General features: G+C 37.2%; 5 protein-coding genes across 5 annotated transcripts; 1 reads left to right on the forward strand and 4 right to left on the reverse strand.

Moving 5' to 3' along the window:
* The first annotated feature begins 5,133 nt into the window (after positions 1-5,133).
* LOC311081911 (scavenger receptor cysteine-rich domain-containing group B protein-like) lies at positions 5,134-56,491 on the forward strand. Its single transcript, XM_084112601.1, has 9 exons — positions 5,134-5,548; positions 52,826-52,928; positions 53,291-53,329; positions 53,583-53,852; positions 53,998-54,306; positions 54,660-54,959; positions 55,414-55,508; positions 55,584-55,677; positions 55,764-56,491. The coding sequence occupies exons 3-9, from the start codon at positions 53,296-53,298 to the stop codon at positions 55,772-55,774; spliced, it is 1,113 nt and encodes a 370-aa protein (XP_083968727.1). The 5' UTR covers positions 5,134-5,548; positions 52,826-52,928; positions 53,291-53,295; the 3' UTR covers positions 55,775-56,491.
* Positions 6,882-8,548, reverse strand: LOC311081928 (hemagglutinin/amebocyte aggregation factor-like). The gene is made up of 5 exons (XM_084112619.1): positions 8,390-8,548; positions 8,224-8,302; positions 7,632-7,820; positions 7,399-7,551; positions 6,882-6,994 (listed from the first exon to the last, which is right to left on the reverse strand). Exons 1-5 carry the CDS (start codon positions 8,442-8,444, stop codon positions 6,949-6,951), a joined length of 522 nt encoding a protein of 173 aa, XP_083968745.1. The 5' UTR covers positions 8,445-8,548; the 3' UTR covers positions 6,882-6,948.
* On the reverse strand, positions 8,766-15,403 carry mapk12b (mitogen-activated protein kinase 12b). Its single transcript, XM_084112602.1, has 12 exons — positions 15,044-15,403; positions 13,914-14,043; positions 13,736-13,794; positions 13,231-13,342; positions 13,099-13,128; positions 12,806-12,853; positions 12,549-12,663; positions 12,249-12,320; positions 11,904-11,983; positions 11,730-11,808; positions 11,169-11,342; positions 8,766-10,585 (listed from the first exon to the last, which is right to left on the reverse strand). Exons 1-12 carry the CDS (start codon positions 15,160-15,162, stop codon positions 10,509-10,511), a joined length of 1,095 nt encoding a protein of 364 aa, XP_083968728.1. The 5' UTR covers positions 15,163-15,403; the 3' UTR covers positions 8,766-10,508.
* On the reverse strand, positions 16,337-23,250 carry mapk11 (mitogen-activated protein kinase 11). Its single transcript, XM_084112604.1, has 12 exons — positions 23,004-23,250; positions 19,731-19,860; positions 19,544-19,602; positions 19,253-19,364; positions 19,074-19,103; positions 18,825-18,872; positions 18,585-18,699; positions 18,339-18,410; positions 17,945-18,024; positions 17,768-17,846; positions 17,313-17,486; positions 16,337-17,099 (listed from the first exon to the last, which is right to left on the reverse strand). The coding sequence occupies exons 1-12, from the start codon at positions 23,114-23,116 to the stop codon at positions 17,026-17,028; spliced, it is 1,086 nt and encodes a 361-aa protein (XP_083968730.1). The 5' UTR covers positions 23,117-23,250; the 3' UTR covers positions 16,337-17,025.
* Positions 23,567-59,501, reverse strand: LOC311082271 (scavenger receptor cysteine-rich domain-containing protein DMBT1; the record flags this gene model as incomplete). The annotated part of the gene is made up of 27 exons (XM_084113000.1): positions 23,567-24,256; positions 24,449-24,804; positions 25,849-25,956; positions 26,405-26,713; positions 26,935-27,648; positions 28,574-28,879; positions 29,102-29,410; positions 29,629-29,970; positions 33,421-33,566; positions 34,092-34,324; positions 34,400-34,606; positions 34,813-34,911; positions 35,005-35,186; positions 35,305-35,421; positions 38,171-38,426; positions 38,931-39,014; positions 39,168-39,190; positions 39,923-39,979; positions 41,725-41,781; positions 43,206-43,511; positions 43,731-44,039; positions 44,256-44,588; positions 45,760-45,813; positions 46,751-46,867; positions 57,526-57,705; positions 57,966-58,271; positions 59,174-59,501. 27 exons carry the CDS (start codon positions 59,499-59,501, stop codon positions 24,251-24,253), a joined length of 5,844 nt encoding a protein of 1,947 aa, XP_083969126.1. The 3' UTR covers positions 23,567-24,250.
* Between the last annotated feature and the right edge of the window lie 7,336 nt (positions 59,502-66,837).

The following is a 66,837-nucleotide window of genomic DNA, read 5'->3' on the forward strand; positions in this document are numbered from 1 at the left end:
AGCATATTTGAATGATTTATGAAGGATCATGCGACACTGAAGACTGGAGTAATGAGAAAATCACAGGAATAAATTACATTTTAAAATATAACCAAATTAAATTGTAATAATATTTCACAATATTAGTGTATAACTGCAATGACTCTGATTCAGTCATTCAATGTCTAAAGAAGCCATTAAGCCTTTTTTAAGAGTGAAAATATCATCGTTGTTGAGAAGATTCATGCACCATGTCAGATTGTCAATTACAATCTCTTCTCATAGATACTCCTCATCTTTTGAGACAATGTGTCAAATCAAATGCCCAACTGTTGTAAGAGCCTATCAATGTCAGAATCACCAGTTCCCAGACAGCCAGCTGGCATCACCGTCTGCCAGGATGATGTTAGGCTCCTCTTAGTAAACCTTGAAATTATGACCCAGTCTAAAAAAGGTTTTTGCTTCAGTCAGCATGTGCTTTCAGATTTCAGAAGTTTAAGCTGCTGCTACATTGGCTTTTGTTTAGTCATTTAGCAGATGCTATTACAAACAAGGAATGCTTTAGCACTAATGAGTGTTACTGAACTTTCTCAGCTGTCTTTTATTGCTCTGAAATCATGTCTTTGCAGTGTTTCACATCTCTGTGTAATAGAACATAAGGTGGCAGGAGACCAATGCATTTGCTGATCTGATCACAGAATGTTCCAGTGCATCTGACCAGTATCCAGATGACTTTACCACACTGTTTCTGTTCTAGCTATCACAACCAAGCTGGCTTATTGTCCGGTACACATTGCACGGTTTTTGGGTTGTCCCAGACGAAAGATGACCAATCGTGTTTCGATTTCTGTGGTTGTGGCTCCTAAACGGCGGTCCTGTGTCGTAAAGTGAGAGAGATTCAAAGACGGCTGTTATAACGGTGTTGCGACCAAAGATAGCCTGCGATAATTTTATATCATAACAATACACATCACTCACCGTGACCCTCATGTCATTCCAAACCCATAATACTGCGGTTTATCGTCAAAACACAAATGAAATATAATAAATAAAAATAAATAAAAAATTAACTCGAATATATAGGCTTCCGGTGTTACTTTAGCCGTACAAAAACAGCCTGTTATGGTGGTTGATATTACAAACTGGTATTTTATATATTATTTTAATTTATTATCCATAAACACACTGGTTTGTAGGGAAATAGTTTTAACGTTTACTGCACTTTGTTATTCTTATAGTTATTTAGGCCTACCCTATTGTGGATAATGAATCAGAAGTCACAAAATGAGATGGATAAAGCAATTGTATCTCCTAACAAGTCTTATTTTAAACCGCTCAATTCCAATGGATTAATTTTACAATGCCTTCATAACTTTTTTGGATCTTCTAATACCCGGAGGGACAGAAACCTCTCAGGTTTCATTTACAATGTTTTAACTTGTTTTTCGAAATATTAACCAATGTCTTATAGGTTTGGAATGACATGAGGGTGAGAAAATGATGACAGAATTTTCTTTTTTTGGGGGGGGCGAACTATCCCTTTAATTCAAATTGGTGGTCATTCTGTGGTAAAATATTTTTGTATAATGATCGCTAATGATTATTTTTCTTACGTTACACTTTGTAGCTTGCTTCTTTATACCAGTAGTTGCATTTCAGTGATGCAAATCTAACCGTTTTAAAGCTGCAACCAATAAGAGCTAGCCATTCATCAACAAAGCAAACCAGTGACCAATCACCATAATCCAGTAATGAAAAGAGCAAAGCAGCAACCAATCAGAATTAGGCATTAATCAAATAAGCAACTCAGCACAGCTAGAGATAGGCTGATGTCATACAAGACACTGCTCTACATGTATGTGTGTAATAGATGTCTATTCTCAGCTGTTGTGTATATATACTGTACTATGAGAAGCAGCACACACTCACACACACACACACACACACACACACACACGCATACATGTTGGTTGCAAAGTTTGTGTGGTGCCTCCCAGACAATCAGGTTATTTAAACAGCTTGACCTACAAATAGAAGGGCGCTTTCTCTCTCTCTCTCTCACACACACACACACACACACACACTCGTGTGACGGAGGGGTGAAGGGAGGTACTGGGATCAGAAAGGCTCTGCAGCTGTGGGTCTACGTGAGTCCTGGCAGGGACACACTCTCCCTCTCTCTATCGCTCTCTCCCTCCACCCTCCCTCCCTGGCATCTATTCCTTTATTCTCCTCTTTATTTTTCTGTTTCTCCGTCTCTGTCTAACACCTCCCCCTATCCCCCATGAGACCTTGACAATGAGAGATGTTTCACTTTTTGCTCGATATCTGAGACGTGTGAAAGACAAGCAGAGGCATGGGAACCGAATACACACACCAAACAGAAAGAGCAGAATTTCATTTTGCACAAAATGCACAGGAAATTGAAAGCACAATATTGCCAGAATGATCTCTTTTGAAAGACGTTTGTGATATAGGACAATACAAGAGAATAATCTAATAATGCATGAGAGTGTCTGTCTCTGCGGATGTTCCTTTTTATAATGTATCCGGTCACACTGACAAACGTTTAGTGTGTGTGTGTGTGTGTGTGGATATCAGCTCTGTTTTAGCCAGATACACAGTGGCCATGAACCAGCCCCGTCTATCCCACGTTCCACCTGCTAGACATACATCACCAAGACCATCTGTGGCAGTCTGCAACCTGCTTCCTCAACTCCACACAATAACACAGTGGGTTTGTTAGTTTGTTTCCTCGGCTCATGTGACTTTTACAAGCTAAATATTAAGTTCCAGCCAAGGTCAGATGAAAAGACTCAAAGGAGAGGGAGGAAAAACAGAGAGAGAATGAGAAAGGAAGAGGGCAAGGAGGGCATGCAGATTGCAACAATGCATATGATAAAATGATTTCAGTAGAGAGGAGTGTTTTAGCAGTAAGTTCACCAGTATATGATGTGACTCTCTTTGTTTAAATACAAACTTGGTCTGTACTGCCACTTTGTGGTCGTAGGTAGTATAATATCTGATCATTTCTCTGTTTGGAAATTAGTTTTGACTTCACTTTGAAATATTATTTTTAACCCTCACTGTGTGTATATATATATATATATATATATATATATAGGCCTACACCTTTTGTATTTCTGGTCAGTTTTGAGCTTATAAATCTGATCAGTAACGTCTCATTTATCAGTGATTGTTCCAAAAAAATTTTAATGTTACAGTGTTTAAATGTTGTTACTACATTCACCCCCTTTTTTATTAATTAATAAATTGAGAAATTCTTTGAAATTTCAAAAATATACCCAAATGTACATTTCATGAAAGGAAAGGTAGCTTAACGTCTGATTTAGGCAAATGCTCAAAGGGCATGTTTATTACAGTATACTGTCACTTTTGGTAAAATCAGAGAACAGGTAGATGGGTGTGAACCTCATTTGCATGTTAATGGAATATTGGTGACAGTTTATTTTATAGTCTTAAACTCTATAATTTAACATTCAAATTTAAAACGTTTATGATTTTACATTTTGTCCGTTTTTTTTTTATTGAAAGTATTAGCTACTTGTGTAACTTTATAAAACATGTGCATGAGCATATGTATGTAATGTCGCTGATGTTTTTTTAATGTATATGCAGTTATGAAGTTATAGCCTGCTAATTAGTACAAGATTTGTGAAAAACATTACATTTTTGCTATTTTGTTTAAGTTCTTTTGTTAATTAAATATTTACTTTTGTTAATTAAAATCTCTAAAGACTGTATATTTCTCTCTCTAACAACAATTGATTATTAATATTATTACTATAGGCTACCCGTTATTACACTGGGTTTGCCTTAAAAGTACAAATTACTGTACATGCTGCAAATTAAACATCCAGTACATCACGTGATGCGTCTACCTGCTTCGTCTCCCAGCAGATAGGCTAAACATCACGTGATGTGGTGGATGCGTTTATTATCGTGACGTCACTCGCGCTCACCTGCACACCTTTGACTGCCGTTACTAGCTTTAGAGGATTCACTAAATAAGTGTAACGGGTTCAAAGCTGGGTAAGAGTTTAGACAACATTTGTTTTAAAGCGATTTCAACACTTTATTTGAACTGAATAGATTAAACTAGGTCATAGGGATGGAGAAATGAAGCCTCTTGAATCTTTGAATCTCAGGGCACTGACTGAAACGTTCGCTCCCTAAAACTAAATAGTCCCACAATGCACCGTGAAAATGAAAACCAGGGAGCATCGATGCGTTCTCTTAACGGAAGTTCTGAAGCGAGAAAAATAAATAACGTGAGCAACAGCACTAGCTCTGTATATTTATATGGTCGATACATTTCTATGCTGTCGAATATTAATCGACCATTTCAACGGCTACTTGTAGATGTAAGGAAGTGACGTCTTTGGTGAAGTGGATTTGCTTATTGAAGAGTTAAAGAAAGTTATCATGAGCACTGTAATGTTTGAAGCGGGTGTCATAACAATTGTCATTAGACCGGGAAGGTTTTAAAACGAGCGGTTCATTCATAAATCCGTAAAATCTTACCCTCATGATGTTGGAAAAACAAACCGGACGATCTAACGCAGCACCGAAAAGGGGCGGGGCTACATAAGGTCTTTATATATATATATATATATATATATATATATATATATATATATATATATAATACAAACCATTATTTAATTATATTTCAGCATAAACATACATATACATAATATAATTTATTTATTAGGGCTGAAATGTTGCTCGTATATGTAACCAGCAAATTATCATAATGTAGGCTACTTTAAATAACATTACAAATATTATATATTATATAATATTATATATAATTAATAATATATAATTAGAGATATCAGTTCTGCTGTTGTTCATAAATACCAGAAGTGATGTTGTAAAATGAGAATGTCATGTCGCCGCAAATCATCAGTCATCAGTGTCCAAATGTGTATTGATCCAGGGTCCTTACTGTCCTTAACAGTGTCCGAATTCATGTACACCGATTAAAACGCACTCTATGTAAACACTTGTACTGCACTCCAATGAAAATGTATCTTTTTTGAGGGACCATAATGGCAGTTCTGACTCACTTTCCCTATGCAAGATAAAATATGAAAAAAGAAGAAAAAATACTTTTGTATACTCCCCAGATGTGTCAGGTGTATGTTTTTTTTTTTTTTTTTTTTGGTGTTCCATTTGCCATATTTAAATTGCTGTAAAGTCATGACTGCATTTCAGATTCTATGTACCACTACACACTTATTGAAAAATGCAGACTGTTGATATGGTTCTTTCGTGACTTGTTATTTAGCTATGTTTAGCATTGAAAAAACATGCTCACACTAACTTGTTTTTTGTTTCGTTTTTTGTGAAAAGACCAACTTAAAACACTTGACAACTATTTTTTCTTTTTGTGTTAATTTCTTATTGACACTTTTCTTCAGATCAAAAAGCAATTAATGTTCCTCACAGTGTCTCCTAATGTTTCTCATAGTCTCCCGTCAGTGCTGAATTCTCTGGATCCAGGGGCAAAACTGTTTCATCAGGATTGAGCATCACTCATCAGGTAAATTTTTGATTATTTACTGTGAACTCGGTTCAGACTCTGTGCCCTATGCAAGAAAAAGAGGGTTTTTTCCTTTGTTTGTATGTTAAGAACATTATACTTCCCTAGATGTGTCTGGTGGTGGTATTGATTTCTTTTAGAATGCAACTTTTGATATGTAAATACAGTCATAACGACAGCACTTGTCATGTTTTGTACCGCCACATACTAATCTCAAAGAAAAGTCCACAATCCTTGTACTGTTTCTGTGGTTTCAGAGATCAGCCGCAGTTTTTGTTTTCATCTTGCATTTATTTCAGCGGTCAGTTTGACTTAGAGAGAATATTGAGTCTTGGTATCAACAAGGAGGGAAAGTGAAATGCAACAACACAGATGATAAAATGATTGCAGAATGATGTTTAGTTGTTTAGTCACTGTTTTGTAAAGCACCATCTCAAATCTCCTCTCTTTTATTAGGGGTTCAAGCGAGTAGTGCTGAAACCCTATTGTAATTGTAAAAAAAATGTAATTAGGCTCAAGTGTCTTATATTGTTGGAATCCTTGGCTCAAAACAGACAAAAATGCATGTCCTCGGTTTTGATCGTCGCTCAGGCGAGTATTTTGGATTTTTTGAAAAAAATACTTTTGTGATTGTCAGTAATTATTAAAAAAAAGTCAAAATCTCGATTCATGGTCTCAAAACGTTTGAAGTGGGCGGAGCCACTTTTACTAAAATGGCTATAACTCGTGAACGAAATGAGATATTTTCACCAAACTCGAAACACCTGTGTACAGGCAAAAAAAATTGTCGATTAGATTCTTTATGGCGCTATAACATTAAAACATGAAAATAGCTATAACCACCGATTACCGGCTACATGCGAGAAGTAGCGGTACGCAAGAAAAAGTGCAGGTACGCTTAAGAGTAAAATGTAGAAGTGCCGGTACTGCGTATCAGTGAGTACCGCCCCACTTCGAGCACTGTTTGTGGCACTATAACATGAAAAACATGAAAATGGCTATAACCACCATGAAAATTGGCATGCAGTGTCTTTGTCTAAGGTGCCATGATTGTATTTGAGGACATTGGTGCATCTAAAAACATGGCCGCCATTGGCCAGTGAAGTTTGAGCACCTATTAGACCAGATTAACGGAGGCCGATTGGAACGAAACTCGGAGGGCATGTTTAACTCATACTTCTATTCACATTTTCACTTTCAATATTATTTTGATGATATCATTTATATTAAAAAAAAAAAAGTTTATATATATATATATACATATATATATATGCTTGCATATTTGCAGTCTTAGAATCATTTTTATTCTTAAATTTGTTGGTCAATAGTGACATTATCTTTCCATCTTGTGTTTATTTCAGATTTAAGTGTATTTGCATTTGTAGGGATTTGTGAGAGTCTCAGCATTGCACTTTGGCACAATACTTGTACATCCAGCGCCGGTCTCTGGAAAAACATTCAGAAAAAAATTCCTTTAAGAATCAGAATATGCAGTTTCACACATCATATTTCCATCACCCTTTACACCGTCTACTTAAAACCTTTATCAATATTCAAATTAACCGAATATTTCAGAGAGGAAAAAAAGAGAAGGTTTTATTCTCTCTGAAAATATTATAAATCTGCTTCTTGAATTTTGAAACTATTCATCTTTATTTTGCAGCTGTCTAAAATCCTTAATTCTGATTGGTCAATCATGGCATTCTGCACTATATAATGACCACGGTCATTAGTGTAAAATAAACTTTTTCAGGTGCTTCCTGTTGAGGTTTATTTATTGATAATCACTATTGCTGCTTACTTAACATTAACAATATTCATGTTGTATTATTGTGAGGAGCTGTACTTACTCGTGTTTATTTTCGTGGTAGCTTTGAGCACCCACCAGGTAGTTTTGGTTTGGCACGGTCCAGTGAAAGGCCTCATCAAACCAGTTCACATAAGTAGTCCACTCGCAGTGAGCAGTACAGTGGCCGTTACTTCTACAGCAGTGAAACTGCCACCTGTGTGGAAAAAATGGTAATGACGTCAGCTCAGGAGAACTCGTGCAAAAAGTCAAAACCAGTCCAAAATCAGAGCTCACCGTCTGTCCTCGTGCTTGTTGTTGTGGTAGCTGCTCATTCCTGCAATGATGTGGTGTTTTGGACACTCAAAGTTTAGCACTTGGTCAAAATCATTGGCGTAAGGTGACAAGAAACAGTCTGAAGCAGAGTTAAAGGTGTCTTTACAGCCAAACTCCCACAACCTGTCCTCGTGGTGATTATGATGTTCGCTTCGATTTCATTAGGCACGGAAACAGTGAGGGACAAATTAATTATAACTTGATTGTTCTGATTATAAATAAGTACTGAAGTATTGCATTTCATTATGACAATGTTACTATTAAAATGAAATATTGACTCTTATTCCTTTCCAAACCAAATATGATACTTATACTAAATATGCCCACTTTTTCTGGGGTTACAAGCTAAATAAATAATACATAAATATATATATTTATGGCCAATAATATCCATGAAATAACATCCACGTGTAAACTGCATATGGGCACAACTATATTCATTAATCTATATTTGTGTGGACCACAGTGGCTCATGATATTTTGACTTTTAAATTTAGTAATATTTTGACACAGATCTATACCTATTCCGAAGTACAGGCTGCTTTCTACTCACCTCTTGATGTAGGATATTGACTGTCCTGGAGGGCACTGAAAATTTAGAGGTTGATCATAGCTGTTTTCCCAGAGTAACTCTGTAGAGTTTGATTCAGACCAAACACTTAACAACAAGCTAATCTATTGATTTATAAAAACAAACTTTCTTTCTTAAAGTTTCTCACCTTGTCCATTGGCCAAGAGACCCGTCAGCAGTAGAAATAAAGCCGATCTCCTCATGGTGTTGTCAAATTACAAGACAACTTAAGACAAACCTACAGCTTTTATAAAGACCCCAGGACTTTTGGTCACATACATAATGCAAGGTCAGTTTGTTACTTCACAAGTGGGATCCAGTCATGTTTGAACAGGTGGGACTGATTTGACCTTGTTAGGGTGATTTCTCAGGAACAGACCTGCTGTCCTTAAAAAAATAATCTTTACCTTACTTTACCTTGTTTTTATTTGCCAGCACTTATCATCCTTGAGAGTAAAGTAAGTAAGTCTTTAAAAAAAGGATCACCATTTAATTTTGAGTTTTACATATATAAAACACAAACCTCAAGTTCAAGTTTATTTTGGGAATACATGGCCACTTGGCCCATTGTTCCACAGAATCACAATAGCATGGCAGATGCTCTTTTCTTCATTCCATGGTAAATATACAGTGCCAATCTCCATGCATACTCCGAATCACAAACATGTGACACATCAATACAGACATTACTAACAAGAGCGAGGTCACCCAAATATTTCTTACACAGATCCACATACAAGGAACAATCATACAACAAATGCTTCTCGTCTTCTATCACAAGAAAGATTTCTTCAGAGTTAACTTATAGTTAAAGATTCTCGATCTGCCACTGGAGTATTACTCCATCTGCCTGTTTCTATAGCTAAATGATGACCTGAGCATCTGAACAGGAACAGTGATCGTACCAGCTGTATGTTATACAGATGCAATGTAGCTCTCCTCTACCATCAAGGACTTGCATTGTGAATATTTATTCAACATTTTTTTTTCTAGAACTGATGTGTACCATGCATTATGTGCTTTATCTCTCAATCGCTGATTCAGAATAGATGTGAATGTTCTTAAAATAGTTTGATCTTCCCAGACACTTGAAAAACCATAAAAATGCAACAGAACTCTAATGCAGGAAACCCATGTTTTATACCTACTTTATCTAATTGAAAAGCATGTTATAACATTTTCTTGGATATAAGATCTACCTAGAATAGAAATCTACTTAGATCACCCAAAAGAGCTACATTGCTCACACTTGTACTGATGCACAGTAGTTTTTTTACAAAAAGATAACTGAACATTTTCAGTACACTCCACTGGCCCAAAGCCCCATATCTCAGATCCATAATACAATATGGGTGCAACCATGTGGTCGAACAAATACAAAGCTTGGTTACAGCTAAAGCACAAACCTCCCTGCCATTTCTGCTCCAAAATATCTTACAATTTATGCCAGATCAAATTAAACTTATGTTATTGAAACTGGAGCATCCTTTACATAGTTCAGCCAAAGTGACTTGCATTACTGTGTTGATTTGTTCATTTTGATCAGCCAGTATAAGGACATTTTATCATCTGTGGAAAAACTGTACATTATCCGCCTTTAGCAGTAAACATAGATAAGCAGAGCTATGTTAAATATTACTATGTTATATAAGCAGAAGAGCAAATATTACTATTTTAGTTTTCTGTTGGGTGCTTGATTTGAAAAGCTAAACTTATGTATGTTTCCTCAGGAAAGGCTAAGGGTTGTTGCACTGAGAGAAGATAAATATATTACCTCACATAATTTATTGAAAAATAATCAAATAACCAGTTTTGTTAATAACAAATAATGAGACATTCATTAAGATGGATTTATTCATTAATAAAAAAAGAAGTGTGGTGTTAAATGTGCTAATCATGGCATATTCGGTGTGAACTATGCATTAATAAGTTAAATAAGTGATCGGTAAAGTAAATATATTGTCTACTGGTACACTGAAATCATTAAGACTAGCACTCAAATACAGTGTTTTTGGGGTGCTTTTGGTTGCAGGTAAAATGGATTTTGCATATTCAAAGTGTTTAAGAAAGATAATTCACACAACCTTATGAGCTGAGCAACAATGTGACAAACTCACTAACATTTACTTACAAAGTCATACAGTTTACATTCTCTCTCTCTCTCTCTCTCTCTCTCTCTCTCTCTCTCTCTCTCTCTCTCTGTTTGTCACACATTTATGCATATCAATGACATGAGATATGTGTAGTATGTGTATTTGCGATATCTCTCAGAGGGATGTTTCTTTAGGGTCTCTGATCTCTGTGACGGGTGGCTGGAATGATAGGATCTCTGTAAAAGTGTGACCTGCAAAGTGAGAGACAGAAACGACAATGAATCAGAACGAAGAATCGAGTTCTGGTTCTGCTGCCTCCGGCATTATTGAGCTTATTATCTCACACCTCTCCCAGCTAACAACCATATGTTCTAAATATGTTTTGGTAATGTTCCTGTTCAGTTATGAAAATGTTATTTCTAAACGTTCAAAACTGTGTAAAACAAACACTGTAAAACAAAAAATAAAATGTTTTTTCTTGATTATGCGAACGTTAAAGGAAAATACCAATTTATCATTTTGCATTCTAAACATTCTGAAACAAGTAGTTACACTTAAAAAGTGTAAGAAAATTATCAACTAAAATGCTTCAGATAAAAAAAAAAAACATTCCATGAACAATGAATAAATGACATTTTTGTGCTAACATTTTGAGAACATTATTAATGATCAGGTAACTTAAAAAAAAAAACATTCTATTAACGTTACTGGAAGAACGTTTGTTCATAACTTTGAGAGATGACTTAGCTGGGATTATTCTTCCTTAACCTCAACGCAAAGAAATGAAACCTAGCAATTCTCTTATTTTAGTTATTAACTGTCAAGATCTCATACGTTTCCATTGCTCCAGAGGCAGTTCTGTGTTGTCCATGGAGTGGTCATACGGCAGGGCCTCCGTCTCTTCCTCGGGTTCTCTGAACTCAGTAAACAGGGGGAGCTCAAGCGCCTCTGCAGCGCTCACACGTTTCTCTGGATCCAGAACAAGCATCTGCTCCAGAGCACTCACCGCTGAAAAACACACACATTAAACAAATAACTCTTAGATAAACCTTACAATTCATCCATAAGACTAGCTATGTTTCCATAGAATGGTCAAACCAACATTTGAGATGCTGTGCCTTGAAATTGGTCCACTGGTTAATCACAACCATAGCTGAGGCAAAGTCAAGTACGTTTTTTGTGTGTGTGTTTTGAGGGATTTATTCGGTAAATGTATTTCCATTGTAGTTAATGCACGTCTTCTTATCAGATACAACAACTGTCTGCCTCAACTGATTGCATATTCTTAAAAATGTGCAAAAAAACAACAACAATGTAGTTTTTTTTAATGCGATGTCCCAAAATGTGCACAAAAAAGGGTAGATGGAAATATAGCAAAGGAATTAAATAGCTTACCCTCTGTGCTGGCTTTGAAGAAAAAAGTGTTTAAGTCTTTCTTTGGTACTTTAGGTAGACCTCTGATGTAGTTTTTGGCCTGTATGGATGGATTAAAAAAACAAGCATCGATTGTGCATTTCCATGTGTAAATGTATGTAAAGTAGTGTTTCTTTTGATCTGTAATACACTCACATCTTGGCTTTGTAGCTTCATTATGAAATCTGGTGCTGGGGTTCCTGTGATTTTCATGATCTCTCTTAGCTGGTCCAAGTCTACAAGTCTATGTCAAGGATTCAGCGAAAGAATAGAGACAGTACAAGCCCTTTTCTGCTGTTAAACCTGTGTAATCTCTATTGTGGATAGAAGTAAAGCATTTTGGGTAAAAGCTATGTCAATTCAGTTGTTTGTAAATGGAAAAATGTGCCATGAAAAAACAACATAATTTTTCCATTAAGTTAAAGCATTCGGCTAATCATCAAAACACAAGCACGTGTGAAAGCAGAAATTGTTTCAGTTACATAATGAGGAAAAAGATACGGTCATTTCCTTTAAAAAGTGGCCTTCCAAGCAACATCTCCGCCATGATGCAGCCCACTGACCAGATATCAACTAAAACAGAAAAAAAATGTTTGATCACATCAGTCAATAAAAGTATGTACATCTCTTATCAATAATGAACAGGTGTTGCGTCCAAAATCTGACATTTATTTTGTCACACACTGTTTTTCGCCTACTATATAGTAGGGAAGTATGCGATTTTGGATGCAGCCCAGGACTCTAGTGTGCCATTGTGATGACCTACAGTGCCATCTAGTGGTTAGGATGTAATAACTACACCTGTTTGTGAGTAGTGCATCCAGTTGAGGATAACCTCAGGTGCTCTGTACCAACGAGTCACCACATAACCCGTCATTTCTGAATCTGCCTGACGTGCGAGTCCAAAGTCCAGGATCTGAACACATTTTTTTTACACATTTTAAGATTTTTGAGGGGACCAATATTTGTAATCTTACATTAAAAACTCCAGCTTTTGAGGAAAGTTGATGTAGACATTCTTCATTTATATTGCACCATAGACCGAGTTGGTTTAATACCTTCAGCTCACAGTCCTGGTTCACTGCCAGATTGCCTGGTTTGAGATCCTGAGGAACGACAACCAAAGTACACATTTACAAAAAACACAAGTAAAGACTAATAATACATCTAATAAGAAAATAAATAGCTCCTATTTAGTACATATAAAGAAACATCAATACACGCCTCCATACATTTTCTCAGAGAGGAGAAAAGAGAAGGGATGGACAGAGGATGAAAGAATGTCAGGGTTGAATGAAGTGGTCACCCAACCCCCTCTGTGCATCTTATTAAACTCTCAGAGGTCACATACCCTGTGAATGATCCCAGCTGAATGAATATACTGTGGGAAAAGACCAAGACAGAGAGATTTATAGTTACCTCAAAACTATAAAGAAGCACAGAGTGTTTCACAAATGTGATTGTGTGTATGTCTGTGTCTAACCTTGAGACCCCTCAGTATCTGATAGACCAGAAACTGCACCCTGTCCTCGGATAGTCTCTCCATTTTCATCAGCTTTCCCAGATCAGTTCCCATAAACGGCATCACCAGGTAACTGAGAGAAAATAGGCATTACCTGCTGTTCCACTGTTGGTCTGTAATGACTGAACTGTACTTTAATAAACGTTTAATAAAGTACTTTAGTACTTTAATAAACGTTTGCTAATGATCTATATTATGTTAGTTATTATTGTTAATGGTGCATTTTCATAAAAAAGGTACAAAAGCTGTCACTGGGATGGTACCCTTTAAAAAGGTTCTAATATGTACCATTTAGGTACTAATATGTACTTTTGGTACCAATACCTCTTTAGGCACAAAGGTGTACCTTTTTAAAGCGTACCGCCCCAGAGACAACTTTTGTACCTTTTTTTTTTTTTTTCTGAGTGTAGTGTAAAAATCTAGTACATTTATAATGTCTACTTAAGAGCTTAAAGAATCAACTCACAAATCCTGAAATCTGTCCAACAAGATTTCCGAGGTAAAGACGTCCAGAAGCCCAATAACCTGTACAGTTGGTTAGAATTAGATATTAGGGAGCATGAACAACGTTAGCAAAGTGAATATAAAAATCTGACTTCTCACAGAGATAGAGGCAAAAACAGTAAGGAAAATAGTTAACCTACATTCTCATGTTTCATGTGCTTGAGGAGTCGTAGCTCTCTGTAAGCGCGTTTGGCGAACAGTCTGGACTGGAACGGCCGGTGGAGTTTCTTGATAGCCACACGCACTCCTGTCTTACGGTCAATGGCGGAACTTTGGATAGATTGAAAGGAGTAAGATCAGGCCTTGACACATGTTCTTATAACACTTTACATAAGATTACTGTAAAGTGCAGTGAAGTAGACTCCATCCATGGACATTATATGTAGTCATTTTGCTATGTCTACGTCTGGACCCTAAAATGTGGTCAGCAAAGAGGTTGTGGATCGAGTGTAGTGCGCAACAGGTTCATTACTCAATCTGAAACTTGAGCAACTTGGACAAGTGAAGAATCTATTAAAGTGGAGAGCCTTCTGAAGACCAACACAATGTCTTTAATTCTGCAACTTCTGCTTGTTAAACGCAGACAATGGCATCAGCAGGGAGGCTTTGTTACGCGACCTCTTGTCTTGCAAAGAGAGAAAAGTTTATAGAGGTTTCACAGTTTCGCCCAGATAAGCCATGAGGCCAGGAAAATTAAGAAAACGGTTGGAATTGTATGACATAATTAAAAAAACAAGGCCAATCTATCTGCTTTCGTTCATTGCACAGCTTCCTTTAGACATATCCTCTTTTCTAATTAAGTTACAGAGTTAGTACTGCATTCGTTCAGCATGTAAAGTCATTTTAACAGCCTATAATTAAACAAAAACGCTCGATTTATGGGGAGTTAAGGGGCTCCAAATAAAAGTTTTGGGGGTGTTAAATCTATGCATTTTCATAAAACTTTCTGCAGCAACAAAAGTTAACTTTATAAGTTAGTCGGAGCGCAACAGAAGTTGCGTTCGCCTGAAGTAACCATAGCAACAATACGCCGCTCGAACGCATTCCTTTTAGAATATGGATATTATTTATGGATTTGTAAAATATTTGTAGAATATAGGCTAGGTTACCACAATCTTTAAGAAAGCTTTGTAGCGCAAGACGAATCTTTGCACTAAATTCCGAAAACTACGAAACAGAAATTCTTTTTAAAGTCGACCCCCTGACGTGAATTGAATAATTCTGACACTTTAAAGAATTATGAACTTTTAAATACTAACAATATACTTACCAGACCGTTCCGTATGCTCCGGTTCCTATCTGATTAAGATCTCTGTATCTCTCCGGCACGTCCCAAACGGTTCTGTTAATGTCCTGGCGATAAAATCCTGCCCTGGTTCGCAGTGACATTCTCAGAGGTTGTTGAAAGTATATCTTTCTGCCCTTTTTACGTTCTCATTTTTAACCGAGAATTTTCATTTAAAAAGCTCTCACAGAAGAGCGCAAACGGAACGCAACTTGGTAGAGCAGTGGCAGATGTGGGGGCGGTTCAAAGTTTCCACAATTACGCACTGGAGACACGCTGAATCCACACTAGAACATTGTAAAGTTGCTTTTTCGGCATGCTATCATATTTGTAAATGAGGTTTAACGGACTCCCTTTAGTTTTAAAATAAAGTGATGGGTTTCGGGGAAAATAATTAGTTTTTATTAAGAGCGTTGGGTGAGGGGCTGGACATGCTGGTGGCTCACAATGGGAGAAAGACGCATCCAGTCCCACTGAAACCGTTGAAGGCAGTAACTTTGTTTAAAAGGCATACATGAGACCAGGAGGTAGGGATATTAAGGGTAAAGTGCTAATAGGATCAGAACATCTGAACAACATTACAAAAGTGACACTCGGTTTGTACCAAGTAGTTACTTTAGCTGTATTTTAAACTAATACACTGTTCTGTGCTGAAGGCAGGGTAGTTGTATAGGCTAATGGTCATTTGCACAAAATGTAAATGCGAGAATCCACACCCATTTTACCTATTTAACACCCTTAGATGGTAACTAGTTTCATGACATCAATTTTGTTGTCATTCAGGATCTTCCGAAACATGCTGAGAACACATATTGAGAAATAAGTGTGACGCCAACTTGTTTGACCACTTCCTGAAATACAGTTTCCTATTTTCAAAAAAACAAGACACATTCATTCTGAGTAAACATCTGCTAAGTTTACCCAAATGCTTTTCAAATATTGTGTAATTAATTTTAGCAGCCAGAAAAAAAGAAAGAAAAAAACGTCCAGAAGACTGACTTTGAGACTCTGACCTGAAATTGTTTTCAAAAAAAAAAAAACTTATATTAGGCTATATTATAGCGGATCTCAACAACATCTCAAAAAATCTTTTTCATTTTGGGATGAAATATGACCCCTTGACAGTTCTTGGCGTGTTTTGTGAGATTGACCCAAACATACAGTAGGCCTATATGAATACAGTATTGACAACTGACTTGTGGAAGCCTATTATATATTACCAGAAATGGCATGAAATTGCCTACTGGCCCTTTAAAAAACTTGAGAATAGACAAACAGTTTGAAACGTTGTTTGTACAGCATATATTAATTTTTTTAAACAAAACAACTCATTCATATTTTTACCTAACATGTAAATCAGTGCGAAAACACATGATGCGTTTGAGGTATGTTATATTCAAATAGCCTTGCAAATGCAAAATGAGTTAAAACAGATTGTGTAACTGATTTGATTTTATGCAGAGACTTTTGTACACTGATGCATATATAAACTTTTTAAGACACACATCCCACTCTGTCCAATGCTGTAAACATATTTTTCTCCAGTGTGGCCTTCTCCTCCTTCTGCTTAATTTATTTTGGTCTTGTACAAAAGACACCATACCCTGCTTTCACCTAGACGCCTGTCTCACATCAAATATAAAAAACACTCAAAACACACAACTCTGCACACACACACACACACACACACACACACACACACACACACACACACACACACACACACAACATGCACCTTGTAATATTAATACTTTTTTTTTATGTTCAATACCAGTCATGTTTTGCTCTTAATTAAATGGGTGTATGAACACACACCCACATACAAGAAGGGCGTCATGCCTTGGAAATACATTGTCATTGTCTCTGGTTGGACTGCAGTCTGTTCATATGTCCATCTATAATTGGTATGTTTGAAGGACGGACAGTGGTGAGGTTGGCATCTTCCTGGATTGTAGTTCCACTCAGTTTTATTGTTCAACCTGAAGACTTTCAGTTTTTTTGGGAGGATCTTTGAAATTGTTTACTTCTTCAAACACCAGCTCTGTGGAGGGAGAAAAAGACACTGAATTCCATTGTCACTGTACAGCTCTAAAATGTAGGTTAAAACGTGACAATTTAAAAAAAATTGTGTTGATTGTAGATTACAATGTGTCAATTTCAGCAGATCATGTTTACATTGATTTTCTGAATGAACAAATCGCTTCAGCGTGGTGGTGTTTAGTGTAACAACATGTAATGTAAGACTCCCTCTCACCTTTCCACTCCTCCAGTGTGCGATCCTTGCTCTCAGGGGTCTGATCGTACGGAGGTGCCTCCGGTTCATCTTCAGGATCGTGGTATTGGGAAAAGTATGGATGGCACAGTGCTTCACTGGCTGAGATCCTCCCGTCACAGTCTAATACCAGCATTTTTTTCAGCAGATCAACCGCTAAAGGGGTAAAACAATTAGAACTTACTAATTCACATCTTTGGTAACATTTTATTTTAAGGTGACGTAATTACACGTTACTAAATGTACTTACTATAGTAATAACAGTAACTAACCCTAAACCAAACCCTAACCATAACCGCAACTCTATAGTAAGTACATGCACTTAATTAATATTACTCTGTACTTATTTGAGTAAGTACAATGTTACTACGTCACCTTAAAATAAAGTGTAACCACTTTATTACAGACTCGATCGTAAAATAACGTGTTAGTCTCACCCAGTGGATTTGCCCCCCTAAATATCTTCCCCAGGTCCTGCTGGGGCATGTGCGGAAGAGACTGGATGTACTTCTGAGCCTGGATGCATAATACAAAAAAATCATCCATCAAGAACATGAATGCATTTTTAGTATTTATAAATGAAACCAATAACCGAACGATTGGTCTCTTCTCACATGTTCGGAGGAAATCTTCTTCAAAACGTCAGCTGTGGGAGTGCCTACCATCTCCATGATTCTCTTTAACTGATCAATATCTGAAGAAATTATGTTAAAGATTATACAGATCAGCATCATATCCTGATTTAGATCCACCTAGATGTATTTGTATGAATGCATAGGATGTTAACAGTGAAACCAGGCCTAAAAAACTCTTCATCCCAAGTTGCAACTGAAAGTGAAGTCTGGAATAGAAACCGGATTTCTAGTTCCTTACTGTCAGCTTATAATGTAATTTGAACCACTTAGGCTGCGCTTTCCTCACCTGCCTTACAGGAAGCAAGACTCACTCAAAAACCACACACATACACACTAAGAGACGGTTTAAGTGGCTCTCATGAACGAAGGATACAATCGTTGCCAGGAAACAAAACCTTCCCCTTCAGAAGTTCACCCATGATGCATCCAACAGACCAGATATCCACTGTAAAACAGATATGACCGTACTTAATCAACCAGTTGCACAGAACATAAAGACAGATCTATCTATCTATCTATCTATCTATCTATCTATCTATCTATCTATCTATCTATCTATCTATCTATCTATCTATCTAGCACTTGAGATTGAAGGGTTTTTAGGTTAAGCCCGTTTTACCTGTCTGGTTATAATGCATCCAGTTGAGCATGATCTCGGGTGCTCTATACCAGCGAGTCGCCACGTAACCCGTCATTTCGTCATCTGTCTGCCTGGCTAATCCAAAATCCAGGATCTGACAGTTTTGATTCAAATAAATTAGAACCAGGGAAATGCACTGTGGTAATGCTCCTGCATTGTATGCATGCATAGCATGGTGCTTGTAGACTGAAAAGGCATCAAAAGAGGAGTTTTTCTCACCCTGAGTTCACAATCTTCATTCACCGCTACATTGCTGGGCTTTAAGTCCTGCAGACATGCATACAAATTACAACTGTGACATTGCATATTGTTAAAATATGAATTATGCCATTGCACGTTGTTAAAACTACTAAAACCAAATATTTTCTATTATACAATTACTATGGCATCATTTTTTGTAAAGACTCCAGCGGCCTGTAAAGTGGACGCTAAACAAAAACTGTGGAGGAGTAAAGGAAAAGTACTCACTCTGTGGATCAGGCCAGCTGAATGGATGTACTGTTTGTGAGGAGGGAAAAAAGTCAAGCCATGAGAAGATAGGAGAGATAAAGAGAGAGTTTACACTGCAATTCATAACTGATCATAACATCTTCTTGCTTCAGTTTATATGTGTGTTTGTGAAAAAAAAGAACGCAAAATGTACTTGCCTTAAGGCCCCGGAGAAGCTGGTAGATGAGGAACTGTACGTGTTCATCTGACAGTCTTTGAAATTTGACAATGTTGTTGAGATCCGCTCCCATCAGGTTGGTCACAAAATAGCTAGAGAGACAGAGTCTTTTTAAATCACTTGCAAATGCAAAAGGATATTGTTTGATAACTGGTCAGCTGCAAGTGCAGATGGTTAATCTAATCAAATAGGCCTTTTTAGCTCCACTGACATCTGATCGCTATTTTATGTGCTCTCAAATGCAGATAATTGTCACTGGGCAGACACTCACACCTCATTGAATTCTTCAAGAGAAGCTGCTGGGGTGAAAACATCCAGCAGTCCAATAACCTGGATGACAAGAGCATTTCACATGAGTGACACACGTGGCTCTAGACTTAAAGATGAATCTCAGAATCAGGAATGGACATTTGGGATTTGTTTGCTCCCTTCTGCCCATGTGTTTTCGGAGGACTTACATTCTCATGCTTCATTTGTTTGAGCAGTCTCAGTTCTCTGTACGTTCTTCTGCTGTGGATGAGAGACTGGAAGGGTCTGGAGAGCTTCTTAACAGCCACTTTCTGACGACGACGCACATCATATGCTGAGCTAGAGATTGAAAAAGAGTTATACAATTATTTGATCAAATTTAGAACTAATGTTTTTGCTGAGACAATTGCCATGATAACAGGATTTTTGGTATGACAACATAACTTGTAATTTGACCTTTCATTCAAAATATTACTTCCTCATAGCAGAGGCCCTTATTAGGCTGGCTCTTTATGAAAGCACTGGTATGTTCTTTATTGAACCACATGCTCTAGAGAAACATGTCGAACATGAGTGCAAGACTCAGAAGTAATTAATAAGTACATAGTAAAATGGACATTTGTCTCACCTTTCAGAGGCTCTAGAGTCATATCAGTTGAGACTGATTAGACATGCTAATTATTTTAATGTTTCAGAAGGGCAGCTGAGACATTAGGTGAAAGGGAAGCAAAAGTAATTGCGTCAGTGAATAAAGTAAAAAATTCCTGCTGTAACTCAGTATTTTTGAATGTACTTTAGTATATTAAATTAAATAAATCAAAACATCTGGCAGGTCTGTAGAACTTGATGGAATTCTTCAATATTCATTAATCAAGATGCGAGATGCAGTGTCTGAGTTTTATATATACAGTACAAATGAATCATGCAATATGCGCATTTTTATTTAATTTAATTAATTTTATTTATCTAATTTATTTTATTGTTTTAGTGCCACACTAAAGTCTCTTTTAAAAACCGAATCATGCATCTACAAATAAGTCATACAATGTATATTTTATTTTAATTTGTTTTATTTTAATTTATTTTATTATTTTAGTGCCACACTAAAGTCTATTTTAAAAACAGAATCATGCATCTACAAATGAATCGTGCAATATAGGCTATGTATTTTTATTTCATTTCATTATTTTATTTGATGGCCACACTAAACTCTGTTAAAGACAAAAGCACCCAACCCCCATTTGGGACGCTCCCATCCTTTGATTCAACCCTTCCACACACCAGGTCTGCCCTGCCCCCTTCCTTTAAAATAAATCAGCTCTGCTGTGAAGAAGTCAAATAATCACACAATAGATAGAGGCTTAACGTGAACAATGCAAATTCACAGCTCATTTGAGTAAGAAAGCGTTAGTGTGTGTGACAGAGTTTCTTGGGGTATAAAAAGACAGACATTTAAATAAGGATTTGTGCAGACAGGTCTGAATATTGCACTGTTGGTTTTGCATGCTTTATTAAAGCACAATGGGACAAGGCTTATTATTAATAAAATACATAACAATAGCTTAATCAAGCCTCTCATGTCAGATGATACACTGAAATGTCTCTATAATCATATCCCCAGGCTGTTAGAAATAACTGAACCCCAAGTCGACATGGGATCCAATCAGCAACAATTAAATCCTCTGTGTAAATCCATTGTTAGTGTTGTGCATCTTTTAATACGATAATGAAATAATTAGGTCTCAGGTGGTCTCAGGATGTTGTGGGGCATCTGCATCACTGACAATGAAATGAGCTGCATCCCATCATTTTTCAGAGCTGGCAAATCTCCCAAACAAACGGGAAGAAAAACTGGTAATAGCTTCTGAAACAGGATGCCATGTGATGCCCTCAAGCAGTGTTCTCCTCTGCTATTTTTTTCTTCCAGATGCCTTTAGGTTTGGTATATTTGTTAGTTAGCTTGCATTTATCATTGTCAACCACAATGTCTTTCAGTACACTAATTTCAGCATCTGCCTGAAGCAAACAGGACCTGAAAGCCAGCAGCTTAAAAAAACCCAAAACAGATGAAGCAACTATTTATGTGATATCATTGCAAGTTTAGTAGAGAAATTTTGCTGTATAGATAGTATTCATATGTAAAATATTTGTGATATTGTGCCTCTTTAAGCCATTGTGGATTTTCTCTCTGTGATAACTATTGAAGAATACCATAATGAGTCGGACTGTTTTGACTAACTGAGCTCTTGTCGCAACAGTAGCCTGCAGATGTAATGCTGAGCGGAAACGACAATGCCTGATTACACAACAATTGTGAAACTTGGTTTGACTAAAAAAAAAAAAGTTGGGAAGAGGAAGAGAAACATGTTCACTTGCAAACTTAATTTAGCATATTATACGGATGAGTATGCAACTATTGTTGGAACTTCAAAAATGACATGGCTGACTTGAGTATAAACTGACTGACATGTTCACAATATTTGCAATTAGTATGGTGAAAATGGGAAGATACTGAAGCCAGAAGCTGCGTCACCATGGCAACCGTTTCAGTCAGTCACAGCACGAGGGAGGCTGGAGGGCTCTAATGTTGTAGTTGAGATGATACAGAGTGCAATGTTGATCTCTCGGAGTGCATTATGGCAGGATGAAATATCTGGATGTTTTCCCATGCAGATGGACATCAGATGCAGATGGGGGTGTGGCACTGCCAAAACTCGATGGTCTCACTTTACCGGAACTGAATAGGCCTAGCATGTTGTCTGACTAGAGCAATATCGTCATATCAGATGGGCATGTTGGAAGGTTGTTTATACAACCTAACTAAACAGAATCTGAAGCCTTAGTATGTGCTCAGTTTGTATATAAATACAACTGATGTGACTACCTGTGAACACCTGTTTTCGTTCAGATCTGCCTTTTTGTTCTTGATGGATTGCCAGATACATAATTCAGGTGTCGGTTCAGTATCACTCAGATGATTCTTTTTTTACTTATCTACAGACACGCCACATCAAGTCAGACAGACATTACAGCTCCAGGAATGATTGACACATGTCAGTAAACAAAAGGAGCAGCAGCTTTCATCACATTATAATCAGATATAAACAGCAATGTTAACAAATATCATTTTCAATATTTTCCAGCCAGTGGGTAATTATCATTATGGAAAAAGTAAGATTATTGTTTTCTCTTAAAATGCATGCCGGATGTTGTTTTGTCAGGCTTTATTCCTGCCTCACCCTCTCCTCTTCTTGGACGCTAAATTACGAATCTTACTATGCCGAAGGCTAAGCTAATGAATATTAATTTCTTCACGCTGACGTTGCTTGCTAACTTTCCTGGAGCGCCCAGAGGTAATATTCATAAACCACGCCTTCGACAGCGGTCTGAAGTCGTTTCAGCCAATCATCGGTTGCGTCGTTAATATTCATTAGCCAAACCTTATTCATAGTAGTGTTTGTAAACTCGCCTGCTGGACTCACCATACGGAGCCATATGCCCCCGATCCAACCGGTGTGAGATTCTGGTATCGCTCTGGCACCTCCCAGACAGTCTTGTTTAGTTCTTGCCGGTAGAATCCCGGTCTTGTCGACATATCTTCCGTTTGAAAAGACGCTCTTTATTGCAAAACTGTCTGGAAAAATATTAACGCATCCGCATGGGAGATATGCCTATGTGTGGATGGAGGCAGCCGGCTTTAGTTCCTCTTCATCTACTTGCCAGAAATGGGAGGAACCGTCTGTGATGCGTCTCTCTCTCTCTCTCTCTCTCTCTTTCTCTCTCTCTCTCTCTGTGTGTGTGAGAGAGAGAGAGAGAGATGGGGAACCATTCTTGTTATTAGAAAAAACTTATTAGACTATTATAATTAGCCTATTATTATTTATAATAATCATAATACAACGTAACAACTGTATATGCCTATTATCACGACAAATCTTAAAATAATATTTTTCTTCTACAAAATATATATACAGTACTTTCAAAAAGTCATCTTAACCAAATTGTGCTATTTACATAAAAAATCAAACTGCTCAAGATTTATTTTGAAATAAAGGTTTATTAGCTTTCATCTCAATATAAACTATTACAATATGAAAATATTCATATACGCAAATGCAGGCATTTTGTAATGCAAATCATTTGTTACCACCAGTTAATTGTAGGCTACCAATCAAAAATCTTTAGAGAAACATTTCAAAACCATTATTTAAATAGTTATGAATTCTGCATGACACTAACATCTTAAATACAACTGTACAATTAAATACATTTACTGCAATTAAATACATTTAAATGGGTAACAAAGGAAAAGAAAAACCTTTGAAAGAAATAAGCACAATCTCAAATAATAAACTTATGGGCACACATAACTAACTTTTACTTTAATAAAATGATATAGATCATAAACTGTATAAACTATGATAAAACAAAGAAAGAAGATTCACATTTTCATGTAGATTCTAATATATATTTAGGCAGCTTTCCATCAGCCATGCATAAAGGCTGGTTTAAAAATCATTGCATGCATTATTAAAGATTTAAGAGATAATACAAACAGAGAAATGTATTCCTTTGTAAAGCAAATGTAAGTCCACACCACCAAACAGGGCTGCATATTAATATAACTTGTTTAAAATCAAAACGAAATTTGCTTATCAAAGCATCATGACTCAATTTCTGTGATCATCAGCAAACGACTCCAAACTTGGAAACAGCTCCGCCTAGTGTTTCATCCCTGATGAGACATGACAAAAGAGAGTTATTTTAGGCTCCATTCACTCTTAAAGACACTTGTAGAATTTAACCTGTATTGAGCATTCAGTTAAAGATGGACAAAACATAAAATATGAAAACTGTACACACAACTATTTATGATCAAAAGCACAATAATGCATGCATGCAGTGAAAAAGCCAATAACACACTGACCTGACAAATAAAAGGAAGTTGCTCATGGCAGCAAGCATCCACCCATCCAAACGTGTTCTGTTTGTCCCTAAGAAGTTTTCCACAAAACCTGCTCCCTAGGTCCACTGGAAAGGTTTGATGCCATGATGCATAGTCCACATATGGCCCACCGGTCCACAGCCAGGGCGAACAAGTAAAGAGCATACTCCGTTCAAGCCCGATCCACACTCCACTGGGAATGTCTTTACCCTGCAGCATCTGTGTGATGAACTCTTGTGCTGTGGCATTTAAAATGTGCACCAAAGTCTGGTGGTGAATTTTGCAGTATCCTAGTGCGTCAATCCAGCTTTTTGACTCGTTGATATAGGTAAAGTGATCTGAAATAGACATGAAACTGAATCTCTGTCATTTGTCATTCCTCTGTCAAGGAAATATTAATATTGTGTTCTTTGCTAATTATTTAGCCTAATATATTTGTTTCCAGGGCTTGACATTAACTTTTTTGTTCACCGGCCACTGTGGCAAATGGTTTTCCAAAATTACTAGCACTCGGCATTTTCACTGGCCACAATTTTGACATCGATATACCATGTGGGAAAACTGCCATATAGATATTTTTTAATATTATCTCATAATTTGGCAGTAGGTATATTAGGCTGCTGTCACTTTAAGTTCTGATGCACGAATCCATTATACTGTTACATGTGTGTTTTCTTTCTCAACTGTCTACATTCACTTAACATAACTGACTGTGTTTACGCGAATACTCGCCAAGACCGGCATTTTGACATTATTTTGTGTGTATTTGACTGTTTAAGCGCAATAAACAGCGAAAAAAGAACTGCTGCTTTATGTGCAAAAAGAAAAGAGGCTGCTTTATGTGCGCGCACTTTAGGTGTGAGTGAGTACAATTATGTGCAGAAATTCAAGCCCTGTAACACCAACAATTTTCATCTGGAGCAAATTAAACGTGTGAGTGAAGGGAGGCGGGTTTGTGTGTCAAAATTGGTATTGTATATCTATTCTGCGGAAAATGAGTATAGAAAGCATTTCAGATATTTCAGTATCGATTATGTATCGAAAAATCTATATTTTTGACAACACTACATTGCACTTAGTTTATTATTTCAGATGCCTTTTTAAAAGACTACAAATTACAACTGAAAAATGTACATATTATATATAAAATTCAACCCGCCATATAGTGGCTAGTAGTGACTGCGTTATACGCCACTGCTGAAATCCACCCGCATTTGCCGGGTTGGTGGGTGTTAAAGTCAAGCTCTGTTTGTTTCTATAGTAACTGCTTAGTTTAACATACGTCTCAAATATGGTAAAAACATGTTGCAAGATGTTTAAAAATCGCTGGAAAAATGTTGAAAGGTTTGCACATTGCTCAAAAGAAGTAAATTTTCACGTACAAGAGACGGAAGAGTTGTTTCTTAGAGAACTGGTGGCAGAAACAGCAGCTGCAGACTTCACTTCTGTTGTTGAGCTTGTTTTTGCAGTTGTTGAAGATAAATTGTCATCTTTCAAAGACAATAATGATTAATGTTACATTAGTTTGATTTTTAAAGGACTAGTAATGTTCTGGATGGTACAGTGTAATGCCGGGTTCAGACTACACAATATTTTTATCTATTACGATAGTCACTGTCAGATTATGCAATTTTGACTCCTAAATTCTTGTTGTCAAACTACACGTTGCTTCCCGACCAACATCACTTGCCATCTTTAACGATGTGTGTGATGTCATCGAGAATGCGGAAATAGCCACTGAAGCATCATGTTAGCTTAATTCTAATTCCAGTGCTCACCAGGTTGCTGAAGCGCCTCTAAAACTATCACTTCATGAGTATAGATGACCATTGTCGTTTACGAATTACCACGACACCCTCGGGCTGCCAAAATCGGACGATATCATGTAGTCTGATCCTGGCATAAGTGGTCTCATTTTTATTCATGTTTTTGACTCACATTGGCAGATGACTCCAGCATCTTGTTGATGGCTACAGTTGTTTACTCCCCATCCATTTGATGAACAGTTTTTCAGCGTGGATTCATTCCCAGCACATTTAACATCATCCATCCATATCTGTCCTGATCCTTGTCCAAAATAAGGACCTCTTTTAGCTTCTATCAAATCCCCACAGCCCATCTCTCTACACACCACTGCAGCATCTGACAGATCCCAGCCATCATCACACACTGTTCCCCATGTTCCATTATAGAGAACCTCCACTCGTCCAGAACAGGAGTGACTGCCATTCACCAATCTTACAGTTACTATCCACACAAATAATATAAAGACACAAGTAAATTGTTGTTTTTTTCCCGCACATATTTGTTTGCATTCTTTTATTTGAAAAAGAGCAATGACATATGGCATTCGAAAGAAAAAGACCTTTAGGATTTCTTCTATTTAACTCTCTTGGGTCATTTCTTAAAAAAGAAAATGTACAATATTAAATTTGTGCTGCATTCAACTATAAATGTTTTTAACTCACAGTTGCAGATGACTCCAGCGTCTTCATCATGTCCACAGTTGTGTATTCCCCATCCACTTGTCCAACAGTTCTTTAGTGAGGTCTCAGTGCCAATGCAGTTTACATCATCCATCCATATCTGTCCTGATCCTTGTCCAAAATAAGCTTTACTCTTTGCCTCTATCACATCCCCACAGCCCATCTCTCTACACACCACTGCAGCATCTGACAGATCCCAGTAATCATCACACACTGTTCCCCATATTCCATTATAGAGAACTTCCACTCGTCCAGAACAGGAGTTGTCACCCATTACCAATCTAACAGCTGTTTTTACACAAATAAGCAAATAAGACAAAATAGTTTTTTCCCCTAAAATTATTATAATCATTATATACTTTAATTGTAAGAATGTTTTTGACTCACATTGGCAGAAGACTCCAGCATCTTCTTGATGGTTACAGTTGTTTACTCCCCATCCATTTGATGAACAGTTTTTCAGTGTGGATTCATTCCCAGCACATTTAACATCATCCATCCATATCTGTCCTGATCCTTGTCCAAAATAAGCTTTACTCTTTGCCTCTATCACATCCCCACAGCCCATCTCTCTACACACCACTGCAGCATCTGACAGATCCCAGCCATCATCACACACTGTTCCCCATGTTCCATTATAGAGAACCTCCACTCGTCCAGAACAGGAGTGTCTGCCATTCACCAACCTTACAGCTACTATCCACACAAATAATATAAAGACACAAGTATTTTGTTGTTTTTTCTGCACATATTTGCTTGCATTCTTTTATTTGAAAAAAAGCAATTACATATGGCATTCGAAAGAAAAAGACCTTTGGGATTTCTTCTATTTCTGTCATTTCTTAAAAAAAGAAAACGTACAATATTAAAGGTGCTCTAAGTGATGTCACACATTTTTTAGGCTGAAACATTTTTTGTCACATCCAGCAAACATCTACTGACTATCCGCTAGCTGCCTGTCCCCTGAACACACTGTAAAAAAAAAACGCGATCTCTGTAGACAGCCCAGGCTCCATAAACGGCAATAAAAACAAACTGGCCCAGCCTGGACAACGAAACATAACAAACAGTGTTCCAGCCAATAACTGACAAGAATGATTTGGGGGTGGGGGTTGGGGGTTTAGTGTGCATGCACATGAAGGGGGGTGTGGGGAGTGGAGGAGAGAGAAGCATGAAGAGGGAAGTTAGCTAGAGGAGAGATGTCCTAACAACGACTAACGTTAAAATTGTATAGTCTTGAGAATTTCGATATGGCCGACACACGACCAAAGAGACGACATTCCGATTAACAAATAACAAAGAATAGGGAAAAGGAGAAGGAACGTGAAGTCCCGAATTTACATCGGAAAAGCGTTCAAAAGGTGGCGAGAACTCTGCCGGCAGAAGGGCTTCCAATCCGACATTCAGGTGGCTCAGTTTTTGCTGGACAGGTAAATCCAGTTTGTTTTTTCTAAATGGTTCATCATGACTGTTTCAGGAAGCACGGAAGTGAGGGGGAGGGGATGGGATTAGGTGGAGGGAGGGTGGAGCTAGCCTTCGTTTTGTTTGTCACCCGTCACCCAACATCACTTAGAGCACCTTTAAATTTGTGCTGCCTTCAAATATAATGTTTTTAACTCACAGTTGCAGATGACTCCAGCATCTTCATAATGTCCACAGTCGTGTATTCCCCATCCACTTGTCATACAGTTCTTTAGTGAGTTCTCAGTGCCAATGCAGTTTATATCATCCATCCATATCTGTCCTGATCCTTGTCCGAAATAAGCAACACTCTTTGCCTCTATCACATCCCCACAGCCCATCTCTCTACACACCACTGCAGCATCTGACAGATCCCAGCCATCATCACACACTGTTCCCCATGTTCCATCATAGAGAACCTCCACTCGTCCAGAACAGGAGTTGCCTCCATTCACCAACCTTACAGCTATTATCCACACAAATAATATAAAGACACAATTAAGTTGGTTTTTTCCCCGCACATATTTGTTTGCATTCTTTAATTTGAAAAAGAGCAATGACATATGGCATTCAAAAGAAAAAGACCTTTAGGATTTCTTCTATTTAACTCTCTTGGGTCATTTCTTAAAAAAGAAAATGTACAATATTAAATTTGTGCTGCCTTCAACTATAAATGTTTTTAACTCACAGTTGCAGATGACTCCAGCGTCTTCATGATGCACACAGTCGTGTATTCCCCATCCACTTGTCATACAGTTCTTTAGTGAAGTCTCAGTGCCAGTGCAATTTACATCATCCATCCATATCTGTCCTGATCCTTGTCCAAAATAAGCTTCACTCTTTGCCTCTATCACATTCCCACAGCCCATCTCTCTACACACCACTGCAGCATCTGACAGATCCCAGCCATCATCACACACTGTTCCCCATGTTCCATTATAGAGAACCTCCACTCGTCCAGAACAGGAGTTGCCTCCATTCACCAACCTTACAGCTACTATCCACACAAATAATATAAAGACACAAGTAAGTTGTTTTTTTCCCGCACATATTTGTTTGCATTCTTTAATTTGAAAAAGAGCAATGACATATGGCATTCAAATGAAAAAGACCTTTAGGATTTCTTCTATTTAACTCTCTTGGGTCATTTCTTAAAAAATAAAATGTACAGTATTAAATTTGTGCTGCCTTTAACTATAAATGTTTTTAACTCACAGTTGCAGATGACTCCAGCATCTTCATAATGTCCACAGTTGTGTATTCCCCATCCACTTGTCCAACAGTTCTTTAGTGAGGTCTCAGTGCCAATGCAGTTTACATCATCCATCCATATCTGTCCTGATCCTTGTCCAAAATAAGCTTTACTCTTTGCCTCTATCAGATTCCCACAGCCCATCTCTCTACACACCACTGCAGCATCTGACAGATCCCAGCCATCATCACACACTGTTCCCCATGTTCCATTATAGAGAACCTCCACTCGTCCAGAACAGGAGCTGGAACCATTCACCAGCCTGATTTCATCTGTACTAGTGGCAACTGTATAACCTATACATGCTAAAGAGTCAAAGATCCAAATTTCAATAGGCTATTAAATAGTTTTTTTTTAAAAACTAGAATTAATAGTTCTGAGAAATTTAAGCTTTCACTGTGCAAAAAATTTACCAGTAACCAAGATTTGTTTCAATGTGTATTATGAGTTCTCTTACCCAGAAGCAGAAAGAATTGCATGAACCACAGCATAGTGTCTAGAAATATAATATAAATTATATATTATTCATGTTGAATCCTCACACAAAACGTTAATTGCTTTGTCAATTCATAAGAATATCAATCTGTATTTAATCTATAACATTTTAACACACATTTTACACTGTGTAGCCAAGCAACTGAATGCAAATTATGACCATAATATGTGTGGTTTATTCAAACAGTCATACATGTAAATATGTAACATGATGATTTTAGGTTATACTTTATTTCTATGGTCCACTTTAGACATTCTACTAACTATAAGTAACTTTGCAACTATACATGTCAACTAGCAGTCATCAGAGTATTAGTAGACTGTCTGCTTAATATATGCTAACACTTTATTTTGACGGTCATCAACAGACATTCTACTGAATATAAGTATCTTTACTACGTTAACTTATTCTACTAACCAGAACCCTAACAACATATCCCTAACCTAACAGTCTACTAAAATTAAAAATTAGATGATTTCTAATCAAAATTATAGTTCGTAAAATGTCTAAAGTGGACCATCGAAATAAAGTGTAACTTGATTTTATCCTGTATAATCAGATAATGCTGAATATCAGAAAACATGACGTAAAATCCCAAAATGAAAATATTATAGTAGTGAAATCTATGGCTTACGCTCTTAAAAATAAAGGTTTCATGAAGAACCTTTAAATAATTTTATGTGTTAGGAAATGAATGTTACAGACAAAAAAATGATACAACATTTTAAATAATTTCTGTTTATTCTAAATATTTATTATGAGACAGTTGTCTAATTGTCTAATTGAGTGTTTCTAATTGTATTGTCATATTGTAATCGAATATACAATACAGTGTACTGTGTATATTGTCCAAAGTAAAGACATTTTAACAGTAACCCCTCTAATCTATTATCTATATGAGCATAGCCAGCTATATAAAATATATCACAAAATTAAAAAAAACAAGTAATTAAATTTGCAAACATATAAAATATGATGTTATTAATACCTGCTAAATGGTTCTCTTCTTCATCTTCGATTGAGCCGGTCTTTTTGAAAAGTGCTGTAGACATGGATATGTTTTATCAGCTGATTTAAAAACAAATATATTTGTTAAACAAAATTTCAACCGTTAACACGTGGTTTGCCCCTTAAAACCAAAATACAGCAGTTTGCATGATGTATGGCCTATTTTGTTTAGAAGATAAGATCAAACAATGAACCTGTGTCTATGGGAGGTTTTTTTTTTTTTTACTTTGCATTACCATACAGCAGTATTGGGGAAATTATTCACTTCTAAAGTAAACAAACTGCATTTTAATGCTTCATTCATTTATTTTTATTTTTTGACCAAAATCAACAAGTCAAAACTTTTGTTTCTATTTTTACAAATAAACTAGTATTGCTGTTTACTTGCAGGTTTTTATCCTTTGGATGCCATCGTTTTATTTCATCACCCAATGAAGAAATCATTGTAAGATTTATTGGTGTTTAACAGAAAATGTTTTGCCGAAAGCTTTGAAATAGCAGTTGTATTTCAGTTGATGGAGCTAACAAAGTTGATGTTGAATTTTTATCTTTAAATTTAAATGAATTTAAAAGAATACCACTATACAGATTAAATGTAAATGTGATGTCACCTGAATTTTTCAGATTTTTAATTGGTTGTAGAATGCAGTTGTCAATCAACTGTGTGTTCAAAAGGAAGTGTATGTTGTCAAGGGGAGAATGAGTTGCTTTAAAATGTATAGATGTTTGTTAATGGTTTTGTATAAAATACAATATCGTTTTGTATCGATGATGCATTATGCAGCACTGTGTGTGTGTGAGTGTGTGTGTGTGTGTGTGTGTGTGTGTGTGTGTGTGTGTGTGTGTGTGTGTGTGTGTCTGTCATCCTGTTCGCCTGTCATTTGGACTATTGTATGTAAAGCTTCGCGTTGGAAACCCCCTCTTCATTTTCGTCTGTTTACCTCAACTACCCGTGACATTTCCTCAAACCTTGAAAATACCGCCATAACTGATTGGTGATAAAAAGAAATTAAAATATTGAAGCAATAAAATACACACTTTTTGCCTTATATTTATTTATTATATAATGCATTTAGCTGCAAATATAGACGTTTGTTTATTTTGCGGAATCTGTAAAAATATGCTTTTTATCTCCTAAACATGATGCTGTAGTCCTCAGTGTTGTGTGAGTCCACAGCAAAGACGTCTGAAACACTTTCTGTACTGCTGCCTGACCTGGGCAAGAATGAGATGAGATGAGATCAATTTAACCAGTTAACCATGTTTAATTGAAAAGTAGAAAAATAATAATTAGGCACCTAGTTCACTTTAATATAAATTAAAATCATGAGAAATAAGAGATGTGCTTACTGCTAGTATGAGCTAGTATGATAGACATTAATGACCTCATGAACCGAAATGGAATTTGTTTATAATAAACAGGTGAGAAGATTAATTTTAAAGGAGTTATAAGACACTATTGTAAAAGTTCAGGAAGCTATCCTCTGTAAAATGCGCAGTGCACAAGCAAACCTTTGGATTGTACTGCTCAGCTTTATAAATAAATCTTAACCTCTGATTCCTTCTTAACCTCCATTTTCGTAAGGCCAAACAAAGCGGTTTTGGTTTTGCCTTTGCATCCAAACACACCACGACATGACGACAACATTACAATTCAAAAAGCATCCCCTTCTTTCTTTGAGTTTGCTTTTGGCCAGGCATTATGCTAATGTTTCATATTGTGACGTAGACGTTTGAGGAAGTAATATCTGGACTTCGATCGAGGTGTTTTAGGCAGGTTTCGAGTTCTCTGTTAGATAGAATAAATCTGTTTTGTGAGATACTATGAGCTTTGTAACTTTGCAAATCGTATACATGCACAAAAGAAAAGGAAAACATTAAAAAGCATCAATTGACCCCATTTAGAGAGTAGATTTTAATTTTCAGAAGTAAATGCTGATGCTTTCAGAACGTGAAATGTTTTTCCTATGGAGCAGAATGATACAGTGGCTGAACTCATTACTGAGGACAAAATAGAAAACAGCTTGAGAAAGCCGGGCCTAAAAGTTTGAAATATAGTTTTCAAGCTTGGAGACATTCTACTGTATGTCTGTTTTTTATTTTTTTACAGTTTGAAGATTCTTGGCTCATTTGAACATTCCATCACAGAAAGAAAATGGAAGAGCAATAGCAACTGTAATAGTCATTCATATTCAGTTTTAAAACGGAATATGATAAATTGAGTGATGTCTGACCTCATTATTCAGGATACAATAGATCAGGAAGATGAAGGTTCCCTGCTGGGAGTTTAAGATCAGGAAGAGGATCTCCAGCTCTTTACTGCCATTAATGAAGAAACCCAGAATCCAGGAGCAACCAAGAACCACAAACTGAGCCAGTGTTTTAAATGTCATAATACTGCAGAGAAAGAAGTTGTTAATGTGTCACTATTGAATATATATTTATATTTTCTCTGAAGTGTTCAAATCTGAATGTTTGATACTTGGTTTGTTTCATCTGTGAAATTTCTGCATTCAGATTTTTGAGAGTTGAGTTCAGTCTGATGATAATGCTGATGAAGAGAATCATGTTGAACTGAAAAGTAAAAAAAAAAAATCATCTTGTTTTCTCTTTAATATAAAATAAAATCATGTGAAATAAAAAATGTGCTTACTGCTAGTATGACACTAACAGGACCCAGAAAACTCCAGATAAAACCTTTATCCATTTTAATCCAACAGCTGTTTAGAGGAAAACACAATTATAATAACTGAATGAATTTAGTTATGACTATTAAAATATTAATATTTGAATCTCGTCTATGACGTTCTTACAGCTCGTGTAATAATGTATTTTTATCAGATAGTAGAAATGTCATAAGCTGCTTTATTTTCATTCAAAACAAATTAACTAAAAAATAAACTAGCAACCACAACAACTCACTGTTCGCTGCCGTAGCCTTCCGGAACCAGCCCGACAGACACACTCACCACAACCAGAGAAACCGTATATCCAATCACACACAGGAATCCATTACTAAGCACATCCCTCTTTTTGGAGCTGATCCGTGATAGGTTTGTCACGCAGATGAAGAGCAGCACAGCTTCAATGAACATCCACACAAAGCCAGAGAGAAAGAGGAAGTGCAGAACACCTGATATCACGGCACACAGCACCTGGAGACCATGAGAGGCGGTTATGATAGTTCTCAGTGAGGGTGTTGTAGAGCTGTTGGGCTCTGTCATTCTCACCTGATGAGGGCGTATGAGGCTCAGGAACTGCTGTGTGAGCAGGAACAGAAGGTGAGCCAACAGTAGAGTTATGCAGATGTTGACTCGAGCCACATTATTCACTCCAGGACTCCAATGACAAAGGGCAAAGGTCAACAGGGCCAAACTGAAGAACACCAGCCCAACGGGCACACACACCAAATTCAACTGCTCCAGCAGTGAGTTGCTCTGAGAAAACATTGCAGAGTATGAGTACCAAATCTGTGCATTTCTTGAATGTTGACCATCTACTATAGATTGCATTTGAATTCTGCTAGTGCGTTCAATGTTTCAATCTTTGAAGGAGGTTTTACTTCTCTTTTAAATGATGAGAGCGGGTTTAATGGGGATTGCATGATGAGAGCGAATGTCGACAGATGAACACAGGAACACACTGTGAAGCTGCTGTTGGTCTTTAAAACAGAACAACCATCTACAACCCATTCACTGGTATTCCAATACACACAGGACAGAGAACCATTGAGGTCGAGCTCCTGCAAAAAGAAGAAAGAACATGCAGAAAATATTACAACACTGAATATTAGATGTTGTCAGGGTTGGACGAAAACACATTTTCAGTCTCTCACTCTGATGTGTTTGAGGGTGAAGTTGACTGGTTTGGTGAGTTCAGTGTTGGTGGTTTTGGGAAGAGTAGCTAAGATCACAGTGGACATCATCGTTTTATTCGTTTTATTTGGTGTGTTGAAAAAGTCGGGCTTCAGTAGATTCTCCATTTTGTTGTAGCTCAAGAACGCCACAGAAGCCGATCCTGTGTGACAGAAACAGAAGCTTACATGCTACCCTTTGTTAAAGCAACTTTAAAAAAGGTATGACATCTCTTTCTACATTTAAAAAAAAAGTTTCATCAAATTAAAACATTTGAATACTGTCATTGTTGTTCCTGGCGATCCCAATGAGATCGATCTCCACAGAAGAATTTGTTGTGTCAAGTCGAGGGATTTTATCTAAGGTGACATTTGGTCCAACCATGAAGACTTGTCCCTCTGATTAAAAACAAACAAGCAGTTATGAGATATATTAATTTATCTGCATTTTTTTTAATGACAGACCAATTAAATCATTCAATTTGCACAAATGACAAATAAAAATCAAATACTGTATGTAGTTGATTATTACCATAAACTGCACTGACTTTCTGTTTGTATTATTTGAGTGTTTGTTAAATGTCTTGTGAATGTTGATTGCTCTATGCTCAAGGCAGCAAATATTCACAAAACAAAAAGATTTTTTAAGGATTAGTGTTTTTTTAGAACAGTTCTACCAAATGACGGATGAATTTGCACCAAAATACTGACATTTGACTTCAAAAACAAAAGATAAAACTGTTCTCAGTTAAAACATTGGTAGCTCATACTCAATTATAGTTACTGTAGCTGCATTTATCATTGTTGCTGTCTGCCACCTGTGATCCACTCAAAGTCCAAATGCAATGGGTGTCCTATCTCCTATTATTTTATGAGCCACTCTCAGCACCTGCTGTTCGTAATAAGATGTAAGGCTTAGATTATGTAATATAATCTCAGTTTCAACTGTTTCTCCACTCACCTACAGCAGCAAGAATAAAACTGACATTGTCACTTGTGTTTGTCGGCTTCACCAATGCAGATATGAGTTTCTCACTGATTTTTAACATGCGGTTTCCAGAGGAGGCTAGTTCAGTTTGGTTGGCTGATGATGATGTTTCCAAAATGTTCTCTGACGCATTGAAGGCCATAGTCAAAATGCTGGTCACATCCTAATTGATTTATTAGATAAATACAGTTACTATAAATGTCAAGACAGTCAATAAGACATAACATCTCGGTAACATATGGTAACCCTTGTTCCCCGAGGAGGGAACGGAGACGTAAGTCAAGACTAACGAATGGAGATCGCTTGCGAGCCTATCTACTTAGAGTGAAACTAAACGAGTCAATGCACATTGGCATGCGATAATTGCACCAGCTGCTGTGCATCGCGGCGCAAGCATATAATGAGCAGAAGGTGCGTCGCATCCTTGTTTTTCCGCTGAGGATCTGGACCTGTGACTCGGCCGTACAGTACCATACGTAACGGAGATGTTCCCCTTCGTCAGTCACTACTACGTAAGTCAAGACTGACGAATGGGGGTATCTACCAAAACGCCACGGCTGCTGGCCCTTCCAGCACTCCACTTGAGCCTTCTGGACTGACCGCAGTGTTGGGCAGAAAGTAGGAGCTCTAAACAGACAAGGTCAGTCACTGCTGTTCCATAAGACCCACTCAGTGTGACTTATTGGATAAAGCTGGGAAAGCATGCCTTTGGAGAAGGGAACGCTGCGGAGGCCACATCCTACCCCGGAGGGAGGCTCTGTGACGGTTACACATATGGACTAGCCAAGCAGGGTAGTCTCTGTCAGCAAGGTGCCTTGAGCCAGTGCCCAGGAGGAGGCAACACTTCTAGTTGAGTGTGCTCGCAACCCAAACGGGCAAGGCACGCCTTGGGCTTCGTAAGCCAAGGCGATGGCATCCACTATCCAGTGGGTCATCCTCTGCTCGGAGACAGCCTTTCCCTTCTGCTGGCCTCCGTATCAGATGAAGAGCTGATCTGAGGTCCTGAAGCTTTGTGTCCACATATAACCGCAAAGAGTGGACGGGACAGAGAAAAGCTAGGGCTGGGTCTGCCTCCTCCGAAGGCAGCGCTTGCAGATTCACTACCTTGTCCCTGAAGGGAGTGGTAGGAACCTTGGACTCTTGGATCCAGGCCGGGGTCTCAGGACAACGTGAGAGTTGGCCAGCCCGAATTCTAGGCACGATTCGTCGACCGAAAATGCTTGCAGGTCCCCTACCCTCTTGATGGAAACCAGAGCAGTCAGGAGCACTGTCTTTAGTGACATGATCATTAACTCAGCTGACTGCAGTGGTTCAAAGGAAGGTCTCTGCAGTGCGCTGAGCACCAGAGACAGTTCCCAAGAGGGTATAGAGGGGGGCGAGGCGGATTCAGTCTCCTCGCTCACTTCAGGAACCTGACGATCAGGTCATGCTTTCCCAATGACTTACCTTCAACTGCGTCGTGATGTGCGGCGATAGCGGCAACATACACTTTGAGGGTGGAGGGAGACAGCCTTCGCTCCAACCCATCTTGCAGGAAAGAAAGCACGACTCTGACCGGACATCTTCGGGGGTCTTCCCAGTGGGAAGAACACCATTCAACGAACAGTTTCCATTTCAGAGCATAGAGTCGACTCGTTGGGGGGCTCTACATGGTGGTGTGACGGTGCGGACAGCAAGGGTCGCAATATCTCCGCGTCTTTCTTCAAAGAGCATAAACAGATGTTTTCACAGCTTTGTTGGTTCGGTGGGCGTGACGTTGAAAGTGAGTGCTTACACTAGGTTGCATTCCTGGTGTGTAGCTGCAGCTATCTCCCTGTGCATTTCAGCACCTCAGAGCACTTCTGAAAGAGCTAACACGGCCTTTCGGTAGGAAGAGCACCATTCAATGAACAGTTTCCACTTGGGCCAAGGAGGTGCTGTCGCGAGGAGCATGAGTTCTGGGAACTAACAAGACCTGCTTCTTGTCCTCCCTGACTTTGCACAGTGTCTGTGCGAGAAGGCTCACTGGGGAAAAACATACTAGCCCCGAGGCCAGCTGTGTGCCAGTGCATCTGTGCCGAGGGTTTCCTCGGTCAGGGAGTAAAACAACTGGCAACCATATCTATCCGTGCGGTTCCGAAGAAGTCCCATATCAGCTGGACCGCCTGGGGATGGAGACACCACTCTCCCGGAAGTGTAGGCTGTCGTGAGAGCTCATCGGCTGCACGATTGAGCACGTCAGGGATGTGACTCCATAGGAGAAGATGGCGGGCGAGTTGCGACATGTGGCGGGAACGTAGACCACCTTGGTGGTTGATGTACGCAACGGTCGCAGTGTTGTCCGTACGGACCAGTACGTGCTTGCCATGTAGCGGCCCTTTGAGGCGGTCCAGCGCAAGACAGGCCGTGTTAGCTCTTTCAGAAGTGCTCTGAGGTGCTGAAATGCACAGGGAGATAGCTGCAGCTACACACCAGGAATGCAACCTAGTGTAAGCACTCACTTTCAACGTCACGCCCACCGAACCAACAAAGCTGTGAAAACAGCTGTTTTTGCTCTTTGAAGAAAGACGCGGAGAGATTGCGACCCTCGCTGTCCACACCGTCACACCACCACCAGGAATCTTCTCAGCAGAGACTCGAAGACACAGCAGTAGATTTTTGCAGGAGACAGGAACGGCATACACCATCTGGCTCCGAAGTGAAAGACAAGGATGCGACGCACCTTCTGCTCATTATATGCTAGCGCCGCAATGCACAGCTGCTGGTGCAATTATCTTATGGCAATGTGCATTGGCTCGTTTAGCTTCACTCGAAGTAGATAGGCTCGCAAGCGATCCCCATTCGTCAGTCTTGATTTACGTAGTAGTGACTGACGAAGGGGAACTGTCAATCACTCGACACATATTTGATTATTGTATCTTTTTTTCTATTTAAGACTTACAGTCACAGAAATCCCTTGCCCTTCCGCTGTAATGTGCTCTATCTGCTCAAGAAGAGTTTGAAAACATCCACCAGAGGTCTGACCCTGAAATCACAATTGAGCTTTAAACTGTATAAAACTGACTCTGTGATTTTAATCATGTTTTGCAAACAAAATGTACTTTGTGCACAGAACCATCAAGAATAAATAGAATATCACATATTTTAAATATATCTACAATGCAGAAACTCAACTTACATCACATGCCGTTTTATTTAAACCTGCAATGATAGAAATCAGCATGAAGACAATTATAAAGTAGAAATAGAGTCAGACAAAACTATGGAAAATAGCCAGCAACTTTTTGCTTGTGCTTGCACTCGTTCACAAGAGACTGAACGTGATTCAAGGCCTTGATATACTAAGTTTTTTCATTATTTGCTTAGAACTAAAAAGAAGTTGAAAATATATTTGCAGTTAAGAAAGCATCTGATCATAGTGATGTGGAGATGTTTGCACAATCTCTGCAATTCACCAGCATCATGACGACAGATGAGGTGGCCTAACTAAAATTACACTGTTTTGATAGTTTGAATATATAAAGTATATTTGACACTATAGGCTATATATATATATATATATATCTGACTATGACAGACTATAGTTTGAATTAATCCTTTTTCTTTGCATGACACATTGACATTACACTTACAGTAAATGGTAAATTTCTGCATTATATTGAACATTGCATAAGCATTAGTTTCAGGTCATAGAAGGGAAAAGAGGCTCTCGAGAGCGCATGTGAACGTCACATCCTTTTGATTTTCCCGGCAGAAACGACACAAGCACTTCACATAAAAATAAGTCTACACGCTGTAATTTTGTTATTTGAAATAATAAATTGTTTTTTGACGTTGTTTTGTTACAATCTGTTCACACATTGGAGACAAAAAAAATTTGCTTAATACATAAATATGCGTACATATAGCATCAGAGGGATCAGACTACATTACCAGCTGAGGTTGTCTCTGGTCTGACTGTTGTATCGGTGCTGCTGATGTCAGTAACGGCTGAAAAAATAATGACTGATGAATAACAATGAATCAACAAACAAACAAATAATACTGAAGCATACAAAGGGTACATGTAAATATATTTACCAGGACAGTATATGAAACAATGGCCACTGTGCCTTACCAAGCCTTACAGATAACAATTCCTGAGTCAGTGGGGCGCTGAAATTGAACAGCCAGTTCCAGTACTTCATGATTAGACCCCATTACGTTAAGTAACTTGATAAATGCAGATGAGTCTTTTAATAAAAATAATAAATACTATTAAGCCTAAATGGATATGTAAAGCTGCTCATTCTCTTGCCGTTTACTATCACTGTGCAGGAACTATTTTTCTGGAGGAAGGATGGACTTAAAAAAAGTAGCATATTAATGCATACATGTTCAGCTTCTAAATTTGTATTGAGTGTTAACCATTTTATAAAAGCAATAAGGAACTTGAGGCGTGCTGTATTATGATTACAGTCACGGCTGAAGGGCGTTGTTAGGCACTATATGAAGCAGAGTGCCTGCTTGACCCCTTCAGCCACGACTGTATTCACAATATATCACAGCCTCTCGTACCTTATTGCTTACATGAAACATTATTTAAAGGTAAAGAATGTAGTTTCTGCAACACTAGTGGAGCCTAGGCACTAGTGGAATTGCAAACACCCCTTTCACAGGTTGCACCTCCCCCAACTCAAACATCACAATCACAGCTCTTATGGGTGCTTGTGAATTCATGTCACGACAGGTAAATATCGGCTACTTTAAATAAAGGGTTCAACTTTTAGCTTTTCAGGTTTTACTTTTAGCTGTGTTGCTATGTGTCATGAGTAAGCAGTTGAGAAGGATAACACTCTGTCTACAGCGAACGCGAGCGTCTTTCTTATAATAAACCCATCCACTGGGAATTTTTTTTTACATGAAGCGCCACAACTGTTTGAGGCTGTCTACACCGGACACATCAAAGTAAACCTTATAAACTGATACATTTGCCTTTCTGAACGGGTGCATTGTAGTGTCCATTTTAGCGAGTAGCATTGCAATGTCCCATTTGCTTTGATGTGTTCATGACCCGTTTAATCTTAAGCGATTTCCTCTAAATAACAAAATAAACACTACAAAAATGACAGCGGTGAGAAAACAGCAGTTAAGAAAGCATCTGATCATAGTGATGTGGAGATGTTTGCACAATCTCTGCAATTCACCAGCATCATGACGACAGATGAGGTAACTAAAATTACACTGTTATGATAGTTTGAATATAAAGTATATTTGACACTATAGGCTATATATCTGACTATGACAGACTATAGGTTGAATTAATCCTTTTTCTTTACATGACACAATGACATTACACTTACAGTAAATGGTAAATTTCTGCATTATATTGAACATTGCATAAGCATTAGTTTCAGGTCATAGAAGGGAAAAGAGGCTCTCGAGAGCGCATGTGAACGTCACATCCTTTTGATTTTCCCGGCAGAAACGTCATAAGCACTTCACATAAAAATCAGTCTACACGCTGTAATTTTGTTATTTGAAATAATAAATTGTTTTTTGACGTTGTTTTGTTACAGTCTGTTCACACATTGGAGACAAAAAAGCTTACTACATAAATATGCGTACATATAGCATCTTTAAACACAGTTTAGATTAATAGCAATCAGAATGAAAAAAGCAATGCTTAAAAATAAACTAATGCGGCAATGAGTGTGGTTGGCTGTAGAGGAGCCAGAGGGATCAGACTACATTACCAGCTGAGGTTGTCTCTGGTCTGACTGTTGTATCGGTGCTGCTGATGTCAGTAACGGCTGAAAAAATAATGACTGATGAATAACAATGAATCAACAAACAAACAAATAATACTGAAGCATACAAAGGGTACATGTAAATATATTTACCAGCACAGTATATGAAACAATGGCCACTGTGCCTTACCAAGCCTTACAGATAACAAATCCTGAGTCATTGGGGCGCTGAAATTAAACAGCCAGTTCCAGTACTTCATGATTAGACCCCATTACATTAAGTAACTTGTTAAATGCAATTTAAAATGTCTTTTAATAAAAATAATAAATACTATTAAGCCTAAATGGATATGTAAAGCTGCTCATTCTCTTGCCATTTACTATCACTGTGCAGGAACTATTTTTCTGGAGGAAGGATGGACTTAAAAAAAGTAGCATATTAATGCATACATGTTCAGCTTCTAAATTTGTATTGAGTGTTAACCATTTTATAAAAGCAATAAGGAACTTGAGGCGTGCTGTATTATGATTACAGTCACGGCTGAAGGGCGTTGTTAGGCACTATATGAAGCAGAGTGCCTGCTTGACCCCTTCAGCCACGACTGTATTCACAATATATCACAGCCTCTCGTACCTTATTGCTTACATGAAACATTATTTAAAGGTAAAGAATGTAGTTTCTGCAACACTAGTGGAGCCTAGGCACTAGTGGAATTGCAAACACCCCTTTCACAGGTTGCACCTCCCCCAACTCAAACATCACAATCACAGCTCTTATGGGTGCTTGTGAATTCATGTCACGACAGGTAAATATCGGCTACTTTAAATAAAGGGTTCAACTTTTAGCTTTTCAGGTTTTACTTTTAGCTGTGTTGCTATGTGTCATGAGTAAGCAGTTGAGAAGGATAACACTCTGTCTACAGCGAACGCGAGCGTCTTCCTTATAATAAACCCATCCACTGGGCACATTTTTTTACATGAAGCGCCACAACTGTTTGAGGCTGTCTACACCGGACACATCAAAGTAAACCTTATAAACTGATACATTTGCCTTTCTGAACGGGTGCATTGTAGTGTCCATTTTAGCGAGTAGCATTGCAATGTCCCATTTGCTTTGATGTGTTCATGACCCGTTTGATCTTTGAAGGTCTAAATGCAGCGAAATTTGGCTTGCGGTCTTGTACCCGAAACTTAATGTATTTTCCGATGTAACACGTCAGCCATGGTCCCACCCTCTGCCTTAGCCTGTTACAGTATACACACCCCAAACTCTCGCTATAGGTAGAGTTAGAAAGTTATTGACGGACCTGAGCGGACTGCTCTCAATGTTTTGATGGTGCCTATAGGGGACTCAATGTTTACACTTTTGGGGGAGATAAACCCATGAATGGCAAACTAACAGTAATCAATGAACAAAAAACTGGGTTAGAAGAATGTATTTTTACATTTAAAAAAAACATACATACTTCACCAATATTTTGACTCACATTGGCAGATGACTCCAGCATCTTGTTGATGGCTACAGTTGTTTACTCTCCATCCATTTGATGAACAGTTTTTCAGTGTAGGTTCATTCCCAGCACATTTAACATCATCCATCCATATCTGTCCTGATCCTTGTCCAAAATACGGACCTCTTTTAGCTTCTATCACATTCCCACAGCCCATCTCTCTACACACCACTGCAGCATCTGACAGATCCCAGCCATCATCACACACTGTTCCCCATGTTCCATTATAGAGAACCTCCACTCGTCCAGAACAGGAGTGACTGCCATTCCACAACCTTACAGCTATTATCCACACAAATAATATAAAGACACAAGTACGTTTTTTTTCCCGCACATATTTGTTTGCATTCTTTTATTTGAAAAAGAGCAATGACATATGGCATTCAAAAGAAAAATACCTTTAGGATTTCTTCTATTTAACTCTCTTGGGTCATTTCTTAAAAAATAAAATGTACAATATTAAATTTGTGCTGCCTTCAACTATAAATGTTTTTAACTCACAGTTGCAGATGACTCCAGCATCTTCATGATGCACACAGTCGTGTATTCCCCATCCACTTGTCCTACAGTTCTTTAGTGAGGTCTCAGTGCCAATGCAGTTTACATCATCCATCCATATCTGTCCTGATCCTTGTCCAAAATAAGCTTCACTCTTTGCCTCTATCACATCCCCACAGCCCATCTCTCTACACACCACTGCAGCATCTGACAGATCCCAGCCATCATCACACACTGTTCCCCATATTCCATTATAGAGAACCTCCACTCGTCCAGAACAGTTGTCGTCTCCATTCACCAACCTTACAGCTACTATCCACACAAATAATATAAAGAAACAAGTACGTTTTTTTTCCCGCACATATTTGTTTGCATTCTTTTATTTGAAAAAGAGCAATGACATATGGCATTCAAAAGAAAAAGACCTTTAGGATTTCTTCTATTTAACTCTCTTGGGTCATTTCTTAAAAAATAAAATGTACAATATTAAATTTGTGCTGCCTTCAACTATAAATGTTTTTAACTCACAGTTGCAGATGACTCCAGCGTCTTCATGATGCACACAGTTGTGTATTCCCCATCCACTTGTCCAACAGTTCTTTAGTGAGGTCTCAGTGCCAATGCAGTTTACATCATCCATCCATATCTGTCCTGATCCTTGTCCAAAATAAGCAACACTCTTTGCCTCTATCACATCCCCACAGCCCATCTCTCTACACACCACTGCAGCATCTGACAGATCCCAGCCATCATCACACACTGTTCCCCATGTTCCATTATAGAGAACCTCCACTCGTCCAGAACAGGAGCTGGAACCATTCACCAACCTGATTTCATCTGTACTAGTGGCAATTGTATAACCTATACATGCTAAAGAGTCAAAGATCCAAATTGTTATTTTTTCAATAGGCTATTAAATAGTTAAAAAATTAGAATTCATAGTTCTGAGTTCACTGTGCTAAAAATGTACCAGTGACCAAGATTTGTTTCAATGTGTATTATAAGTTCTCTTACCCAGAAGCAGAAAGAATTGCATGAACCACAGCATAGTGTCTAGAAATATAATATAAATTATATATTATTCATGTTGAATCCTCACACAAAACAATAATTGCTTTGTCTTGTTTTCTAAACTGCTTTCTCAATTAATAATAATATCAATCTACTGTATTTAATCTATAACATTTTAACACACATTTTACACTGTGTAGCCAAGCAACTGAATGCAAATTATGACCATAATATGTGTGGTTCATTCAAACAGTCATACATGTAAATATGTAACATGATGATTTTAGGTTTTACTTTATTTCGATGGCCCACTATAGACATTCTACTAACTATAAGTAACTTTGCAACTATGTCAACTAGCAGTCATCAGAGTATTAGTAGACTGTCTGCTTAATATATGCTAACACTTTATTTTGACGGTCATCAACAGACATTCTACTGTATCTTTACTACATGTTAACTTATTCTACTAACCAGAACCCTAACAACATATCCCTAAGCTAACAGTCTACTAAAATTAAAAATTAGATGATTTCTAATCAAAATTATAGTTCGTAGAATATCTAAAGTGGGACCATCGAAATAAAGTGTAACTTGATTTTATCCTGTATCAATAATAGCATAATCAGGTAATGTTGAATATCAGAAAAGATAATCCAAAAAGTTAAATCTATGACTTGCGCTCTTAAAAATAAAGGTTTCATGAAGAACCTTTAACTAATTTCTGTGTTAGGAAATGAATGTTACAGACAAAAAATTATACAACATTTTAAATAATTGCTGTTTATTCTAAATATTTATTATGAGACAATTGTCTAATTGTCTAATTGAGTGTTTCTAATTGTATTGTCAAATATACAATACAGTACGCTGTGTATATTGTCCAAAGTAAAGACATTTTAACAGTAACCCCTCTAATCTATTATCTATATGAGCATAGCCAGCTATATAAAATATATCACAAAATAAAAAAAACAAGTAATTAAATTTGCAAACATATAAAATATGATGTTATTAATACCTGCTAAATGGTTCTCTTCTTCATCTTCGATTGAGCCGGTCTTTTTGAAAAGTGCTGTAGACATGGATATGTTTTATAAGCTGATTTAAAAACAAATATATTTGTTAAACAAAATTTTATCTATTAACACGTGGCCCATAAAACCAAAATACAGCACTTTGCATGATGTATTTCCTATTTTGTTTAGAAGATAAGATCAAACAATGAGCCTGTGTCAATGGGAGGTTTTTTTTACTTTGGAAAGTCATTACCATACAGCAGTATTAGGGAAATTATTCACTTCTAAAGTAAACAAACTGCATTTTAATGCTGCATTTTGTGACCAAAATGTTTTGCCGAAAGCTTTGAAATAGCACTTGTATTTCAGACTATTTCAGTTGATGGAGCTAACAAAGTTGATGTTGAACATTTATCTTTAAATTAATTATTAAGAAAGAGACTCAATTTAAATAAATACTACTATACAGATTAAATGTAAATGTGATGTCACCTGAATTTTTCAGAATTTGAATTGGTTGTAGAATGCAGTTGTCAATCAACTGTGTGTTCAAAAAGGAAGTGTGTTGTCAAGGGGAGAATGAGCTGCTTTATAATTTATAGATTTGTTAATAGGTTTTGTATAAAATACAATATTGTTGTGTATCGATGATGATGTGAGCACTGTGTGTGTGTGTGTGTGTGTGTGTGTGTGTGTGTGTGTGTGTGTGTGTGTGTGTGTGTGTCATCCTGTTCGCCTGTCATTTGGACTATTGTATGTAAAGCTTTGCGTTGGAATTTTCGTCTGTTTACCTCAACTACCCGTGACATTTCTTTAGCTCATGTCTGGCCAACATTGCCTCCTGAAGTCTTATCCATTAGCCTCAAACCTTGACAATACCGCCATAACTGATTGGTGATAAAAAGCAAATAAAATATTGAAGCAATAAAACACATACTTTTTGCCATATATTTATTTATTATATAATGCTTTTAGTATAATGCATCTCTCTACACACCACTGCAGCATCTGACAGATCCCAGCCATCATCACACACTGTTCCCCACTGTCTATTGTGGAAAACCTCCACTCTACCAGAATAGGAGTGAATGCCATTCACCAACCTGACAGCTATTATCCATAAAAATAATATAATTTTTTAACCATATATTTGTGTACCTTCTTGAATTTAAATTACTTTGCCACGCACGCGGAAAGACTGTAACACGCAGAGACCTTCACCCGTTCTGGTGGAAACCCCCATTTGGACTGATAAACGGGCTTAGATGTTTTGTTTATCAAATGTGGATGCCAGTGTCATTTATGGGTGCAGAAAAAAATGCACACAATTAAATGTAAAATCACATTTATATGAATCTGTTTGGATGACAGAACGCAGTCAGTGTAACTGTCACACATCATCTTCACTTTTCAAACAGACTAACTCAATCCTAGATAAAGAGGAAGATCACAGACGGCCATCTAACCAGGTACTACTTTATCATCAGTGTTTTTTATCATGTACCTTTGCATTTATGTGATGGGCTGTTTCAATATTTTTTGTCTTACATGTACACTGACAGTCCACACATAATTACTGTCCATCATATGAAATTCAAAAAATAGATTGGTAACACTACAGTGTCATTTTACAGTCTCTTTGTTACAGGTTACATGTGCTTGCTCCAGTAAGAACAGTAAATTATGCATAATAAACTAACCCTAAACCAAACCCTAATCTTAACCCTATAACCCTACATGTTGTTAATTAATATTTATCAGTACTTAAATGAATAATTACACTGTAACAAGGGCACTTTAAAATAAAGTGTAACCAATAAATTTAACTGTAAACACTGCATTTGTGTGATACATTATTATTATTATTATTTATAGTACTACAAGATGCTTAAACATTCAGATTTCTTCATGCTTTCATTCATTATTGCTGATATTTAAGAACCACATTACCCAGTGTGAAATATATTTACAGCAATGTTGTGGTCTGTGCAACTCTTTCTGCTTCTGGGTAAGGAGACCAACATACTGACATAAAAAACATAGCCTCATTAAGAGCTAAAAGAAAAACTCATCTGCATCTGTGACTAACACGTACACGCTGCACAACTGTCACTGTTGGCAGTGACATCAGACTAGTGAATGCTTCCAGCTCCTGTTCTGGACGAGTGGAGGTTCTCTATAATGGAATATGGGGAACAGTGTGTGATGATGGCTGGGATCTGTCAGATGTTGCAGTGGTGTGTAGAGAGATGGGCTGTGGGAATCTGATAGAGGCAAAGAGTAAAGCTTATTTTGGACAAGGATCAGGACAGATATGGATGGATGATGTAAACTGCACTGGCACTGAGACCTCACTAAAGAACTGTAGGACAATACACAACTGTTGACATCATGAATATGCTGGAGTCATCTGTGACTATGAGTCAAAAACATTCATAACTGAAGAACAAATTTAATATTGTGCATTTTATATTGTAAGGAATGGTTGTAGAGGTAGATATAAGAAAGTTATCTCTAAACTCTTAAAAACTTTATTATCTTTTGTTTTACTTCTTTGGGAATGAGACCTTTGTACCAGTCGCACTGAGACATTTCAAATGATACCAAACATGTATAATTATTATTGTACACATTTAACATTGCAACATAGGTTTTTAGTGAGTTTTAGGTGAGGAGGAGGAGAGGGGGAGCAGGGGGAGATGATGAGACTGTAAAAGTGAGGTGTGAGCTGCACTGTGTGGTGCATCTCGGATGTTGCTGTTAGAGAGAGTTCAAATGTAAATTCTCAGGAGAGCCTTTTGCTTTCTTGCAGGGTAGTCCAGACTAACTGGCACCTGCTTTACATAATACACACTAGGCACATGCACATGTAAGGCTCAACCTGTGCAGAGCACATGCTCTTTTTGCCCTTACACTCCATGCCTTTTTTTGTGTGTGTGTGGTGGTGGTGTTTTTTTTTTCTTCTTCAATAAATCAATGCTATTGGTCACCCTTTACGTCTGTCTGTCTGTTTTACAAATATTTAGCCAATGGAAGTTCTTAAAAAGAGCTTTGTGTAAATCTTGTTTGATCCTCAAACTGTCAGTAAGCCTGATAACTCCGCCCTCTCTATCTTGACTGAATTCTCGAATGAATTGAAGTTCCACAGCAGCCGCACAGTAGACAGCAGCTGATTCTGAAGTTTTGCAAGGGTAAACAAAGATCTTGTAGTTTGAATAAGTACTAAACACTATGTCTATAAAGGCTCATATTTTATTTATTTGATGTCTGACAGAGACATTGTGGGGGACCTGAGAGAGAGGTCTAGCATTTGCCATCTAGTCATAGTCAATACATAGCCTACACTTAAATAGCCTGTGCATACAATAGCATTTCATCTTTTATAAAATGTATTTTACAACAGGAAAAACTGAGCGCCATAGCAACAACAAACTAGTTTGTAACCTGTTGATGAAAATGTAATGTGATGCCGCCAGCGCAGTTTTTAATGACGGACAAAATGCACATTTGCTCTCATTCGCTGGTCAAAAACCCCGTAACTGCATTTGAGTTTGACTTTTGTAAAATGTTAACAATATATACAACAACATAGCCTATCATTTGTTTTTACCATCAGAAAATCATAAGCACAGGTGCACACCCACGCATACTGGAACTTACACAAAGCGACTGAGTGATCCTCGTCACCTAGGTAACATATATTTCTAAGAAATGTCTTCTTTGATTTTATGATTGCTGATACACTTAATTTATTAACATTTAATCATGTTATGGTGATAATATTACACTATGGTTAATTCAATTCTGGTAATATGCACGTTCGCTATCTAGCTAATTTCTGAATCTATAGTATTCTATACTCTCCACTCGTCTTCACATGTATAAATATAGTAAAACATGTTTTTTTTTTAGGGCTTTAGCCTAAAGTAGCCCTGAAACCCTGTAGATTTATATTATCTATATTATTATTATGGTTGTTATTAATAGTGAATAAATCTAAAGCTTTTGAGACTATTATTTTGTTTTGTTGAATTTGTCATGAAAATGTGACCATTTCTTCCTTTTATGTAGGCTTACTAAATAGTCTTAATATAAAAACCAAACAAAAAAACACACACACACAAAAAAAAAAAGGGCGGGAGTTTCAACACATGCCCCTCAAAGGGTCTGTGCACGGCCCTGATACACACAATACCTGTGCACAATCAATTCAACCTGAACAATATACAAACAACCCATTCTAAGGAAAACTCTGTAGGATGTAATTTGTTTATAGGGACATATATATGTAATATGAGCTTAGTAAGTTACAGACTCTCTGAACTTTTTGGCTTGCTCTGTGAGCGTGTTTTTAACCAAGCGTTTTTAAGCATTTTCCATACCTGAAATGTGAAGGAACTGCTTTTGTTGCATCTACTAGGTAAACTTATTCCAGTTCAGTACTTTGTCTCATGCAAATGAACTTCTCTGGTATGATGGGTTGACAAGGGTATCCATGGAAATACAAACAAATCTAGGGTTCTGGTTGTCAAGAATTTTGACATTTTGTTTCCATATGCTTTGCATGTTTTTGTAAAGGAAATTCCATGAAACTAACCCATCAAAAGGATATCATCAAGATATTTTGATATTTGAATACTGATAGATCTCCTCTTCAACAGCTATTTAAGAAAGGGAATTTACAAAGGAGAGCATTCCAATAATTCCCACACGTTTTAATGGATTTGCATTTGCAATTTGCAATTGTTCTTACATCCAACAGTGCATGTTTCTGCAATTTATTGCAGATGAGAAATTCACTCCTGGTTTCATGGCTAATTGAATCAACCACCTCCTGATTGTTTAACCCTTGTGCATTGTTCAAATTTACTACCTTTCGTTATGTTCGTGGCTGAAAACAGCCACTACTTTAAACTGCTGTAAAAATGTATCAGATAAATATTTTTTTCAGGTTTTTTTTGCATAAATCTATTAACCTCAGTCCTGCTCAAAAATACTAAATGTTTAAAAAAAATTCAGGATTTTAACTCTTTAATTGCCAAATTCGTAAATGATGTCACTGATTTGGGGGAAAAAAACACACAAAATGACTCATTTTCAATATAAAATGTGATTGTGGACTGGATTTTTTTTTACCTTTTATCACAGTCTTGGACATGTCAAAGATTAGAAACAACATTGGTTTTGATGCATTGTTAGTTTTTGTGCAGCATCAGATTTGAACTTTTTCTCCCTCATTTACTGTTCGTGGCTGTTTTTGCCCCATTGACTTCCATTATAACCACATTTTTTGATTGCAAAGCCATGACACCATATAATCATGCATTTTTGATTGTTGGTGGTTTTCCCTGTTGGGAAGAGGTAAAATTTGTATTTTTTACTGTTGATAACCAGGTGGCACCATTAACCCTTTAGATAGGCCTGTGCAAAAAAAAGCTTAGTTTCTGGCTTTTACATGGAGTTATATGAGTTTATATGGAGTATAATAGCATAATAAAGTGTGTGTGTGTGCGTGCGTGCGTGCGTGCGTGTGTGTGTGTGTGTGTGAACTCACCTTGATGCGTCTGAGAAAATCAAAATATGCACCTCAGCTCTCAGAACTACATGGAGTAAACAAAAACAAAGTAAGTGTATTTATGCATCTGCTGCCTTTTGATGGTGAGAAATGCAGACTAAACAAAAACAAAGCAAGTGGATTTAAACGCGTGCATGCAAGCCTGCTGGTCATTTGATGGTGAGAAGAGCAGCAAGCAACATGAGAAAGGGCTTGACTTGTAGTGAAGTTTTAGAGATGATTATGCAGCCTGACCCTTCCAGCGAGCTGCAGGATGTATCGTCTTCTCCCTCTGACACCACAGACTCAGAAGAGTCAGATCCTGATTTGGATGTGGCACCCTCATCATCCTCTCTAGCTTCCACTGAAGGCGAGGAGGATTCGGAGGATCCTGGATCTGGGTGGATTGGGAGAAACGGCGAAGTGTGGTTTTCCACTAACGCGGAGACAACTCCCTTTCTTCAGCCTGCCAGAGGCGTGACTCCAGGGCCGACGCGCTATGCCATCACAAGGCATAGTCATGCATGTTTGTATGACTGTACAAACATGTATGTGTTGACGCAAGTCATTCTGACAATGAGGTCAATCATCTCCTCCGTAAAAAACAGATTGAACACGGAATCCATGTTCTGGACCCTTGCGAAGGCATAGCGCGTCAGCCCTGGAGTCACGCCTCTGGCAGGCTGAAGAAAGGGAGTTGTCTCCGCGTTGGTGGAAAACCACACTTCGCCTTTTCTCCCAATCCACCCAGATCCAGGATCCTCCGAATCCTAAAATCCAGTAAAAATTACAAATTTTACCTCTTCCCAACAGGGAAAACCACCAACAATCAAAAATGCATGATTATATGGTGTCATGACTTTGCAATCAAAAAATGTGGTTATAATGGAAGTCAATGGGGCAAAAACAGCCACGAACAGTAAATGAGGGAGAAAAAGTTCAAATCTGATGCTGCACAAAAACTAACAATGCATCAAAACCAATGTTGTTTCTAATCTTTGACATGTCCAAGACTGTGATAAAAGGTAAAAAAAAATCCAGTCCACAATCACATTTTATATTGAAGATTAGTCATTTTGTGTGTGTTTTTTTCCCAAATCAGTGACATCATTTACGAATTTGGCAATTAAAGAGTTAAAATCCTGATTTTTTTTTTAAACATTTAGTATTTTTGAGCAGGACTGAGGTTAATTAATACATTTATGCAAAAAAAATTGAAAAAAATATTTATCTGATACATTTTTACAGCAGTTTAAAGTAGTGGCTGTTTTCAGCCACGAACATAACGAAAGGGTAGTAAATTTGCCCACAGTGTAGCTACTGTTGAGTTTTTGAAAAAAAATTGTCACCAAAAATCATTCCATTTGCTGAAACACAGAGAAAGTTATGGCCAAATTTAGACTCAAAAATACCCCATAGTGGATGAAAACATCCCCAACAGAACATAAGGGTTAATAGGGTTGTGTTCTCAGTGACTCATGTAATGAGAGAGTGACATGTAATGTCATCTTAAGGGAGGAGCCAAGAAGTCAGATGATTCCACATAGAAATACAATCACCTGGAAACATCCTCAACTTGATCTCACACCATCACGGAGACGAAGACGCTTCCGAAAGGTCTGACAATTTAACTGGTTAAAGACATCTTATAATCTTTGCCTTTTTATTAGATACTGACAATTTGTGTAATTAAAGTTGATTTTATGTGCCTCAAATGTTTACCAAAACGCTTTCCCTCAATCTTTTTTTGTAATACTAAATTATTCAACTGGCTATACATTGAATCTGCTATTAAGATGCTAGACCACAGCACAATAAAATAGGTTTGATGCCTAAAATAAATGTTATGATGATGGTAGTGTTATAATCTAGGATTTTGCAAACATTTTTGTGGCAGAAACTACTTTTAACAATAGAACAGACTTTTTTTTTGTTTATTTGGCAAAACAGTCAAATTAATAATTTTGTATTTCTTTCAGGCACAATGTTAAATTCCTTGTGGCTCCTTCTCATGCTAGGTATGAAGAAAAATGCAGACATAAACATTGCTCTCTGTATAAAGTTAAAACAATTTGATTTTTTGAAGTTGTCAAAAAAATACTATTCTTTCTACTTCAAAACTTTTATATGTAATTCATTGTGAAATTGACTAGCAACGTCTAAGTGAATTGTTTCTACACCACATTATTTTTCAGGATACTCTTGAAAGATTAAAATTATTGTTAAGATGAATGTTATGGGTTTGTGTGATACATTTTATAATTCATCCAGATTTCGGAAATGGACCTCCCGTCGAAGCTTTTCTGAGGTTGATGAATGGTGTCAACTCCTGTTCTGGACGAGTGGAGGTTCTCTATAATGGAACATGGGGAACAGTGTGTGATGATTACTGGGATCTGTCAGATGCTGCAGTGGTGTGTAGAGAGATGGGCTGTGGGGATGCGATAGAGGCAAAGAGTGTTGCTTATTTCGGACAAGGATCTGGACAGATATGGATGGATGATGTTAAATGTGCTGGCACCGAGTCCTCGCTAAAGAACTGTGAGTCAAATGAATGGGGAATACACAACTGTGTGCATTATGAAGACGCTGGAGTCATCTGTGAAGGTGGATGAATGCTACGGAAATTTTGCATTTACTGAATAAAGATAAAAATTTCTGATCCCTTTACTCTTTTTTATGTTAGTCTTTATTAGGTTGGTAAATGGCTTTGACTCTTGTTCTGGACGAGTGGAGGTTCTCTATAGCGGTCAGTGGGGAACAGTGTGTGATGATGGCTGGGATCTGTCAGATGCTGCAGTGGTGTGTAAAGAAATGGACTGTGGGAGTGTGATAGAGGCAAAGAGTAAAGCTTATTTTGGACAAGGTTTAGGACCTGTATGGATGGGTGCTGCACAATGTACTGGGACTGAGGCCTCATTGATGAACTGTATATCAACAAAATGGGGAATACAGAGCTGTGAACATTTAAAAGATGCTGGAGCCATTTGTAATAGTGAGTAAAAAGTTCTCTGATACATTTTTCATATTGCTTTGAAGCCAGTGAACTTTGGTTAGGCAAAAATCTCAGATTTACATGGATGCAAATTCAAAATTATTGCTTTATTGATTCAGCATCATGAGAGTAGTTTATTCAAGTAACAGTAACATTATTATTGCATTATGTCTTTTGTAATGTGTATATTTAGTATTTTATATAAAAGCTCTATGTTAAACAAAACTCAGCAATTCTTGGATAATAAATTACATTTACAAAGAGGTTTTGACCTTTTAAAAATTAGATTGGTGCATTCTGTGGTCTATAATTCTGAGTGCAAGGGTTTATGTGTAAAACCACTCTTTCAACAGATGTGAAGCTGGTGGATGGTTCCAGTGCATGTGACGGTAGAGTTCAGATTCGGTATCAAGAGCACTGGGGCGCAGTGTGTTACACTGGTTGGGATCTAGAAGATGCTACAGTGTTGTGTCAAGAGCTGGACTGTGGAGAAATTGCAGAGCCAAAGGCGTATGTGGGTCCCTCAGTCCAGAAAATATGGATGGATAATGTGACCTGTACAGGAAATGAGCGGACTGTGCGGGACTGTCCTTTTACTGGATGGGATGTGAGCAGTTGTTTGAATACGCTTCATGCAGGAGTTTTTTGCCAAAGTAAGATCATCTTAAATGTAAACTTCCTCAAACGATGTATAGCTTAAAGTCACCATGAAATCAAAATGAAATTCCTAATGTTTTTTACTGAATATTGCAGAATCCATTATAATAAATTTGCCCTCAAAATATTCTCTGGTAATGTGTTTACTGGCGTGAGGGCGGGACAACCTGTCACTCATAAGATCGACCAATAGCAAACCAGAACCATACAATCAATTCCCATTTGACAGAATTAAGTCCTGCCCCATATATTTTCTTGTTTGAGAAGCCGTTTCATTCAGATGTATGTCACAATAGGGAAGAAAAGACTACTTTCATCTTTTGTCGACTTTAAGAATTATGTCATTCACATCTCACGTTCTCTTGTGTTTTCCTGGCAAATGCAATGAAAAGATGCCGTAATGACAAACCGTTCATCTTTTAAAGCCCCCGTCAATGTTTTACTTCACAGAAACTGTGAAACGAGTTGTGGTGAGGATTATGGTGAAGGCCAAGATTGGAGTCGATGTCAATGACCCATATATCAAGAAGGATCTTTTGAACATGGTGAGGTTCATGTGCTTAATAAGTGTGATGTGTAGCTTGAGTGTTTTCTTACTAAGATTTCACTGAATTTCACAGATAAAGAACGTGGTACAAGTTACAGGGAAGTATAGTATGAACTGGAGAACACAGCCTGATGTGCAGGTATTTCACAAACAGAAAACAGCCACAGGTTTGTAAACTGAATGGTATTGTACTACTTATATTTATGTAATATTATAATTTTATATTTTAATTATAAACCTGTTATATTCACAGGTCCTTTTTGAATGACAGAAAAGCAAGAAAACACAGACTCTAACCCTAACTATGATGGAGTAATGCTATTTTATCTGGTGCTTCACTGTCTTCATTCTTAATTATTAATAATTATAATCTAAAGTCTTAAAAAAATGTGGTAGGTGAGCCTCAAGTAACACTAAATGAATATCAAATCGGACCTTCCCACATAATTTGCCTGAGAAATAAATACCTTATGAAAGAGATGCCTTATATTTACAGCTCTTTTAAACACTATAATAATGAATATTATATATATAGAAATGAAATGTGTATTGTCAGAGGCCCTTATCAGAATGGCATTTCCTATGCAACGGCTGTTTCTGGAACAAAACAACAGAACAGGAAGTCACCTACTGTCTGTGAGATGTCAGAAGCGGAGATGCTTGAGCTTGTGCGTAAGATGAGTATCAAAGACTGTTAGAGCTATGCCGTTAGAAAGTCTGTTAGAGCTATGCTGAGTGGAAAACAATTCAAAGGCAGAACCTGAATTCAGCCGAATTCAAGACTATATAAGAAGCAAACAAAGGAAGATTTATTGCTCTTCCTTGCAATCAACAATCTAGTACGCCAGCTTTTACTAGACGCAAGAAGCCAACTAGCTTTAGCTATTTTTACATCTGTTAGTTAGTACTCATTTATAATCTGTAACACGTATTCTTTTCATTTGATTATTTGAATAAAGTTTGTTAAAACATTTACTATAATCATCTGACTGGACCTTGGATTATTGAGTACAGTTTTCTTCTGCCTGGATCAGGAAATCCTTTCTGGAAGAGATGCACGAGGGGTGAGCATTCATTTTGACAAAAGAATAATTACCATGTGTTTTGATTTGATCATATAGCCTAGCCAATGAGGCAGCATGTAACAAGGTTGTTGTTATAGTGCAAAAAAGGTTTAAGAAGTACCACAAAAGATAGACTTATAATACAGGTAATCAATCTATTATTTTATAATAGAATATTAACTTGTATAGACTGATCATCTGACTTCTTGAGGACACGACTAAAGGATAGGCTCTTTAGTCACCGTGAGATTATCTCTATAAACTTTGAGCATGGTTTTAAGATAATTGGGAACGGTATTAATCGTGAATCAATCGCAGTATAATGTACTGATGCTTCCTGGTGTCATGAAGAGAGAGAGACCAAAGTGAAATAAAGTAAAATATTTTTATATAAATGAATACATATTTAAGAAAATTATTTAACAGAATTTAAATATTTTAGGAGGTTATGTTGTATTAATATATATTGCATCAGAAATCAAATAAAGATGTGAACATGTAAAGAAAATCAAAGTTCTACATTTTTATTTTCCTTTCACCAGTGACAATGGCCTTCAAAATGATGACAAACCTTCACTGGCTTTGACCTGCTGCAAACTAAACAGTGATGTTCTTTATATCATCCTTTATTTTATTAAACCTTTTTCAGTATACAAACACTAAAATGTCTTCATCATCTGGATGATTCTGCAAGAACTGCTGTTCTCTTGAATTGGTCATGAAAGGTCATTCCTTATCTGGCTCCTGTGGAAATAACAGATGCAAAAACCTGTAACTATTTGAATAAAGATTTGAAAGTCTATATTCAAGTTACATCTTTAAAATAAGCCCATTCAGAAGGAGTTTACAAACCTGTCAGGGATCGAATAATTTCTGTTCCTGAAACACTTTCCCATTCGACTGAGTTCTCCACTCGGCAGAGAAATTTCCGTTCTTTGCGACCTCTGTTTTAATCTGTGCAATTCAGATGAACGAGACCACAGACTCTCAATGGCAACAATAGAAAAGTGGAAAAAAAGGTAATTGAATTAGGAAAATTCATTACTTTGTCCAGTAGTTTTGTCATTTGTGAAGGGTCGTTGGGATTAACAGAGCCAGCGTTCACCTTAATCCTGAGCACATTTCCAATCTCTGTAAAGGAGAAAGCAAATCTTAATATGGTAATGAAATATGATATATGCTCATTCCCCAAGATAACTGAACCATGTATTTATTTTAAGAATTTGGTTTTATATTTGTTGTTGTTTCATGTTATCACAGTTGTTGTTGTATTTTTTTTGCATGATGTCGTATGGTTTAAGTTAATCATTTTATGTTTTATATAGAAATACATTTTCTTGGTTAATATTTCCAAATGCAGAGAACAGATTCTGGTTTGGTCATGGACCCACCTCTGCAGATGATTCCTGCATCATATGCATGAATGCATTGATGGTTTCCCCAGCCACCAAATTGGCAGTTCTTGAGGTTTGACTCGTCTCCACTGCATCTGAGGGAATCCATCCATATCGGCCCCACGCCGGTCCCAAAATGGGCATTTATCAAGGGCTCTGCGTTTCCACCACAGCCCAGCTCTCTACATAGTACTAAACCATCTGCGATATCCCAGCTGTTGTGGCACACTGTTCCCCACCGGCCATCATGAAGCACCTGCACTGTGCCCTGACAGGTGTTGTTCGTATTCACCAACTTAACCTCTAGAAAGAAGTCAGAAGAGTTCCTGATCTGTCTCTGTGTTTACATTAATAATAGCAGTGTAAAAATGCATGATATGTCCATCTGAACATGATAATTCAATGCATTTGGGTAACACTTTATTTCACATAGTTACTGTAGTAATTACTATAAATTGTGCATAATTACATGCAACTAACCCTAAACCACACCCTAATATTAACCCTAACCCTAAAGTAATGACTTTCTCATCCTATCTTGAAATCAAGTTATGTCATCCTAAAACAATAGGCTGTAAGTACATATAGTTAAGTATTATTGTTCAGTACTTAAATATATAATTACACTGTAACAGAGACACCTTAAAATAAGTGTAACCTGTATTTGTAACATAATTTAATACAGTGTTTCAGTAATACTATATTTTGATGGCCCCCTTTACACATTTTGTTGACTATAAGTAAACTTGCATTTCACCAAGATCCAGTTGCAATTGTGATTTTCGAACAGTTGTCAGAGTAAATAGAACCCTAATTAAAGTAATAAAGTAGTGATAAGTCTTTTCACAGACTGAGATGATGCATTTCCAGTTATTGTAAAAAAAAAAAAAAAAAAAAAATTAATGTACATTTATAACACTATACTTTGCGTTTAATTACCTTAGCATATTAAATTATAGAAAACTAGTTAATGCTGCTGTGTGAGTGTTTCTAATACAACGGTTGAGGGAGTTACGGCAAGTTTGACTGTTTTTGTTCCCATTATTGAAGTTTATCCAACTATGATGACTTCAGCTTCTGAGAACCTCGGAAATGTGAAAATGTCCATATTTTGGAAACATATCCATGTATAAAAAATTAAATAAAATATAAAGTAAGAAAATGCAGTCAGAAAGTTCTAAGAAAGTTCTAAAGTTCTAGTTTACCTCGGCAGATGACACCTGCATCCTTTGCGTGCTCACAGTTGTGTACTCCCCATGCCATTGATGGGCAGTTCTTCACTGAGGCCTCAGTGCCTGTGCATTTCACATCATCCTTCCATATTGGTCCTATACCACTTCCGAAATAACCATCTGTCTTTACCTCTACCGGACTTCCGCAGCCCAGCTCTCTACAGACAACTTCAGCGTCAGTCATATCCCAACTGTCTCCACAAACAGTTCCCCACTGATTGTTTATAAGAACCTCCACCCTTCCAGAACAACTGCTGCCTCCATTTGCCAATCTCACTTCTGAGAGACAGAGTAAGTACATATCTCAGACAACATACATATATCAATAACTGTATACTGTTTACATATTATCTTTTATACATTTCAGGTCAGAGCTGGTTGTCACGTGTTTGATATGTACAATTTATAAATTATTTAATTAAAAAAATATATATTAATTTGAATTTGTTTGCCAAAACACATTTTCCATATTTGCTTTAATTGTTAAAATTGGTTAAAAAATATACACAGTCATGAAATAGACTACAATGTTAGGTTCCCATTGTGAGCAGCTTTTGTGGCACAAAAGGTCAACAAGTATTAAATTAACAACTTTTTCCTGGATAAAGGACCCTTTTCACAGACTGTGATGATGTGTTTACAGGGTCATTAACACTGTACATCTAGCAAAAGTTGAAAGTTTTTTTTATATATATATATATATATTTTTTTTTTAATAATGTACCTTTATAACCGTTTTACTAACTTGCCATTAAATACCAGTAAAATGGTTTCTGCAACATTTCTCTTTTCTAACCAACATAATACATTTGTATCCTCTTTTGCAAAGTCAGAGAAAAGCTATTGTGAATTATTTGCAATTATGGCAACTGGGAATGCAAAAAATATATTTGTTGTAATTTCCGTTCACCAATCTAGAATTTTACCCAACTATGACGACTTCTGCTTCTGAGAACCACAGAAATGTGAAAAGGGTCTGTAGCGGTGGAAATGTCCAAAAGCTTTTAGTCAAGACTAAAGTTTTGAGTCTATTCAGAAACTGACTGTCAGAATCAAACCCACGCTGAGAGGGAAAAGAGACAACTAGCCCTGAAATGTACAATTTTCAACATGGTCCTATTCTTTTCTTGCAATAATAAATAAAGTGTAAATAAGCACATTTGTTCAATTCAAACCTCTTCTTGTTTGGATTTACCTCCGCAGGTGACTCCTGCATCCTGAGAATGTGTACAGAGGCTGTTTACCGAGCCAGAGAATTTGCACTCCTTCAGTGAGGACTCACTCCCGGTACACGGTAAACTATCCATCAATATGTTACCTGAACCGATCCCAAAATGAGCTCCAGTGTATGTCTGTATAAGAGGACCACAGCCAAGTTCTCGACACAGCACAAGACCATCCAGTAGATCCCAATTGTTGTGACAAACTGTGCCCCAATCTCCACTATAACGAACCTGGACTGTGCCAGAACAAACGTTTGGGCCGTTTACCAGTTTGACCTCTGAAAGGAGAATAATTCAGATGAATTCACGTTGCATTTGACATGCAATCTTGACATAATCATTGTAGTTCCCAGAGTTTGTCGTTCACACTTACCTCTGCAGACAACTCCTGCATCATCGTTGTGTGTAAACGTTCTATCCTTGTTTATTCCTGAAATACAGCTTTTCAGAGAGGGTTCAGTCCCAGTACAATTGGTAGCATACATCCATATACTACCTGAACCCTTATTAAAAAAAGATCCACCCGTGACACTCAGCGCACTCCCACAAGTGAGCTGTTTGCAGATCACATCTCCACCCAACAGATTCCAGCCATCATCGCAAACCGTTCCCCACCCATAACCATCATAGAGGACCTCCACCCTCCCGGAGCAAGAGTTTTCTCCATCTTTAAGCCTAACCTCTAAAGAAGAGAAAAGAGGACATTTGTGAAAAAAATGCACCACCAGCAGTAGCTATGTTTACATGCACTCAAATAGTCTGTTAGAAATTAGATGAAAAGCCTTCATGTAAACACTTCATTTGATCCAAATGAGCTCGATTGGAATGATATTTCGATTGGGGTGGTGTAGACCTGAAATAATCCGATCAATGGGAAATAACTTGGCATGTAAAATCAGATTCAAAAATACCTTAAGCACATGTTTACCAGATTCTTTTTATGAGATCGTTGCTTACGAATGTCCAATTGTTTATTTATGTGCTTAGAGCTGCTCAGTGGAGACTAAATATATATAAAAAAAACTTCTGATATATTTGTCAGAATTTGTCAGCTAACCCTAACCTATACCTAAAGAGGTCAAGGCAAAACATTTCAAAAGTATTTGAAGTTCGTGGCATAGTTTGATATTGTAGGGACATCAACGTTAAATTGTCCCCACTGTTCATGAGTTCACACTTACACCCAGAACCCAGAGTACTCACCCTGTTAATTAATATTACTCATCTATTAACCCAGAGTACTCTCCCCGTGTTAATTTGGTTAATTATCTAAACGTGCTCCTCTCGAACTTTAATAATAAAACCATTATTTGTGTGAACAGGACATTTCGAGACTAACACCTGTAAGTAAATGCGTTTGTCGATCCCAAAAACTGACAAGTGTAAACGTAGCCTTGGACTGACAAAACTTAGTGCATGTAATCATAAAGTGTATTTTGATTTCAGATTCAAGTGGGCGTACCTACCTGAACAGGTGACTCCAGCATCATCCGCATGTGTACAGGTGCTCACTCCCCAACCGCTAAACACACAATCTTTCAGTGAAGTTTCTTGGCCCTTGCAGCTGATGCCATCCATCCATACTTTACCCGATCCCTGACTGAAAAAAGCATTGTAGTATAAAGCCACTGGATTTCCACAGCCACTTTCTGTGCACGCCACCAATGCGTCCATGAGATCCCAGTTGGTGTCACAGACCGTTCCCCACTCTCTGTCATGGAAAATCTCCACTCTCCCTGAACACTTGTCACTGCCTCCTTGAAGCTTTATGGTGGCTGTGGAAGTGAAAATGAAATGTTATGAAAGTTCTTTCACTCTTAAAAATAAGGGTTCTTTGTTGGCATTGATGATTCCATGACCTTTAACATCCATGGAACCTTTCCATTGCACTAAATGTTCTTTAATCTTTAATAGTGAAAAAAAGGTTCTTTGAATTATTAAAACATTCTCAACATGAAAGGTTCTTTAGGGAACCCAAAATGATTCTCTCTTTTGGAACCTTTATTTTTAGGAGTGTTGGAATGATATACGATTTAGACAATAACGGGAATGTAACCTACAGTCACAGACAACTCCAGCGTCTCTCGTGTGGTCGCACTCGTCGGTGTGGTTATACCAATCGCAGTCGAGCACCGAGCTCTCATTCCCAAAACAGTTGATGTCATCTGTCAGTAATGGTCCCGAACCCTCTCCAAACAAATCACCAGAGTGCATGGATATGAAAGGACCGCAACCTGCTTCTATGCAGATCATTTGGCCTTCGACTTCATCCAGCCCTTCATCACAAATGGTGCCCCAGTCCTCACTGTAAATCTCAACCCTTCCAGAACAGCCATTAACACCATTCACCAACCTCACCATAGGGTTACTGGTTGTACTGGTTAAACTGGATGTACTGACGACTGCGTTTTCTACATAGTCTGTTTGAAAAATACAAAAAGTTTAGGGGAGTCACATACACAATGTGTATTAATTATTAAATAGAAGGATTTGTGTGCATATATGTGTGTGTGTCTCACCCAGAAGCAAAATGAAGCTGAGAAAGTACAGCATAGTGACTGAAAAGAGACAAACAGTTTACAGAAACAGAAATTTGAATTTAACTATTGTCAGGAAAAAAAAGCTTAAGTTGTACAGACTGACAATACCTATAAGCAGCAGTAACTGAATACAACTTAAGCTTTTTTTTCCTGACAATAGTTCAATTCAAATTTCTTACACAGTAGTAAAGGCCTATATTATGATGTCATATATTTTGTATATTTAATTTAACTTAATTATTAAATTATATTATTAAATTATAAAAAATGAAATTAAATTAAATTAAATGATTCCTCACAATATATGCCCTTTCATGTTAAAAAGAGACCTAAAAATCATGAGGTTATTTTTAAATATCATGGTGACACCGAAGTCATTCAACAACAAACTGACAGTTCCACAAAACAGAGCTTGAAAAAATTATGTTCAAACATTAATAACAAATAAACAAAAAGAAAATAAGTAAGGCGTACAAACCTTTGGATGTCAGTCGTCTGGTGGTCAGAGGATGAGTGAACATCTGTAGAGGTGTAAGAGAGCTCTGTGAACCCCCTTGAGCCCCTCCTTCACAGACTACAGTAAAAGAAAGAAATACGCTCAAAATAACACGCCACACTGCCAGAAAGGAACGAATCTCCATGTTGCCAGTGGACGACTCTGAGGAAATGTTATGCTAATTTAATGTTAATTTAAGTTGGGGATGTGCAAAAGTGATTTTAATTGTACATATTACAAACTACTCCAACCAATGAACATGTATAAATTTAAGCAATGTCTAATGTAACAGAGTAAACAACAGGGAATTTAAAAAAATGCTAAAACGTATTGTTTTATATTGGTTCTGATCATTTCTTACCACGCGTCTTAAGAGCAGGACAGCCACATTTGGCAATCAAATCTTGATTTAACTATTCAAATAGGCTAAGAAGTGCAAATAATAGCTTGCAAACTTGCTCCTTGGTGTTAAAAGAATATGCAAATAAGCATCTTTAAAAAAAACGAGGCTGGAAACATACATGTGAAAACATTTGCCATATGGGTTTCCAACAGTGACTAAATGAACAAATGTTAAGCCAATGTTTTAAAACGTGTTTTCTTTTATAACGGAAATAAATCTGGACATTCAGGTTAAAAGACACTTAAATATTACACCCATATTAATATTACATTACATTACAACTGCTTACACTCAAAATCCTTACTTGACACTCAAACACCAGAACCACACACCAAATCTGCAAAACCATACACTAATTCTCTGCCTTCGACTCAGTTTTCAATTTCATAAAACACTTTTTGCTAACCACAACACACAATTCTCTCTGTAACACACAAAAATCTAACAGGAAGTATCTTGATTTCCTTTTTCAAACATAACCTATCAAAATGCCACACTAATTCATCAGTGCCTCACACTAACTCCTCATGTGTGCAAACACTCATTGCTTTAAACACCAACCAATCGTGGCTTTAGAATAGGATTATATAAATAGGCCAAAGGTCAAGTTATAGGTTTTCTATATATTTTATATTATTGTGTAATACTGTATTCACAACCACAAATGCTTACAGTAAAATAAATTTGTTTGGTTTCAAACTTGCTTTTGTGTTTACCGTGAATTTTTCAAGATCTCTCTGCCAATTACTTTCAATCTTGTACAGAATAGGAGCTCATGAAAGAAGAGCTTTAGGTTTTGAATAACTGTGTGTATATGATATATCCCAAAATATAATATTAGGGCAAAGGTGTTTGCAACGTAAGACAAATATTTGCTTTTGAGATGTGTTTGTGATATTTTGAATGCAGTGCTTCATTTTGCAAGAGATGTGAGGCATTTTGCATTTTGTGTGTGCTATTCTTGGATTAGCAAAGCAAAGTTTTGAAAACGTGTGTAAGCAATTGAAAAAAACTGTAATATATAAACTGCAGAGCTCCTAAAGGGACATGGTTATGGGAAAAAAATAATAATAATAAGATATGTATGTCAATGCTTTTGAGTTCTCTCGCAAAATTTTCTCGTACACTATGAGAACTATGCGCTCGCTTTCAAAAGCTTTTTTTAGTTTTTTCTCGGGGAACGCAAAACAGTTGTCCTCAGATGACCTGCTTCTCACACACACTGATATCTGCTAATCTGTGATTTTATTGTAGATTTCCTAACAAATAAAAACTACCATTTTTTTTTTAACAAATCTTATTTAAGATTTGAATGTCTTTATATAACGTTTCTGCTCGTTCTTTAAATTCCTTATCATGTGCTGTGCTTCAAATGGCCTTCAACTTACTTTAATGTCATTTTCATTGACATATCTCTTCTCAGTATTAGCACAGTTGTACACTTGTATAGTTTTTAAGGCAAACCAATGCAAATCTCTGCCTGACACATACATTTGTCTTGGTTTAGCTTTTTGCAATGTACATAAAGCACTGACAAAGGCCAAATGGGAGAAGAGTGAGACTGCTTGTAACAACTGCACTCATAAACATTAAAATTCAGCTCGCAGAGGTTTGCATAAGGACGTCATAAGTATGTTCAAGTAACGTCTGCATGATGCTAGACATAGCCTTAAAGGGTCATAGTATAAACATTCCAATAGTTTGATGTACTTTGTAAACATTATCTGAATTTAAAAAGGTTTACTAATAACTTTCCACAATGTGTTCAACTTAACTCAAATCCTAGAAAGTGGTGCCACTTTAATTCCGCTTGATGTTGGAGTTATTTGGGAATATTCAGCAGAAATTTTCAAATGTGATTTTGATGTGATGGCATATACAGGTTTATGACATCACACAAACAGGGTGGCACCCAGGAAGATGTGTAGTTTTAAGTTTATCATAAACATTCAGATTTAAGTGAATGAAATGCATCAGTGAGTGAAAGTTCCTGCATTACATGATAAGAAGAGAAAGGAGCGCAAGACGTGGTAAGCAGACTTCTCTGTCGATATTTGCACAACTGCGCTACATCTAAACATATGCTAGCATTGTCATTTTGTTTCTTTTTACATCATCTTCCAAGCATCCCATGAAGATGTCAGGTAGGAATATCCCACATCCGAACACAGTGTGATGGTCTGTCAAAGTTATAGGCATATTGAAATAACTGTTCTTAAGACATGACAGTTTTCAGAATGAAATACTAGCATATTGCATGCTGCAATATATAAAAAATTGTTCAAAGTATTAACAAAGACTAAATGCTCTATACAGTTTGTTTCAAACAGCAGAATGCTACACTGTTGTCAATACCTCATGACCACATGACCGCACTATAGGGGCATCTAGGCAAATAAATATGGACTTGGAGTATGACCGCAAATGCTCAGGGTTCATTTGAGACAGAGCCACACTGGTTCCCTCCAGATTTTCCTATTGGGATTTTATAATGTGTTTTTTCAATTTATGAGTAAAATAATATCTTACAACGTAATCTGCACACACTCACACACCCCAAACATTCTACTTATACATAAGTAATAGATATAGAAGTAACATTCTACTTGGCTACTTATTTAGAAATTCACGTTTTCCATATGGGTGTGTAATTTACAGTGTGTTGTAGAACAAAACGCTGAGTATCGTCGAGTTATGTTTACCACAATTTTACTCATAAACTGAAAACCACTGTTATTAAACCCCATAGGGAAATATTGAGGGAACCAGCTGTGAATTAATTCTTGATTATGTCTCTTATTTATGGATTTATTTTTTAATAGTATATTTATTTGAACACATAGATCACAACAATGCACAAAATAATTATACAGACTATTTATTTTTTAAATTATAAAGCACATGGTAATTTACTGTTATCGGTATTTATCGGTTAAAATTATCGGTAATAAAAACAATTCTAGACGTTTTTGCTT

This window comes from Abramis brama (assembly GCF_963993115.1).
Source record: "Abramis brama genome assembly, chromosome: 4".
In the NCBI taxonomy this organism is placed as follows: Eukaryota; Metazoa; Chordata; class Actinopteri; order Cypriniformes; family Leuciscidae; genus Abramis; species Abramis brama.

Coding starts and splice junctions, on each gene's coding strand:
- LOC311081911 (XM_084112601.1), top strand. CDS start 53,296: ATGTTAAATTCCTTGTGGCTCCTTCTCATGCTAG. Junction 53,853..53,997: donor CGAGTCCTCGCTAAAGAACT/GTGAGTCAAATG, acceptor TTTTTATGTTAG/TCTTTATTAGGTTGGTAAAT. Junction 54,307..54,659: donor TGCTGGAGCCATTTGTAATA/GTGAGTAAAAAG, acceptor CTCTTTCAACAG/ATGTGAAGCTGGTGGATGGT.
- mapk11 (XM_084112604.1), bottom strand. CDS start 23,116: ATGTCGACAAGACCGGGATTCTACCGGCAAGAACTAAACAAGACTGTC. Junction 19,603..19,730: donor AACAAATGAAGCATGAGAAT/GTAAGTCCTCCG, acceptor CTTGTCATCCAG/GTTATTGGACTGCTGGATGT. Junction 18,700..18,824: donor ATGAAGATTGTGAACTCAGG/GTGAGAAAAACT, acceptor CAAAACTGTCAG/ATCCTGGATTTTGGATTAGC.
- LOC311081928 (XM_084112619.1), bottom strand. CDS start 8,444: ATGAGGAGATCGGCTTTATTTCTACTGCTGACGGGTCTCTTGGCCAAT. Junction 7,821..8,223: donor TCAATATCCTACATCAAGAG/GTGAGTAGAAAG, acceptor ATGAAATCGAAG/CGAACATCATAATCACCACG. Junction 7,552..7,631: donor AACAAGCACGAGGACAGACG/GTGAGCTCTGAT, acceptor TTTTCCACACAG/GTGGCAGTTTCACTGCTGTA.
- mapk12b (XM_084112602.1), bottom strand. CDS start 15,162: ATGTCACTGCGAACCAGGGCAGGATTTTATCGCCAGGACATTAACAGA. Junction 13,129..13,230: donor AGATACTGAGGGGTCTCAAG/GTTAGACACAGA, acceptor CTTTTCCCACAG/TATATTCATTCAGCTGGGAT. Junction 11,343..11,729: donor CTTCAAAGCCAGCACAGAGG/GTAAGCTATTTA, acceptor TGTGTTTTTCAG/CGGTGAGTGCTCTGGAGCAG.